Genomic DNA, 55,171 nt, shown 5'->3' with positions numbered 1-55,171 from the left:
AAGCATGGACTCTACTTTGGAGCAACACCCCAGGGCTTTCCCTCTCTAATATTGAATCCACTCTGATCAGGTTTCTGCTTCAGTTTTTCTCATAACACCTGTAGCCAAGCTTAGCAAAATCTGCAGAATCACCATCACTCCTTTCATCTGACTTGATGATCGCCGTTCGTTTTTTAAAAATATTTTTCTCTTTAAAAATCTCATAATGATTATACAACATATTTAGATCATTTCCATCTTCCTCTCCCTGAAGTGGCTCCCTGCCAAGTTCTCACCCTTCATTCTGCTGTTGTCAACCCTAGGACTCCAGTTAGCACATACAGCCAAGTCTACAAAGGAGAGTCACTTCCTCCCTCTGCAAGGATCTGCTGTCAGTCCAGCAAGGATGGGGCTTCCAAGAAAGGGCCTCCCCGACTCACTTTGAAATTTCTAATGCTTTGCTATTGAGAAAAGTCTCTTTGAAGAAGGTAGTGGTGGATCCAGACACAGATCACTGGCCAGGCTAGCAAGTGTAAGTAACTGTGAGCGCTCAGCTTTGGATGAGTCAACTGCATCATCCTTCCCCACTTTAAATCCATTACTTCTCAGATTTAGTGAGAAGGAGCTTGCCAATTTCAATGGATCCAGAGAGTGTGCTTATTTTGAGAGAGGGAAAATTTACCTTACTTGCTGTAGTGCTGAAATCCTTGGATTTGTGAGAAGACAGCCTCCCTGGTGAAGACTGAAATTTGGATTAATCTGACTCCCCTAATTTTATCTAGAAGTTAATGTCTATTGCAAACCTATGCAAGAAAAGAGGAAACTACAATATTTGAGTCAAAAATTGACTGTGTACTTAAACTATCCCACAGACAAACCTGCTTCTCACAACATTCTCCACTTCACATCTGGTTCCCTCTGACCTTGTGCTCTGTTAACTTAGATCCTAAAATAATGTCAAGTACCCAGAAAGAACATGTCTTCTCAGTCAGTCTGTCTGTCAATAAACATTGTTTCTTACTTTATTCTTACATATCTACACAGATACTGGGTGATATTTAAGTACTAACCACCAGACCAAAACAGGCCACAGTTTGGGAGCAAGTTCCAGGAAATCCTGTTATAAAAGCCACTCAGTCATGTACAGGTTTGAGGGGGCCCAAGATAAAGGAGCTGGGACAACAGTGCTGAATTATGAATTAAAATATTTAGTATTTTAGAGAGTACCCTTAAGTATCAGCCTCCATGTACAAACGTAACTTTGCTCTATCTACCTATGAAACTATGTACTATAACTTATACCCTACATAAAGTAAGATGAACACTGTGTCTTGATATTTTATCATTTATTTAAATTAATTATACCCAGGTTATTGAATTGGCAATCCTTGTATTATCAGAATAATAAAGATTTTTATTCTAGTACCGTTATTTTGGTATATAATTTTATTTTGCATACACATATGAACATCATGTATTTATACGTATGTATGTGCACATGTGTGGCTACCTGTACCTTTGCATACATGTAGAGGCCAGAAGAGAGCATTGGGTGGCCTCCTCCAACACTCCCTCCAGTATTTCTTTCAGAGAGATTTTTCTCTCTGAAGGAGAATCTTGTGAATTTTTTTCACAAGCTACAATTTAGATCCATGCATATTCACTTGTGGTTGAGGCCTGAATGAGGATGGTAGATGCAGTGCATTTATGCTGTGTTGTGAAGCAGCAATCGCCAGTCATCTTCCTGTTTCTGCTCACTGGGTGTGGAGATACAGGCAGGTGGCTGGTCACATCTGGCTTTTAGAGCAGAGCTGAGATATGAACTCCTGTCCAAATCTTTGCTTGGCAAGTGCTCAGGACTGCTGAGACAGCTCTCCATCACGGCGTATTTTATTTTCTTCTGAGAGATACTAAAATATTATTTGAAGTCATGTTAATAGAACAATTATTTTTTAAAAAACTTCCCTGAAACAATCTCTGTTTCCTGAAACAGATGCCTATAAGAGCTAAGTATTGTAAATCTAGGCCTCAGAAATCTTTCTGAAATAAAATACTCAGGATTTAGGGATATTCATGAAGGAAATGGATTTGATTTTTTCATTATTTAGTTATGAACTAATTTCATAGTTATCATCTAACTATGAACAGTGGCCCAAATTTCACTGGAAACTGGACTGCATTCTGAACACGGTAACAGTTCTTTGAAACAACTTCACAATACTACCCAATTACTTCACAATCTTTAAAATGTTAAAATTATGACCTCATTATATCAGCTGCTGGTAGAGACTCTCAGAGGACAGGCATGCCAGGCAACCATCTGCAATCACAACATGGCATCAGTAATAGTGTCAGGGTTTGGTACCCACCCATGGGATGGATCACAAGTTAGGCCAGTCACTGGATGGCCTTTCCCTCAGTCTCTGCTCCATTTTTGTCCCTGCATTTCTTTTAGACAGGAGCAATTCTGGATCAAGAATTTTGAAGGTGGATTGGTGTCTCCATCTCATGTCTGAGAGCCCTGTCTAACTACTGGATGTGGTCTCTTCAGGTTCCATCTCACCACTGTTGGGGACTTCAGCTAAGGTCACCCCCAGTGAGCCCCAGGAGTCTCTCATATCCCAAGTCTCTGGGACTTTCTAAAGATTCCCATCCCTGGCAGCCACATTTTTCCATTCATTTTCCTGGCACTCTGGACTCCTCTCCTGCCCGTCCCCAACCCCAACTGATCCTGCTCCTTTCCCCCATCCCCTCTCACACCCAGGTGCCTCCCTGCCTGTGAGGGTTTTAAAGATCAAAGCTACCCTCACTATGGCATGAACTGGATTCTTAAGACAAAGACAATGGTGTGTGGCAGAAATGAAATTAGATCATCCTGGAAACAAGCAGCTTGTCTCCATAATGAGTAGTAGCTACTCTCTTTTGTAGGTGTAGAATTTAATCATTGTTTTCCTCTTTTTTAAAAAAGATTTATTTATTTTATGTAAGTACACTGTTGCTGTCTTCAGACACACCAGAAGAGGGCATCAGATCCCATTACAGATGGTTGTGAGCCACCATGTGGTTGCTGGGAATTGAACTCAGGACCTCTGGAAGAGCAGTCAATGCTCTTAACCACTGAGCCATCTCTCCAGCCCCAATCATTGTTCTCCTAAGCAGTAGAGCTTTTAGCTTTCCTACCAACACTCAATTCCTTTCTCTTACTTTTTCTTTCATTGATGCATCCGGTATATTTTCCCATCACTACCAGACTCTGTGAAGTTACATTTTTTTTCTTCAATGCAAAAGAAATACATAATTTGCATTTTAGAAAATTCCAGGATGACAGACCCTCTAACAAATTCCCAACTGCTTTTACAGTCATAAGATATTCAGTTAAAGGATGTTAGAAATGATATCTGTTCTTAAACAAGTTTTAGATCTGATTTTATTTCATTTTGGATTTTGCTTCAAGATCAACTAACTGCTTGTTGAGCATAACCTAGAAAAAGTACATGGTTGCTTTCCTCGGTTTCAGTGAAGTTTGGATGAGGAAACATCAGGATTTTATTTTATTTTATTTTCAAAACAGGGTTTTTCTGTGTAGCCCTGGTTGTCCTGGAACTCACTCTGTAGATCAGGCTGGCCTCGAACTCAGACATCCGCCTGCCTCTGCCTCCCAAGTGCTGGGATTAAAGGCCTGCGCGACCACCACCTGGCTCATGATTTTATTTTAGTAAATTAAATATTTCCATTAGTTTATTACATTCTCATAATAAGATTCTGCCTCTAAAGCTTCGTTAATGAGATCAAAGACAGGGATAGAAAAATGACTGAAGGTTGTGAGAGCTTCCTGTAGAATCTTGAGGACCACAGTGAGATTCTAGCACCCAGTTATCAAGGCAGGTCTCCTGCACAGGCATGCTGAAAGTGCCTGTAACTCAGATGCCTTCTTCTGGTCTCCTCATGCACACATGCACAAGTTTAAAGAGAGAAAAATGAAGATAGTTTTGATATTTTGCTTTGTAATTACCTATCTCCATATTTAATATTCTGAGAGTCTTGAGATTTTCTCTTATCGAATCCTGACTGTTCCTCAGAAATGCCCTTGGCCTTGAAATAGAGGCGGTTTCCATTGGATTGTATTCACTTGAAACTTCTCATTTTTTTATCATTTATAATGTTCCAAGAACATAAAGCATATTGAGACTCTTACTTTAGGGGAAGGCCATCTAAATAGTGGAGTTCTACACTTTTCTTTTTGGTTTGCCTTTTGTGGTTTTTTTTTTTTTTTTTGTTTGTTTGTTTGTTTTTTGTTATTTTGGGGTTTTTTGGGTTTTTTTTTTTTTTTTTTTTTTTTTTTTTTTTTTTTTTTTTTTTTTTTTTTTTTTAAGAGATGGGCCTGATCTCATGTGTTACATGCTGGTTTTAAAGTCTCTTTAGCTAAGGATCACCTTGAACTCTGATCCTCCTGACTTCACTTCCATAATTCTGAGAACCTAGGCTGTCTTACTTACTCTCTATTGCTGTCATAAACATGGTGACCAAAGACTACGCCCTAGGCATACCCAAAGGTAGTTTCCTTTAAAGATGTAAGTCAAATTCATACAACTAATCAAATATGGATCCCAAAAGTGTGAGCTGGAAATATCTCCAAAGTTCCTAAATGCAACAGTAAAGATTGTGTAGATGTCTGTGAAACAGACAATAAACAGTAAAGATGTCTGTGAAACCAAGAAGGGTGTTGTTCAGTAAATCACTGTGCAGCTGAAGCTGGCCCACAATTCAGCTGTTCCCCTGCACTCGGCCTCCTACTGAGTTCTGAGATTAAAGATGTGCACTACCCCGCTTTGTTGAGTATCTTTCTGTGCCTTCCACAGTAAATAGGATTATATGGATGCGGTGTAGGGGCGCTGCCCATGGAGACCAAGACTCTTTCCAGCAGAGTCAGACCTATGATGGTTTTATTCCAACTAAAAGCTCCTTTTAGTACAACACCAGAGGGAAAGTTCTTCCGTGGGACCGCTAGAGGGCAGTATCATTCCAGGGAGAAAACTGGTTCCTCTCAGCCTCTTAAAGGTTTTCTTGGTCAGGATTCTGGGCATCCAGAGTCTATTCCACTACAGACCTTCTACGAAACTATTCATTCATGCCACAACTGTGCAGCAGCTAGCACCAAAAATTGTCCTAGGAAACAAACCTAAGAGTAGAATCCAAAACTTCCGGATTGGAAAGTCTAGATTTGAAAGTACTAAGATTCAGTTTCACCGTATTAATAGAACACTATACACTGAGACAAATGCTCGTAAATTATTTTCACCTGAAACCAAGTGTCAATAGTTGCATGAATTTCAGAAGACAAAAAAAAAAAATACGTTACAGTAGTAGAGCATGAGCATGAAAATAAAGAAAATAAATAATTTGACATTTGCTGGTTTCTTCTAAAATTTGCAAAATTTACAGATACTAACAACCAACCCAAGCCTTTGTTTTTTTTTCCAATGCTCTTATAAGAACATAAAAGTCTCTGTGTGCTGTTAAAGTAACTCCTTTAATATCCGCATATCTTAGAAATTTTATTATTTGTTTGTGATGGCAAATGTTTTATTTTGTTTTGCTTAACTTAGTATAGAAGCATACCTCTTTTGTAGATTTTGTACCTCTAGATAATAATCAATATTTGTCAGAGTATTGTCCATTTGAAATAATCTAGAATCACCTAAGAGACATGTTCCTGGGAATGCTTGTAAAGAATGTTCTAGGTGACTCCATGTGGGGAGACCCACTGTAACTGTGAGAGACACAATCCATGGGCTGGGGTCCTGGAGTGAATGAAGAAGAGAAACAAACTGAACATCAGCATCCACTGCTCTCCATGTTTACAGATGCAGTGTGACCAGCTACTTCAGGTCTTGCCACCATAACTTCCCATTCATGTGACCATGGCCAGGGAAGATACTTGGGGACCAGTAGGCTAAGAAATCTAATGGATGCTCTCCAACAGGTATCCAGGAGATATAACAATGTTAAAGACAGGATAGAAAACACTGTTTGTTCCCTAATCATATCTACACCCTACTTAACACAAGGTCTTTTCCAAGTAGACTGATCTCTAACCTTCAGGTCCCCATCACATTCTGGAGACAAAAGTCACCTTGTGTTTTGATTGCTTTAATAATAAAAATGAGAAGTGTTTTGTTTGCTCTGCTCCTGAACCCAAATATGTGGCATCACCCAGGTGTCCACATATCTTTGGCATTTTCTTCAGTTTACTTATCTTCACTGGACAGGTGGGTCAACAATAGATGCTCCCATCATTGTCTTTCCTGCTTTGGCCTCATTCTGATCTTTGCCCTGCTTCATTTTTTATATTCATTGGTGTTCCACCCTTTCTGTTAGTAATTCCCATGAGTCCTTCTCTTTCCTCACTGTCCCATTAAATGAATGTCTAGAACTCTGTACCTTATCTGTAAGGAGCAGGTTGTGATAAGGCTTTAGGATCCCCTTGGGGAGAGGAGCGACAGGTCCTTCTCCTCTCAGGGATCATATACTGGATTGACTGTGAGGCTGTCAGCTCCACAAGAGAAGAGAGAGTATGCCAGAGACAGAGGTTTTGACATTCAATTACTCTTTAATGATGTACAGCAAACAATATATTATTACCAATGCCAAAGCTATTGTCACAAAGAGGTAAATTGCCACATTTCCTATGCATTGCCTCTATCAATATCAGCACCATGAACACAAATAATAAATTGCTAATTACCAAAGAAATAAGCAGAGCAATAGGTACATCATTTATTCATGGGTTATAAGACCTGAATCCTTATGATGGATTTGGGTTACATGTTCAGAGTCAGGGAATTGAATTGCTAATTTGACCTCTTAGGGGGCTTGACCATGAAGTTAGGGCTTGACCACAAAGTTGGAGGCATCAGTTTCTCTGCTGCTGCTGTGATGGTTGATGCTGCAGAGTGCTTGACCACAAAGCAGGAGGCACAGTCAATGCTGGCGGACTCTTGGTCAGGGGAGGATCACTTAGGCAGTCATGACTACCAGTGTGATGATGTCCCCTGGCCAGAGCTCCTTTTTTATGCTTGAATTGGTGTTATTGCTGACACGCATCAGATAACCAGTCGTGTCTGGTTATCTCTGGGTTCTGAACTCATTACAGCTGGTTAACACACTTATCCAAATAACTTGTTTTAATGTACAAATATTTTAATTCATAAGGATTCAAAACAACTTTTGGTTATCTAAATAAATTGTGGTTATCACAGCACTTCAAAAAAAACTTCACTTCAAACTTGCTTTATTATTATTATTATTATTATTATTATTATTATTATTATTACAAATATGGAGTCAGTCCTGTTAAGGGCCTGCTTCTTACAATAAGATAATGAGCTTTTTCATTCAGCATCATGGCAGCCCTCACCTTGGGGAATTTAATCTCATTTCTGACTATACACTTGTGGTCCTTCCACTTGTTGTTCTAAAGGACAAGTGAAAATGTTGCTAATGGTTCTCTAAGTTCCCTCTCCTTATCGTGTGTCTTCTACACATATTTCTCGAATGCCAATGCACCTCTCTGATACTTTCTTGTCTCCACTGGTTCACCAATCTAGCAAAGGGCTGTCTGTCCTTTAAATATAATTATGCACTTACTATCTGGATTGACAATATTTCCCCCGCCTCTAACACAGTGATGGCGTTTTCATTAGCCAATGGGCAACAGGTATTTCAGGCCCCAAATCTCTTAGCATCTGCTTTCTTGGCCCAATCTTGTTGGTTATTGTTCAAGTTTGATTCCCTGCAAAATGTCCTTTCATGTACATGGCTTGCAGGAATATCTCCCAGAAAAGAAAGAAATGAGAAATTGACTAGGTATATATTCTCAGTGAACTATCTGGTTGTCTCAATAGGAGACTCTGTAACCAGAAATTTGCTTACAGTCATTAAATGTTGAGATTCCTAGGAAAGAAAATGGATTAAATTGTACATACTGTGGAACCCTGAAAGGTAGCTTGGTTCCCAATTGAGCTAAGGCTTGAAACCCCTGAAACTCAGAAGGGACAGTAGGCATTTCACCTGTTCCCAGGCACCAGGCTTCTGTCACTAGCTGCAGCCTCCCTACCCCCCGTAGATTTGTGGTTATCAGTCATGGATGGGCAACACCCCAAGTCCCTCATATGTAAAGAATTTGACCTGTGGTCAAGTAGGCTCAAGAGAGATCTCCATTCTAATGAGGTACATAAAGGCCTGGAGAGCTTAGCCAATAAGCTTTTCTTCCTAGATATTCCTCCCTGCAAAAGGTATTTAACCTCAGGCCACCCTGAATAGTGGGGTATGATTTTACTCTTCCACTTTCTGCCAGGACAATAAATGCCTTTAATCCATGGAAATCTGCCATGGGCAGCCATGGAGAAGACCTTTGCCCTTAGAGCCACCTTCGAATCTCTCCTAGGCCTTGCTGCACTCCCAGCCACAGCTACCACCAAGCCCAAGCTCAAGCCCACCACAGACAAGACAAGAACTCCTTCTGCAGGACCAGCTGGAGCACCCCTCTTTTCCTCACCTCCTTTACCCCCACCCCTCCAACCCCTGGCCTAAGGCCAGATCCATCCTTCAGCCCTCACTCTATTCTCAGCTCTTCTGTGGCTTCCAGTGGTGCCTGAATGTCTGAGAGCTTGAGAACCAAACAGCCCTGCGCTCCTTGCAGGCCTGGGGACCCCCAACCCAGCTCCAGCCATACCACCCCTCAGACTCCACTTCCCCAACTCCAGAGTGATGTCCCAAAGCTGCCCTATATCTATCTCAATACTCACCTAGGACAGCACAGAGTAAGTATGGTCAACTTCCTGTGCCCTGCCTCTCCTAGTGGCTGAGCCCTGTGGTGGAGTAAATGTGGGACCCATACCCTGCCACATAAATGTGTGTAGATATTTACTACTGTTTTTAGTTTAGGGTTTGTGTTTTTTAACATTTTATTTTTGGAGAAGCTGTTAAAAAGAGATTGCCTCTTAAATTTTATTTCCAATTGCTCAGTGTGAATACATAGAAATACATTTGAGTTCTGCTGAAATTTTATCCAGTGATTTTGTTATGATATAAGGCTTACTATAGCAATTAAAAAACTGTATTGGTTCTTGTATTAGTCAGGGTGTTCTAGAGTCACAGAATTTATGGATTGTCTGTATATACTAAAGGAATTTGTTATGATGACTTAGAGTCTGTAGTCTAACTCCCCAACAATGGTCAGCTGTGAATGGGAAGTCCAAGGATTTAGTAGTTGCTCAGTCCCACAAAGCTAGTAGATTCCAACAAATGTTCTGGCAAGTAAATGCAGGCAGGCAAACAAGAGTGAATCTTCCTTCTTCCAATGTCCTTGTGTAGGACCCCAGCAAAAGGTGTGGACCAGATTAAAGGTGTGTAGCACCACCACACCTGGATCTGGGACTTGTTTTGTTCCAGGCTGACCTTGAACTCAGAGATCTCCATTCCTTAGTCTCCTTGGATCCATAGCCACTATGCCTCAAGATCTCCATGTTAAGATCCAGGTCAGAAACTTGTATCTCCCAGCCTCAAGATCTAGATCACCAGTGAGCCTTCCAATTCTGGATTGTAGTTCATTCCAAATATAGTCAAGTTGACAACCATGAATAGCCATTAACATTCTCAAGTATATTAATATATTAGGTTAAGTATAATATTAATTAGCTCCAAATAAAAAGATTTATTTTAACCCTTCCCAACATTCAAATTTGATATGCCTTTTTCTTGCCTGATTTTATTGCTAAATCTCTGACACTAGAAGTTGTTGAATGAAGTGATTAATGAAGTTCATTCTTATCTTATTCTAAAACTAGGAACTAGTTTCTCTTACTGGAACCATGATGTCAGTTCCAACTTCAGAGTTTTGCTCATTCGTTTGCTGTTTATTTTATGTCAAAGATTGGTTATGTTTGGTAGAGCTACTCCTTGTTTCCTAAACTTTACTATGACAGGGTGTTAGGTATTCACCAAATGCTTTGCTTTGTCAATAAAAAAATTTATTTTCTCTCACATCTTTTTTTCAAAATGTTTATAAATCTTTAATACAAGTTATTCATATCACACTGTGCTCTCTATATTATATTTTTCAGACTTTATTTTTTTTGAGGTTGAAATTTGCCTGGTTTATCATTGGAAAAAGAGAAGAAATAGGCTACACGGTCTTGTGTTCAGCACACTGTGTGCTGAAAACTACATGGTGATAAACTATGACTTAGTATCTTTGCAGTCAGCAAAGGAGACAAAGAAATGTAGACATAAACATTATAGAGAGGCAGGACTGCAGTCACTGTGTTACTGTGTTTGTGTGAGAGGAGTTGCACACTGCCTACAGTTCTTCTGAAAGGTAGATTGTTGGGCCTTGGATGAGGTAACTCCCTTTAACCTGCTACCTTCAGTCATGTAACACACAGGTAGAGGGTGTGATTAACAAGTCTCCACCTCCAGAGATTAAAATATTAATGAGTTATCTAAAGGCCAGTGGTGTAGCTAATTAAGTTATCCCCTCCCTTTTTTCCAATCTCTATAAAAAGTCAGGGGAGCCTGGCTTTTGGGGGGAAGCACATACCATCTACAGCCATTCATCATGACATGAACAATAAAAGCTTTGGAAAACCGGACTCCACGTGTTGCCTGATCTGTGGCCGCCAGGTTCCCAGCCTTTGGAATGCTGGAACCTTGAACTTCAGCAGCCAGCTCCCTGCTGCTGTACTGAAGACCCCCATACTCGGGAGACCCTTCCTCAACTCTCAGGAAATCACGACCACCCAAAGATCACAAGAAACCATACCTGGATGCAATCAGCAGAGGTTTATTAGGGAAAAGAGCTGGCAGCCAGCTGTTTGACCACGTACTCACGCAGGAGTAGGGTCCGACCCCAACATCCAGTCCGTGGAGCGTTTTAAAGAGAAAAACCACAAACCAGGGGAGTGGGGCGGAGGTGAGGGGTTGCCAAGGATAAAAATAGCGAAACATTCCAGAGAAACCTACCCTGCTAGGTTAATAGCCATGGAAATTACTCAGTACAATCATTTTTCTCAAAAATGTAGTCTTACCAAGTCACTGTCCCCTATACAGTCATTACAAAATATTTCTCACTTCCTCCAGTCACAGCCCCACCTAGATGGCTTGTATTTTTTATGGTCAGGAATTTGTCTTCCTGCTTCGGCCCCCACGCCCCCCCCACACACACACACAGGTGGGCCCGTTGCCTGAGGCAGGAGGAATGTAATCCAGCGAGTGTCTTCTGATTCAGAGGCAATGTCCTTCACAGGAATGTGAAGGCCTGAAATCTTATTTTCACTTCTGCATTCTGGGATCTGCACTTTTCCTGCTCAGGTCTAAGGTGAAAAATCTACACATATTTCATAAAATGGCCTTTATAATTTTTCACTCTACAGTACCAACGTGGGACTCCACCACCTACAGACTCCCTCCCCTCTCCCCCATGGACTCCCTCCCCTCTCCCCCTGCGAGATTTTTTTCCCCACAGTAGATGTCTTAGCAACCTTCAAATTGCTGTGACAAAACACCATGACAGAGGTAACTTATAAAAGCATTTAATTTGGCACCTGGTTCAGGAGAGTTAGAGTCCATGACCATCCTGGTGAGGAGGATGGCAGCAGGCAAGCAGACATGGCCTTGAGCAGTTGCTGTGAGTTCATAGCTCAATCCACAAGCCCAAGACAGAGACTGAACTAACTGGGAATGGCATGGGCCATTTAAAAAACTCAAATCCCACCCTCAGTGACACACCTCCTCCAACAAGGTCACACCTTCCTATGCTTCTGAAAGAGTTCCACCAAGGGATGACCAAGTTTTCAAATGCATGAGCCCCTGGGGGCCTTTCTCATCCAAACCACCACAGCAGGATAGTAGCTTCAGACAAGCAAGTACAGAGTAGCTACAGGCTACCATCTGGAAGGCCATTCAGCACACTTTCCACCTGGACCTTGCTGGCAGTCTTTTCACAAATGATTTTATTCTGATCAGTGCAGTATGTATAATAAAACCTTACTCTGTCTATAAATCCACAGTACATCCCATTTAAGTCATCTGTGCTTCCTTCAAACCTGGAAGAGAAAAGTAAACACACTTGGCAAGTTGTAGTTTGATTATACCCACAGAAGAGAATTTTCAAAAGAACATTATAAACTGGGTGGTATATTGTCTAAGTTAAATTTCAGTTGATGACTGGGGTACTTATATGTGATGTGAAATACTATTTTCTCAATTTCCCTCATCTGGAATACTTTCTATCATTTGATTCCAGACTTAGCCTCTCGTCCCATGGCTGATATGACTTAGAATAATGCCAGATCATAAGTCTCTACCTTAACTTTGCACTATCATCTTCAGGTGTCTTACCTAACAACCAAAGATAGAATAAAAGCAACTTAGAAAACCTGAAGACTGTACCATCTCTCATAAGATAGTTCCTGCTGTCCATATCTCAGGCAGTCCTTCTACCCAAGTAGCCTACAACATGGGTAAGTGATGATAAATGATATTTATAAGTTGAACACATTGTGGTTTTGATAAACATAACATTGACCCTCAAATTGATTAGTAATAGTCATCAAATAGTTTATCAGTTAATTCGGGAAGCAGAAGAAGCCTGGAGTGTGGGAAGGCTTGAGTGGGTGTGGTGTTGGCATGAGCTGGACAAGTTGAGGACCATGACCTCAGACCCTCAGACAAATCCTTCCTCTGGTCTATGTGCTGATGTTGATGGGATGTGCAGAAAGTGTTCACCATAGCATTCTCCCCCTGGATATTTGTGGCCTGAAGATTGCTCCCCTTCAGGGGCTGCTCCTACTGAACCAGAACCCATGAATAAAATCTGAGCCTGGTAAAGCACACTCATAATCCTAGTGTTAGGGAGACACAGGCAAGCAGATCACTGGGACTCCCTGAAACCTAGACTGTTGGAGAGTTCCAGTCCAGTGAGGGATTCTTCCTCAAAGAATCAGAAAGTAGAGAAAACACACACACACACACACACACACACACACAAACCACCAGAATTTGCCCTCTGACTTCCACTAGAATCAGAAATAAATATACATACACACACCCACATACCACAAATGCAGCACAAACATAAGTGCACCGTTCATACAGTCACTACACACACACACACACACACACACACACACACACACAAACACACATGCATGCACTCTCAATACAGACTTATGCATAAAGCCCTGACTAATTTGAAGCTGTCAATCTTTCATTCACTTTTGAATTTCAGAATATACCACAATATTAAGTACTTAAAGGTGTCTAGTGAATGTTTTTGGCTTCTGCAAACTTCTTAACTATTAGCAGTAATTTTTTTAGAAGAAAAAAATGTTTTCATAATTTGGTTACTGTAGGTTGTTGGAAATTTGCCACAATAATGACAAGATATGTGTGGCAACTCTCTACATAATTGAATGTAGATGTCACAAAAGTCTGATGGGGCAGTTACCTTTAAGGAAGTGGTGTCAGCTGAAGCTGCTTTTAATAGCAATCTACCAAGTTCCTGCAGAAATTGTCTCCATTCAAATCTAACTATAAAAATCCAAAACAACCAAAGACTTACCATTCAGAGAGGAACATCTTCTCACTCAGAGTCTCAGAGTCTCTGTAATCTTCTCTAGGTGACAATGCTAGCCAGTAACCACGTAACTTCTTAGACTTTAAAAATTCCTATAAAAATAGAAACAGCCTTTTTAATAAGCTTTTTCTTACATCTGTACCCTACATGACAGCTTTGGAGTGGCATTACCATTTTTCAATGTATTTTAAAAGGTTACCCTGTCTAGCCTTGATGTGAGAATATGTGCCTGGTCTTATAGATTGTAACTTCTTAATCTGTATTTGCTTAATGATTCTGGGAGTCCTGCTCTTTTTCTGAAAGGAGGTGGAGATGAGGTGGTTTTGGGGAAAAGGGGAGATGTAGTTGGAAAGATTGGGAAGACAAGAGGAAGGGTAAACTGCAGTAAGGATGCAATATACATACATACATATATATATATATATATTATTTGATACATATATCAAATAATATATATATTATTTGATATATGTATCAAATAAAAAAGGATAACTAGATAATAGATGGTAAATCATGATTGATTGAAAAAATTAGAAATATAGATACATAAATAGATGAATAGATAGAAATACAGATAAACAATCTGATAGTATTGCTTAAGATGTCAGTGTTCCAGGAGAAATTTTTGTGAACAGAATATCTATGGCTCAGACACTAAGATCAACAACTAATAAAAGAGGCCTCATGAAGTTGAAAACTTCTTTTGAAGGCAAAGAACACCATCAATAGGACAAAATGGCAGCCTGCTGAATGGGAAATGATTTTCAGGAACTCTGCTTCTGACATAGGACTAATTTCTGAAACATATAAAGAACTCAAGAAACTAGATGTCAACTAACCAAATAATCTAGTAAAAAAAAATGGGGTATAGATCTAAACAGAGAATTCTCAGCAGGTAAATCCAAAATGGCCAAAAGCACTTGAAGAAATGTTTAACAGCCTCAGTCATCAGGGAAATGCAAATCAAACTGACTCTGAGATTCCATCTTACACCTGTCAGAGTGGCTAAGGTCAAATACACTAGTGATAGCTCATACTGATAGGGATGTGGAGCAGAATCAGACTCCTCCATTGCTGGTGGGAGTGTAAGCTTGCACAGCTACTTTGAAAATCAATTTGATAGTTTCTCAGAAAAGTGGGAGTAGATTTATGAAGACCTAGCTCTACCACTCTTGGGTAAATAAATACCCATAGGATGGTCCACCATACTACACGGATACTTGCTCAACTATCTTCATAACAGCTTTATTCATAAGAGCCAGAAACTAGAAACAACTTACATGTTACTCAACTACACAATGGATAAAGAAAATGTGGTACATTTACTCAATGAAGAACTACTCAGATGTTTAAAAAATAACATGAAATTTGCAGGCAAATGGATGGAATTAGGACATAGACAGGAGCCTGGTTTCTGGCATGATCTTCATTAGAAGGGCTCCATTTAAGCAAGTGATGAAAACAGATGCAGAGAGCCACAGTCAAATATTAGGTGTAACTCAGTGAATCCTGAGAAAGAAGGGAGAAAGGACTGTAGGAGCCAGAGGGGTCAAGGACACCACAAGGAAACCCACAGAATCAACAAACCTGGACTCACAGAGGCTCACTGAGACTGGACCAACAATCAAGGAGCCTGCATGGGTTTAACCTGGGCCCTCTGCATATGCTATCATTGTGCAGTTTGGTGTTGTAGGATTCCTAACAGGAAGTGAGGCTGTCTCTGACTCTTTGGCCTGCTCTAGGGACTCTTTTCCTCCTACCAGGTTGCCTCATCCAGCCTTAATATAAGGAGAGGGGCCTAGTTTTATGGCAACTTCACATGGCACATCTGGTTTAGATCCCTTGGATTCATGCCCTTTTCTGAAGGGTAACAGAGGAGGGTTAGAGGGATGGGCTGGATGGAGAGGAGGGAAATTTGGGGTGGGGATGTAATATATGAGAGAACAAATTAATAATAAAGAGAAGATGTCAGTGTTTTGCAGCATATTTCCCTGTCTAGCAGAAAGAAAGCAGGGCCTGCTCTGTAGAGGCAGGGAAGAACAAGACAGAAGCTACAGTGTCCAGAGGCTGATGCAATCACAGAGCTAGCTGTGTTACAGCAGGATATCCTGAAACTGTGCAAACAATCAAAACCACCACAGGAGCTGGTCAGAACCATGGCTGACCCTGGCTGTTTCCAACAGTCCTTTATTTCATTGTTATGTTCTGATCAGCCTTGCAAAAACTACAGCTCTCCCTTCCATCTGATACTATAACACTCCTAATCCTCCAGTGTAAGAAAAAACAAAGAGGGTAGATCTTGGTTAAACCCTGATTCATTCCAGAATCTTCTTTAAGTAAATCTCACAAGACAATTATTTATTTTAATGTATATGAGTGCTCTGTCTTCACACACACCAGAAGAGGAATCAGATCCCATTGCAGATGGTCCTGAGCCACCATGTGGTTGCTGAGAATTGAACTGGAGACCTCTAGAAGAGCAGCCAGTGTTCCTAACTGCTTAGTCATCTCTCCAGCTCTACTTGTGCTTTCTAATAGAACCTTTCAACATTTTTCATTCTGTGTGTGAATTCTTTAATGTGTCCAAGAAGTTTGCAATAGTGGGTTGATGTCTCTGTGATCTCTTCAGCCTTCACCAGTAATGATGAAAGAACCTACTGATTCGTTGAGTAACATTAATATAGGGTCAATGAATATCATAACAGTTTTCTGGTCTAAATATTTGGTTAGGGAATATTCACTCTGGGCCAAAGGAAGTGGATAATGATTACAAACCAGACTTAACAGTAAAAGAGGAAAGCAGCACCTTAGCCAGAGAAAAACAGTAACTACAGAGCCAAGAGACCATGCAGAATTTTTGATCAAAGTAGCCTTTGTGTGTGTGTGTGTGTGTGTGTGTGTCTGTGTGTGTCTGTGTGTGTGTCTGTGTGTGTGTGTGTGTGTGTGTCTGTGTCTGTGTGTGTTTTAAGTCAGTTGGGTTTTTTTTTTAAAGTAAATACTTATACATGATCACTTGAGAAAGGTCAATGAGACAGAGTACTTGATATTATAGAGAATTCTTTTCTCCTATAAAAGATGAAAAGTTTCTTATTGTAGAAAAGCTGAGCTCTTATGGTGATATATTTTTTGTGCCACAATAAATGAGTATAATTTAGGATCAGCAGATCACACTGGTAATTCTAGTCCTTGGAAGGCTGAGGCAGGATTGCTGTGAGAGGTTAGCCAGGGATACTGAGTAAGACTTGTCTCAAAAAAAAAAAAAAAAAAAAACCTAGAAAATAATTAAAGATTGCTATGTAAAAGATCAGAACTATTGACTAATAAATAAAATGCAAAGATATTATTTTGACCAGTGGTTCTCAACCTATGAGTTGCTACCCCACTGGGAGTTGAGTGACCTTTTCCCAGGCCTTGACTAAGACAATCAGAAAGCTTAGATATTTACAGTTATAATTCATAACAGTAGCAAATTTACAGTTATGAATTAGCAACAAAAATATTATAGTTGAGGCTCACCACAACTGTATTAAAGTTGTATTAACCTGTATTAATAGTGAGGAACTGTATTAAAGGGTCACAGCATTAGGAAGGTTGAGAACCACTTACTTAAACATAAACAAATAAATAGGAGAATTCACTTTTGATTGGTCCTAATAACTCTGTTAAATATGTATATTTAGCATTTGTTTCCTCTCTATCAACCCAGTGTACTTATTTACATATATATCATTCTATCTGGATTACATGGTTTTGTTTTGCCTAGTGAACAAAAGATATAATATAATGACAATAGAGAATACGCCCCCATGTGGTTTTTATGGGAGTGGTGAGCCTTGGCTATGATACTTTCTGACTTTGGAGAACTACTCAGAAGGCATACACAGAAACCTGCTTCTACACTTCCAACTTGGAAATACACAGACCTGAGGATTCTGGGACTCCCTGATCTACCCATCTATCTTGCAGTTTCTAAAATTCCACTTAATCCAAAACCTGGTGTGTTTTAGCTTGATTGTGATTTTCCTAAGACAAAGTACAAACCCCAGTCCTCTGGGTTTGTGAGGAAAACAATCCTGAGTCAAGACACTGCATGTCTTCCCATTGCATACCTCTGTAACTTGTATTTCATGATGTGAAGCTGATTCCTTTTTGGAGGAAACAGAGTCATGGAACCTTACCAGTTCATCCTTGTTCTTAACCTTCAAAAGGCTGGCATTCCGAGAAGAGCAGAACTTAACACTCTCTTGCCATGTTTTATACCCATTGGCTTCAGAATAACAGCTGTTCTTGTACCATTGTGAACCCTTTGGACATGGTTTACATTTGTGCTCTAGAAGGACAGAGGTTTACAGGTTGTTTTCAACACTCTTGACAATTATCCCTTTATTGTCTGGGAGACATTGACCAGATTTACTGTGTTCCCTCTCTTTAGGTCAAGAAAAAAACAAATCCTCTACATCCCTATTTATCCCCCTAGAAACCTGACACAAAACATGGACAAACCAAAAACATTCAAGTACCTGACCAGATTCAGACATATTGCCCATCACTAGGGAACTCACTTATGATTCTAAAAATTAATCACAGCAAATATGCCATCTAGTAAACACAGGCTCCCTCAGCCACATCAGACTGCCTTGCCCTCCAGGTGTCTCTCTGGCCTTCAACTCCTGGCATATTGAAGAGTCATCTCAGAAGCATGGGAAACATAGTCTAACACAAAACCTACGAAGGTGCTTGTAGGCAACACCCACTCTCCTATTCCATATACTGCCCAGACCTCATTTCTTTGCCAGGGCTTCTCACTCCTTCAGTACTAGCTGAAATTTAGGAGTGAGGTCATTTATAGAGGCTTCCTTTCCTCATCATCATCTCTTGAGATCTGTGCCCAGGACAATGGTAATACACTGCAGATTAGAGAAACTGTGTATACTGACTGGCGCTTCATTATGGAACTGTCAGAACCCTGTAAGTTGTCAGCTTGTATTTTTTTACTACTTTTCTTGTTTTTCTCTAACTAGGGAAGTATCAATAACTCATTTACAAAACTCATTTAATTTCACATTTAATATAGGCTCTGTGAGAAAGTAATTCTTAAAGGAATCTAAGGCTTACTTTTTTTTTTTTTTTTTTTTTTTTTCTGCCAAGGAAACAGATTTGAGAGTAATGCAGGATTACCTGGATCTTTGTTGTATAGCTCTTGACACAGCTGGGTGGCTATGTTTTGCAGCATGGTAGAAAGGTACTGGATTTTCTTGGAGTCATTGCAATTGTACATCAACTCTAGAGAAATATTTCTTTGAAGTTCTTCCTTGAGGCTTTGTAATTGACTTGATTTTTTCATTTCTGTCTCCGAAGATGTATAAACTCCAGGTTTTTTTTTCAAAGACAAAAGAAGAGAAGAAAATGGTAGATGATTTTAAAAATACTTATAAATTCTAAGTTATTGTATCACCTTTAGAAATTTGATGAAGTTTTTTTTCAGTATTAACATGTTAAAGTAGTATGAAAAGGCTTCTTTGGAGGAGTGATTGGAGAGACCAAGCATATGAAGCATATGTCTATTGACTACATTATAAGGCCACACTTGGGGCAGATTATTACAAGGACTGAATTCAAAGAATAAACATTGGTTCAATAAATCCTGTCATTCTACATATCCCAATGAGCCAGAAAATAATTATATAAATGCATACATATATAATATGTAAACATATGCAACACATAACAGACTCACCAGGTTGCATTTATATGTTTATTCACATGCCTGTGGAACAATAAAATAATTTGAGAGGGAGAAGGCAGGAGATGAGAGGGATTATTGGGAAGGGGGTGAAGATGAGGCAACTATGTTTTAATGAAATGTAAAATATCTTTTAAAAGAATGTGTTGATACATACAGATGCCTCCTATGATCACCACTCCAATGAACCTCAGAAGGCACAGAAGAATCAGAATGATGACTGTTTTACGCTGTGAATGGGAAGCAGCAGAAGATACTGTGAAAGGAAAAAGCACAGCATTCTAGAAGCAACTCACACCTTAACTCATCCATCCATCTATCCATCCATCTATTCATCTATCCATCCATCCATCCATCCATCCATCCATTCATCCATCCATCATCCATCCATCCACCCATCCATTCATTCATCCTTCTATCCATCATCATCCATCCATCATCCATCCATTCATCCAGACATCCATCCATTATCTATCCATTCATTCATCTTCCCCTCATTTCTTTCATCTATATATATTGCTAGAAATTCACAGATTTTTTCAAGAGAAATCACATAGGAAACCATAACTAAGACACCAGGATTAGTTTCAGATTTTTGACTATGCTATGTCTTATCCCACAGAAGTTTCTGTTCATGAAATGTCTCAAATATCTTACCAATAAGATCAAGGCAATAACTTTTAAAAAATAAGAACTAAGTTAATAAAATTTAGTTGTTTTTAATGATAAATAAGTCTCATAGGCAAAGACATTAACCCTTAGTTTGACAAAAGACACAAAGAAGTAAAGATAACCTTATAAAATAGAGAGAAGGAAACCATTTTTCAATATTTTCTATAATTTTTTAACAAAACTTTTTTTATAGAATGTTTTCATTATTTTATGGACAATGAATCACAAACTAGACTACCTCCCTAAATAGTTAAAAAAAACCCAACATGTTAAGGCATTACATGATTTAAATTATCTCCATGTATGTATATAGGAAAACACTGTTTCAAAAAAGTAATTCAAGAATAACCTAATATTTTTACTCTGCTCTTGAAATATTTTTTATTTCAACAGATGATAGGATAACAATGTTGTGAAATCTTACAAAGCATTGTATAAAAAAATAAAACTTGATTTCTTAACATTTTGGAAAATTGTTAGTGAAAGTACTATATTTGTTATAGTCCTTATCTAGGTTTGAAATACAAACTCATAGTTTATCTTTTGTTATAATTATTTTCTCATTTATTTATATATTCAATTATTTAAAAGTTATCAGATCTGTGTCAGTTAGGTACTAGACACTATTGTAGCTGCTAATAAAACAGAGTAGAAGATCTGTGTGTTTATGCTGTCATCTAGATGCATTTTAAAGTGATAGGAACAAAGTGCAAAATGATTGATTGATTGATTGATTGATAGAGAATTGATCAATATATAGATAATAGATATAGATAGATAATAGATGATAGAGATATATGATACAGATAGAGATAACAGATAGATGATAGATGATTGGTAGATAGATAAGTAGATAGATACATAGATACATAGATACATAGATACATAGATGATAGATAGATAGATAGATAGATAGATAGATAGATGATAGAGAGAGGGGGGGAGGGAGAGAGAGATGGATAGGAATTTGAAACTGAAAGCATGAGATAACTCAGAAATGCACATTGAGTGGCACTGGAGCAGGAGACCTGGGAAGAGCCCTCCAGTACTCCATCAATGAACACAAGTCAGGACAAGCAGAAAAACCAAACCAGCTCAGCCACAGGAATAGTGAAAACCAGGAGGGTGTGTCCTGGAGAATGCAGTGTGAAGGAATTTCCCACAGGTTTCTGTGTGTTGTGGGTGTTGTGCAGAGTATGTCATGTTGTGTAATGCTGTATTGAGAGTAGAGCCTCACACATGCTCAGCAGTGCTCTAGCACTCAGCTGGATCCCCAGCTCTCTTCTTACTTCTTACTGAGACAGGATCTCACTTAACTGACTGTGCAAGTTGACTCTGAACTCACTAGAAGTCCAGGAAGACCTTGAACTTCCCATCCTCCTGGGTAGCTTAGATGAGGAAAGCTCCCTCAGATCTAGCAAAAAAAAAAAAAAAAAAAAAAAAAGCAATCTTAAAAGGGACTGCTCAGCAGTATAAAAACAGTAGGGCAGCAGAGCAGTGAGGCAGAGACATGAGGCAGAGGTAGCTCAGGGCTGACTGCACTTGCTGTGCAAGCCTTACAACCTAAGCTAAATCCCTGGTGGTTCACATAGTACAAGGAGAGGACTGTCTCCTCAAGGTGTACTCAGGCCTCCATACAAGCACATGCACACATACACACACATACACATATGTGCACACACACATACATTCATACATGTTCACACGTATATGCATACACATACATGGATTAAATTTAAACTAAATGTAAGACATAGAATAGAGATCTGAATGCTAGGATAAAACAGGGAAACCCCCAGAGATCTAGACTGGAATAAGCTCTGTGAACAATGAGTAAAGAAACCAGATAAAAAAAGATGTTCTCCCTTTCTTTTTTTTTTTTTCTCCAACACTACAAGATGTTTACTTTTCAAAACTCTAGCAAGAAGAACATGTAAGCCCATAACTCTCCTGAACAAGGTATAATCCTAATTACATGGCTTCAGATGAACGAACACAGGAACACACACACAGAGACACACAAACACACAACACACACACAAAACCATTCACTATAAAACACCATCATTTGGAAATACAATCCTATCCCACATATCTGAATTTGATATTAAAAAAATGTAAAATACTATGTTTTAGTGCAATGGCTTAAAGAAATGCCTTATGCCTTAAAGAAAAAAAATATTTTCAATCACTTTGATATTTTGGTTTAAAATGATAGGCCACATCAAAAATTCATACAGCATATTAAAACTTTTTTAAAAAAAATAAAAATTAGAAACCCTGTCTCAAAAAACCAAAAAAATAAAAAATAAAAATAAAAATTAAGAATTCACACTCCATGGATCTGTGGACACTGCCACAGCCTTACTTCACATCCATGGCTTGAAATCTTACCTTTCCCCTCACATTTGTCAGACATTTGGGTTTCTTCTTTCTTATGGGAGTCCTGGAATGTGAGATCTGCATGAACAGTTTCTTCAGACATGGAGGAATATTCAAAGAAAGCTCCAGAAATTGTCCTTTCTGACAATTCTCAATTTCTCAAAGTTGACAGGGCTGATGGTTAAATAAGTCTACATAGACTTTCAACCCTCTGTAAACTGCAGCTAACCTCACAAGCTAGAATTTCTTTTTGAAAAATCCACTATGCCAATCTCTCAAATATGTTCCCATGAGCCACAGTCAGTCTGTGGCCTCAGACAAGAACAGATATGGTTGAAAGAGGAACACTTTTCTTCCTCAAGTTTCTTCCTTTTTCTTTACATAAAGTAATTTTCGAAATTGTGCTTGGATAATATTAGCTTCATATGAGTTGCACAAGTCGCTCTTACCACACAGTGCAGACACAGCATAGGATTAAACTCTCAAGCAGGGAAATAATCAGAATGATTCAGATCTCAAATGCTCCCTGGTGTACCACAGTGGACTGCCACAGGTACCCTGAGCACAGAAGGGTCAAGGTCCTCTGAGAAAGACTGACTTAGGACTGCACATTCACAGGGAAGACACACAAAGAGTGTGAGATGAAAGACTATGCTTTCTCTCTGCTGCAAAAGTTCTGGTTGGATTAATAGGAGCTTTGCTCTCAGCAGAAGCAAGTGGATCCCAGCACTAGGGAAGCAGAAACAAGTGGATGTCTGTGAGTTTCTGGCTAACATCCTGTACATAGTGAGATCCAGGACATCTAATACTACATAGAAAGGCACCATCTCAATTCATGCCCCCCAGTAAATAACTAAGTAAATATAATAAAACATGTGACATTACCACTACCACGTGTGTGACTTGTAAATAAATAGGCGAGTCAAAGATGTAAGACATATCCTGGGTCCTGCTGGTACTAGCTTCCTTCCCTTTTTCTTTGGTTTATTGAAGCACCTCATGTGGATTGAGGCTTTGTGCAAAAGGACCAGGTTGTTTTGGGGTTTCCTGGCCTGCAGAACTTAAAGGATCTCTCAAACACAGATTGCTGCTCTAAGCATGCACACTCACAGTGTGGTTCGTTACACCAGGTTCATAAATCATTTTCTGTTGTTCAGGGAAAATAGGTGTCTTTATGGTCTGGGGACTATGACTTAAAGCTAGGGCATCTCCTCAGTCTGCAGTGCTACTTTTTTGTTTGTTTGTTTGTTTTTTGAGACAGGGTTTCTCTGTGTAGCTCTGGCTGTCCTGGAACTCACTCTGTAGACCAGGCTGGTCTCAGACTCAGAAATCCACCTCCCTCTGCCTCCCAAGTGCTGGGATTAAAGGTGTGTGCTACCACTGCCCAGCAGGCAGGCAGTGCTACTTTTTAAATACCTTCTCCTAATATCTCTTTGAAATTCTTATTGATACTTTGGCACATATAAATAATAAATAATTGCAAGGAAAGATTTTGAATATTACCATCACAAAGAAATAACATGTTTGGAACCATGAGGCGCCTAATATCCTGAGATACTCTACTGAAGTATCACTGTGTAGATGTTTGTGAAACCAACTGGGATGTAACAGTAAATCGTTGTGCAGCTGAGGCTGGCCCAGAACTCAGCTGTGGACTTGCACTCGGCCTCCTTCTGAGTTCTGAGATTACAGATGTGCACTACCCCGCTTTGTTGAGCATCTTTCAGTGCCTTCCACAGTAAATAGGATTATATGGACACGGTGTAGGGGTGCTGCTAGTGGAGACCAAGACTATTTTCACCAGAGTCAGACCTGTAACAGTTGGTTTTATTCCAACTAAAATTTCCTTTTAGTACAACACTAGGAGGATGTTCTTCCATGCGACCGCTAGAGGACAGTATCCCTCTAGGGAGAAAACTGGTTCCTCAGCCTCTTGAAGGTTTTCTTGGTCAGGATTCTGGGTGTCCAGAGTCTATTCCACTACAGATCTTCTACCAAACTATTCATTCCTGCCACAACTGTGCAGCAGCTAGCACTAAAAATTGTTCTAGGAAACAAATCTAAGAGTATAACCCAAAGCTTCCGGATTCAAAAGTCTAGATTTGTAAGTACTAAGATTCAGTTTCACTGTATTAATAGAACACTATGCACTGTGACCAATGCTTAAAAATTATTTTCACCTGAAACCAAGTGTCAATAGTTGCATAAATTTCAGAAGACAAAAAAATACGTTACAGTAGTAAAGCATGAGCATGAAAATAAAGAAAATAAATAATTTGACATTTGCTGGTTTCTTCTAAAATTTGCAAAATTTACAGATATTAACAACCAACCCAAGCCTTTGGTTTTTTTTTCTTTTCCAATGCTCTTATAAGAACATAAAAGTCTCTGTGTGCTGTTAAAGTAACTCCTGTAATATCCCCATATCTTTGAAACTTTATTATTTGTTTTTGATGGCAAATATGTTTTGTTTTGTTTAACTTAGTGTAGAAGCATACCTCTCTTGTAGATTTTGTACCTCTAGATAATAATCAATATCTGTCACAGTACTGTCAGTTTGAAATGATCTAAAGTCACCTAAGAGACATGTTCCTGGGAATGCTTGTAATGAATGTTCTAGGTGACTCCATGTGGGGAGACCCACTGTAACTGTGAGAGACACAATCCATGGGCTTGGGTCCTGGAGTGAATGAAGAAGAGAAAGCAAACTGAACATCAGCATTCACTGCTCTCCATGTTTACAGATGCAGTGTGACCAGCTACTTCAGGTCTTGCCACCATAACTTCCCATTCATGTGACCATGGCCAGGGAAGATACTTGGGGACCAGTAGGCTTAGAAATCTAATGGATGCTCTCCAACAGGGATCTAAGAGATATAACAATGTTAAAGATAGAATAGAAAAGACTGTTTCTTCTCTAATCATATCTACACCCTACTTAACACAAGGTCTTTCTAAGTAGACTAACCTCTAACCTTCAGGTCCCCATAACATGTTGGAGACAAAAGTCACCTTGTGTTTTGATAGCTTTAATAATAAAAATGAGAAGTGCTTTGGTTGCTCTGCTCCTGAACCCAAATGTGTGGCATCGCCCCAGTGTCCCAACACAGATCTTTGGCATTTTCTTCAGTGTACTTAGCTTCACTGGACAGGATGGGTCAATTTGCTTTGGCCTCAGTCTGATCTTTGCCCTGCTTCATTTTTTATATCCATTGGTGTTCCACCCTTTCTGTTAGTAATTCCCATGAGTCCTTCTCTTTCCTCACTGTCCCATTAAATGAGTGTCTCAAGCCCTGTACCTTACCTGTAAGGAGCAGGTTGTGATAAGGATTTAGTATCCCCTTGGGGAGAGGAGCAACAGGTCCTTCTCCACTCAGGTATCATACTGGATTGACTGTGAGACTGTCAGCTCCACAAGAGAAGAGAGAGTATGCCAGAGACAGAGGTTTTGACATTCAATTACTCTTTAATGATGCACAGCAAACAATATATTATTACCAATGCCAAAGCTATTGTCACAAAGAGGTATTGCCACATTTCCTATGCATTACCTCTATCAATATCAGCACCATGAACACAAATAATTAATTGCTAATTACCAAAGAAATAAACATAGCAATAGGTACATCATTCATTCATGGGTTATAAGACCTGAGTCCTTAAGATGGATTTGAGTTACATGTTCAGAGTCAGGGAATTGAATTGCTAATTTGACCTCTTAGGGGGCTTGACCATGAAGTTAGGGCTTGACCACAAAGTTGGAGGCATCAGTTTCTCTGCTGCTGCTGTGATGGTTGATGCTGCAGAGTGCTTGACCACAAAGCAGGAGGCACAGTCAATGCTGGCGGACTCTTGGTCAGGGGAGGATCACTTAGTCAGTCATGACTACCAGTGTGATGATGTCCTCTGGCCAGAGCTCCTTTTTTATGCTTGAATTGGTGTTATTGCTGACACGCATCAGATAACCAGTCGTGTCTGGTTATCTTTGGGTTCTGAACTCATTACAGCTGGTTAACACACTTATCCAAATAACTTGTTTTAATGTACAAATATTTTAATTCATAAAGATTCAAAACAACTTTTAGTTATCTAAATAAATTCTGGTTATCACAGCACTTCAATAAAAACTTCACTTCAAAATTGCTTTATTATTATTATTATTACAAATATGAAGTTAGTCCTGTTAAGGGCCTGCTCCTTACAATAAGATAATGAGCTTTTTCATTCAGCATCATGGCAGCCATCACCTTTGGGGAATTTAATCTCATTTCTTACTTTACACTTGTGGTCCTTCCACTTCTTGTTCTAAAGGACAAGTGAAAAATGTTGCTAATGGTTCCCTAAGTTCCCTCTCCTTATCGTGTGTCTTCTACACATATTTTTCAAATGCTGATGTATCTCTCTGACACTTTCTTGTCTCTACTGGTTCACCAATCTAGCAAAGGGTTGTTTGTCCTTTAAATACAATTATGCTCTTACTATCTGGATTGACAATATTTCCCCCCGCCTCTAACACAGTGATGGAGTTTTCATTAGCCAATGGGCAACAGGTATTTCAGGCCTCAACTCTTAGCATCTGCTTTCTTGGCCTAATCTTGTTGGTTATTGTTCAAGTTTGATCCCCTGCAAAATGTCCTTTCATGTACATGGCTTGCAGGAATATCTCCCAGAAAAGAAAGAAATGAGAAATTGACTGGGGATATATTCTCAGTGAACTATTTGGTTGTCTCAATAGGAGACTCTGTAACTAGAAATCTGCTTACAATCATTAAATGTTGAGATTCCTAGGAAAGAAAATGGATTAAATTGTACATATTGTGGGACCCTGAAAGGTAGCTTGGCTCCCAGTTGAGCTAAGGCTTGAAACCCCTGAAACTCAGAAGGGACAGTAGGCATTTCACCTGTTCCCAGGCACCAGGCTTCTGTCACTAGCTGCAGCCTCCCTACCCCCCGTAGATTTGTGGTTATCAGTCATGGATGGGCAACACCCCAAGTCCCTCATATGTAAAGAATTTGACCTGTGGTCAAGTAGACTCAAGAGAGATCTCCATTCTAATAAGGTACATAAAGGCCTGGAGAGCTTACCCAATAAGCTTCTTTCCCAGATATTCCTCCCTGCAAAAGGTATTTAACCTCAGGCCCACCCTTAATAGTTGGGTATGATTTTACTCATCCACTTTCTGCCATGACAATAAATGCCTTTAATCCATGGAAATCTGCCATGGGCAGCCATGGAGAAGACCTTTGCCTGTAGAGCCACCTTCGAATCTCTCCTAGGCCTTGCTGCACTCACAGCCACAGCTACGACCAAAACCAAGCTCAAGCCCACCACAGACAAGACAAGAACTCCTCCTGCAGGACCAGCTGGAGCACCCCTCTTTTTCTCACCTCCTTTACCCCCACCCCTCCAAAACCTGGCCTAAGGCCAGATCCATCCTTCAGCCCTCACTCCATTCTCAGCTCTTCTATGGCTTCCAGTGGTGCCTAAGTGTCTGAGAGCTTGAGAACCAAACAGCCCTGCCCTCCTTGCAGGCCTGGGGACCCCCAAGCCATCTCCAGCCATACCACCCCTCAGACTCCACTTCCCCAACTCCAGAGTGATGTCCCAAAGCTGCCCTATATCTATCTCAATACTCACCTAGGACAGCACAGAGTAAGTATGGTCAACTTCCTGTGCCCTGCCTCTCCTAGTGGCTGAGCCCTGTGGTGGAGTGGATGTGGGACCCATACCCTGCCACATACATGTGCGTAGATATTTACTACTGTTTTTAGTTATAGTTTGTGTTTTTTAACATTGTATTTTTGGAGAAGCTGTTAAAAAGAGATTGCCTCTTAAATTTTATTTCCAATTGCTCATTGTTAATACATAGAAATACGTTTGAGTTCTGCTGAAATTTTATCCAGTGATTTTGTTATGATATAAGGCTTACTATAGCAATTAAAAAACTGTATTGGTTCTTGTATTAGTCAGGGTGTTCTAGAGTCACAGAATTTATGGATTGTCTGTATATACTAAAGGAATTTGTTATGATGACTTAGAGTCTGTAGTCTAACTCCCCAACAATGGTCAGCTGTGAATGGGAAGTCCAAGGATTTAGTAGTTGCTCAGTCCCACAAGGCTAGTAGATTCCAACAAATGTGCTGGCAAGTAAATGCAGGCAGGCAAACAAGAGTGAATCTTCCTTCTTCCAATGTCCTTGTGTAGGACCCCAGCAAAAGGTGTGGCCCAGATTAAAGGTGTGTAGCACCACACATGGATCTGGGACTTGTTTTGTTCCAGGCTGACCTTGAACTCAGAGATCTCCATTCCTTAGTCTCCTTGGATCCATAGCCACTATGCCTCAAGATCTCCATGTTAAGATCCAGGTCAGAAACTTGTATCTCCCAGCCTCAAGATCTAGATCACCAGTGAGCCTTCCAATTCTGGATTGTAGTTCATTCCAAATATAGTCAAGTTGACAACCATGAATAGCCATTAACATTCTCAAGTATATTAATATATTAGGTTAAGTATAATATTATATTAGCTCCAAATAAAAAGATTTATTTTAACCCTTCCCAACATTCAAATTTGATATGCCTTTTTCTTGCCTGATTTTATTGCTAAATCTCTGACACTAGAAGTTGTTGAATGAAGTGATTGAGGAAGTTCATTCTTATCTTATTCTAAAACTAGGAACTAGTTTCTTTTACTGGAACCATGATGTCAGTTCCAACTTCAGAGTTTTGCTCATTCGTTTGCTGTTTATTTTATGTCAAAGATTGGTTATGTTTGGTAGAGCTACTCCTTGTTTCCTAAACTTTACTATGACAGGGTGTTAGGTATTCACCAAATGCTTTGCTTTGTCAATAAAAAAATTTATTTTCTCTCACATCTTTTTTTCAAAATGTTTATAAATCTTTAATACAAGTTATTCATATCACACTGTGCTCTCTATATTATATTTTTCAGACTTTTTTTTCTTTGAGGTTTAAATTTGCCTGGTTTATCATTGGAAAAAGAGAAGAAATAGGCTACACGGTCTTGTGTTCAGCACACTGTGTGCTGAAAACTACATGGTGATAAACTATGACTTAGTATCATGGCAGTCAGCAAAGGAGACAAAGAAATGTAGACATAAACATTATAGAGAGGCAGGACTGCAGTCACACTGTTGTTACTGTGTTTGTGTGAGAGGAGTTGCACACTGCCTACAGTTCTTCTGAAAGGTAGATTGTTGGGCCTTGGATGAGGTAACTCCCTTTAACCTGCTACCTTCAGTCATGTAACACACAGGTAGAGGGTGTGATTAACAAGTCTCCACCTCCAGAGATTAAAATATTAATGAGTTATCTAAAGGACAGGGGTGTAGCTAATTAAGTTATCCCCTCCCTTTTTTCCAATCTCTATAAAAAGTCAGGGGAGCCTGGCTTTTGGGGGGAAGCACATACCATCTACAGCCATTCATCATGACATGAACAATAAAAGCTTTGGAAAACCGGACTCCACGTGTTGCCTGATCTGTGGCCGCCAGGTTCCCAGCCTTTGGAATGCTGGAACCTTGAACTTCAGCCGCCAGCTCCCTGCTGTTGTACTGAAGACCCCCATACTCGGGAGACCCTTCCTCAATTCTCAGGAAATCACGACCACCCAAAGATCACAAGAAACCATACCTGGATGCAATCAGCAGAGGTTTATTAGGGAAAAGAGCTGGCAGCCAGCTGTTTGACCACGTACTCACGCAGGAGTAGGGTCCGACCCCAACATCCACTCCGTGGAGCGTTTTAAAGAGAAAAACCACAAACCAGGGGAGTGGGGCGGAGGTGAGGGGTTGCCAAGGATAAAAATAGCGAAACATTCCAGAGAAACCTACCCTGCTAGGTTAATAGCCATGGAAATTACTCAGTACAATCATTTTTCTCAAAAATGTAGTCTTACCAAGTCACTGTCCCCTATACAGTCATTACAAAATATTTCTCACTTCCTCCAGTCACAGCCCCACCTAGATGGCTTGTATTTTTTATGGTCAGGAATTCGTCTTCCTGCTTCGGCCCCCACGCCCCCCCACACACACACAGGTGGGCCCGTTGCCTGAGGCAGGAGGAATGTAATCCAGCTAGTGTCTTCTGATTCAGAGGCAATGTCCTTCACAGGAATGTGAAGGCCTGAAATCTTATTTTCAGTTCTGCATTCTGGGATCTGCACTTTTCCTGCTCAGGTCTAAGGTGAAAAATCTACACATATTTCATAAAATGGCCTTTATAATTTTTCACTCTACAGTACCAATGTGGGACTCCACCACCTACAGACTCCCTCCCCTCTCCCCCATGGACTCCCTCCCCTCTCCCCCTGCGAGATTTTTTTCCCCACAGTAGATGTCTTAGCAACCTTCAAATTGCTGTGACAAAACACCATGACAGAGGTAACTTATAAAAGCATTTAATTTGGCACCTGGTTCAGGAGAGTTAGAGTCCATGACCATCCTGGTGAGGAGGATGGCAGCAGGCAAGCAGACATGGCCTTGAGCAGTTGCTGTGAGTTCATAGCTCAATCCACAAGCCCAAGACAGAGACTGAACTAACTGGGAATGGCATGGGCCATTTAAAAAACTCAAAGCCCACCCTCAGTGACACACCTCCTCCAACAAGGTCACACCTTCCTATGCTTCTGAAAGAGTTCCACCAAGGGATGACCAAGTTTTCAAATGCATGAGCCCCTGGGGGCCTTTCTCATCCAAACCAACACAGCAGGATAGTAGCTTCAGACAAGCAAGTACAGAGTAGCTACAGGCTACCATCTGGAAGGCCATTCAGCACACTCTCCACCTGGACCTTGCTGGCAGTCTTTTCACAAATGATTTTATTCTGATCAGTGCAGTATGTATAATAAAACTTTACTCTGTCTATAAATCCACAGTACATCCCATTTAAGTCATCTGTGCTTCCTTCAAACCTGGAAGAGAAAAGTAAGCACACTTGGCAAGTTGTAGTTTGATTATACCCACAGAAGAGAATTTTCAAAAGAACATTATAAGCTGGGTGGTATATTGTCTAAGTTAAATTTCAGTTGATTACTGGGGTACTTATATGTGATGTGAAATACTATTTTCTCAATTTCCCTCATCTGGAATACTTTCTATCATTTGATTCCAGACTTAGCCTCTCGTCCCATGGCTGATATGACTTAGAATAATGCCAGATCATAAGTCTCTACCTTAACTTTGCACTATCATCTTCAGGTGTCTTACCTAACAACCAAAGATAGAATAAAAGCAACTTAGAAAACCTGAAGACTGTACCATCTCTCATAAGATAGTTCCTGCTGTCCATATCTCAGGCAGTCCTTCTACCCAAGTAGCCTACAACATGGGTAAGTGATGATAAATGATATTTATAAGTTGAACACATTGTGGTTTTGATAAACATAACATTGACCCTCAAATTGATTAGTAATAGTCATCAAATAGTTTATCAGTTAATTCGGGAAGCAGAAGAAGCCTGGAGTGTGGGAAGGCTTGAGTGGGTGTGGTGTTGGCATGAGCTGGACAAGTTGAGGACCATGACCTCAGACCCTCAGACAAATCCTTCCTCTGGTCTATGTGCTGATGTTGATGGGATGTGCAGAAAGTGTTCACCATAACATTCTCCCCCTGGATATTTGTGGCCTGAAGATTGCTCCCCTTCAGGGGCTGCTCCTTCTGAACCAGAACCCATGAATAAAATCTGAGCCTGGTAAAGCACATTCATAATCCTATTGTTAGGGAGACACAGGCAAGCAGATCACTGGGACTCCCTGAAACCTAGACTGTTGGAGAGTTCCAGTCCAGTGAGGGATTCTTCCTCAAAGAATCAGAAAGTAGAGAAAACACACACACACACACACACACAAACCACCAGAATTTGCCCTCTGACTTCCACTAGAATCAGACATAAATATACATACACACACCCACATACCACAAATGCAGCACAAACATAAGTGCACCGTTCATACAGTCACTACACACACACACACACACACACACACACACACAAACACACATGCATGCACTCTCAATACAGACTTATGCATAAAGCCCTGACTAATTTGAAGCTGTCAATCTTTCATTCACTTTTGAATTTCAGAATATACCACAATATTAAGTACTTAAAGGTGTCTAGTGAATGTTTTTGGCTTCTGCAAACTTCTTAACTATTAGCAGTAATTTTTTTAGAAGAAAAAAATGTTTTCATAATTTGGTTACTGTAGGTTGTTGGAAATTTGCCACAATAATGACAAGGTATGTGTGGCAACTCTCTACATAATTGAATGTAGATGTCACAAAAGTCTGATGGGGCAGTTACCTTTAAGGAAGTGGTGTCAGCTGAAGCTGCTTTTAACAGCAATCTACCAAGTTCCTTCAGAAATTGTCTCTATTCAAATCTAACTATAAAAATCCAAAACAACCAAAGACTTACCATTCAGAGAGGAACATCTTCTCACTCAGTGTCTCAGAGTCTCTGTAATCTTCTCTAGGTGACAATGCTAGCCAGTAACCACGTAACTTCTTAGACTTTAAAAATTCCTATAAAAATAAAAACCGCCTTTTTAATAAGCTTTTTCTTATATCTGAACCCTACATGACAGCTTTGGAGTGGCATTACCATTTTTCAATGTATTTTAAAAGGTTACCCTGTCTAGCCTTGATGTGAGAATATAAATAAAAAATAAAAAAAAAGGGATAACTAGATAATAGATGGTAAATCATGATTGATTGAAAAAATTAGAAAGATAGATACATAAATAGATGAATAGATAGAAAGACAGATAAACAATCTGATAGTATTGCTTAAGATGTCAGTGTTCCAGGAGAAATCTTTGTGAACAGAACATCAATGGCTCAGACACTAAGATCAACAACTAATAAAAGAGGCCTCATGAAGTTGAAAACTTCTTTTTAAGGCAAAGAACACCATCAATAGGACAAAATGGCAACCTACAGAATGGGAAATGATTTTCAGGAAATCTGCTTCTGACATAGGACTAATTTCTGAAACATATAAAGAACTCAAGAAACTAGATGTCAACTAACCAAATAATCTAGTAAAAAATGGGGTATAGATCTAAACAGAGAATTCTCAACAGGTAAATCCAAAATGGCCAAAAGCACTTGAAGAAATGTTCAACAGCCTCAGTCATCAGGGAAATGCAAATCAAAATGACTCTGAGATTCCATCTTACACCTGTCAGAGTGGCTAAGGTCAAAGACACTAGTGATAGCTCATGCTGGTGGGGATGTGGAGCAGAGTCAGACTCCTCCATTGCTAGTGGGAGTGCAAACTTGCACAGCTACTTTGAAAATCAATTTGATAGTTTCTCAGAAAAGTGGGAGTAGATTTATGAAGACCCAGCTCTACCACTCTTGGGTAAATAAATACCCACAGGATGGTCCACAATACTACACGGATACTTGCTCAACTATCTTCATAACAGCTTTATTCATAAGAGCCAGAAACTAGAAACAACTTACATGTCACTCAACTACACAATGGATAAAGAAAATGTGGTACATTTACTCAATGGAGTATTACTCAGATGTTTAAAAAATAACATGAAATTTGCAGGCAAATGGATAGAACTAGGACATAGACAGGATCCTGGCTTCTGGCATGATCTTCATTAGAGGGGCTCCATTTAAGCAAGTGATGAAAACAGATGCAGAGAGCCACAGTCAAAGATTAGGTGTAACTCAGTGAATCCTGAGAAAGAAGGGAGAAAGGACTGTAGGAGCCACAGGGGTCAAGGACACCACAAGGACACTCACAGAATCAACAAACCTGGACTCACAGAGGCTCACTGAGACTGGACCAACAATCAAGGAGCCTGCATGGGTTTAACCTGGGCCCTCTGAATATGCTATCATTGTGCAGTTTGGTGTTGTAGGATTCCTAACAGGAAATGAGGCTGTCTCTGACTCTTTGGCCTGCTCTAGGGACTCTTTTCCTCCTACCAGGTTGCCTCATCCAACCTTAATATAAGGAGAGGGGCCTAGTTTTATGGCAACTTCACATTGCATGTTTGTTTTATATCCCTGGGATTCATGCCCTTTTCTGAAGGGTAACAGAGGAGGGTTAGAAGGATGGGCTAGGTAGACAGGAGGGAAATTTTGGATGGGAAATGTGATATATGAGAGAACAAAATAATAATAAGGGAAGATGACAGTTTCACAGCCTATTTCCCTGTCTAGCAGAAAGAAAGCAGGGCCTGCTGTGTAGAGGCAGGGAAGGATGAGACAGAAGCTACATTGCCCAGAGGCTGATGCAATCACAGAGCTAGCTGTGTTACAGCAGGATATCCTGAAACTGTGCAAACATTCAAAACCACCACAGGAGCTGGTCAGAACCATGGCTGACCCTGGTTGTTTCAAACAGTCCTTTATTTCATTGCTATATTCTGATCAGCCTTGCAAAAACTACAGCTCTCCTTTGCGTCTGATACTAATACACATCCAGTGCTCCAGTGTAAGAACAAACAGAAAGGGTAGACCCTGGTTAAATCCTGGTTCATTCCAGAAACTTCTTTCAGTAAATTCTCACAAGACAATTATTTATTTTAATGTATCTGAGTGCTCTGTCTTCACACACACCAGAAGAAATAATCGGATCCCACTGCAGATGGTCCTGAGCCACCATGTGGTTGCTGAGAATTGAACTCAGGACCTCTGAAAGACCAGCCAGCATTCCTAACTGCTTAGTCACCTCTGCAGCTCTACTTTGGCTTTCTAATAAAACCCTTCAACTTTGTGCATTCTGTGTATGAATTCTTTGATGTGTCCAAGAACTTTGTAACAGTGGGTTGATGTCTCTGAGATCTCTTCAGCCTTCACCACCAATGATGAAAGAACTTAGTGATTCATTGAGTAACATTAATATAGGGTCAATGAAAAGCTTAACAATTTTCTGATCTAAATATTTGTTTAGCGAATACTCACTCTTAGTCAAAGGAAGTGGATAATGATTACAAACCAGACTTAACAGTAAAAGAGGAAAAAAGCACCACAGTCAGAGAAAAATAGTAACTACGGAAAGAGAGCCCGCGCAGAATTTATGACCAAAGTAGACTGTGTGTATGTGTGTGTGCATGTGTGTGTGTGTTTTTAAAGACAGTTGTGTTTTTTAAGTAAATAGTTATAAATGATCACTTGAGAAAGTTGAATGAGACAGAATACTTGATATTATAGAGAATTCTTTTCTCCTATAAAAGATGACATGTTTTTTATCGTAGAAAAGCTGAGCTCTTAAGGTGATATAATTTTGTACCACAATAAATGACTATAATTGTGGATCAGCAGCTCACACTGGTTATTCTAGCCCTTGAAAGGCTGAGGCAGGATTGCTGTGAGAGGTTAGCCAGAATACTGAGTAAGACTTGTCTAAAAAAAAAAAAAAAAAAAAAAAAAAAAAAAAAAAAAAAAACCCAGCAAATAATAAACGATTTCTATGTGAAAGATCAGAACTATGGACTAATTAATAAAATGCAAAGACACTATTTAGATTAGTGGTTCTCAACCTGTGGGTCACTAAACCACTTGGAGTTGAGTGCCCTTTTCACAGGCCTTGACTAAGACAATCAGAAAGCTTAGATGTTTAAAATTACAATTCATAACAGTAGCAAAATTACAGTTATGACGTAGCAACAAAAATAATTTTATAGTTGAAGGTCACCACAACATGAGGAACTGTATTAAAGGGTCACAGCATTAGGAAGGTTGAGAACCACAAATAAACAGGAGAATTCACTTTTCATTGGTCCTAATAAGTCTGCTAAATATATATATTTAGCATTTGTATCCTCTCTATCAACCCAGTGTACTTATTTACATATATATCATTCTATCTGGGTTAAGCTGTTTTGTTTTGCCTAGTGAACAAAAGATATAAAAAAAGATATAATATAATAACAAAAGAGAAAACGCCCCCATGTGGTTTTTATGGGAGTGGTGAGCCTTGGCTATGATACTCTCTGACTTTGGAGAACTATTCAGAAGGCATACACAGAAACCTGCTTTTACACTTCCAAGTTGGAAATACCCAAACCCAAGGATTCTGGGAGTCCCAGGTCTACCCATCTATCTTACAATTTCTAAAATTCCACTTAAGCTAAAACCTTCTGTGTTTTACCTTGATTGTGATTTTCCTAAGACAAAAGTGCAAGGCCCTGTCCTCTGGGCTTCCAAGGAAAACAATCCCGAGTCAAGACACTGCATGTCTTCCCATTGCATACCTCTGTAATCCATATGTCATGATGTGAAGCTGATTCCTTTTTGTAGGGAACAGAGACATGGAACCTTACCAGTACATCCTTGTTCTTAACCTTCAAAAGGCTGGCATTCCGAGAAGAGCAGAACTTAACACTCTCTTGCCATGTTTTATACCCATTGGCTTCAGAATAACAGCTGTCCTTGTACCATTGTGAACCCTTTGGACATGGTTTACATTTGTGCTCTAGAAGGACAGAGTTTTACAGGTTGGTTTCAATATTCTTGACAATTATCCCTTTATTGTCTGGGTGACATTGATCAGATTTACTGTGTTTCCTCTCTTTAGGTCAAGAAAGAAAACAAATCATCTACATCCCTATTTATCACCCTAGAAACCTGACACAGAACTTGGACAAACCAAAAACATTCAAGTACCTGACCAGATTCAGACATATTGCCCATCACTAGGGAACTCACTTACAACTCTAAAAATTAATCACAGGCTTAGGTTTTTTACTGCCTTGGGAACAGTTTTGAGAGCAATGCAGGATTACCTGGATCTTTGTTATACAGCTCTTGACACAGCTGGGTGGCTATGTTTTGCAGCATGGTGGAAAGGTTCTGGATTTTCTCTAAGTTGCTGAGATTGTATGTCAGCTGTAGGGAAACATTTCTCTGAAGTTCTTCCTTGATGCTTTGTAAATGATTTGATTTTGTCATTTCTTTCTCCAAAGTTGTATAAACTCCAGGTTTTTTTTTTTTTCAAAAACAAAAGAAGAGAAATAAATGGTAGATGATTTTAAAAATACTTATAAATTCTAAGTTATCCTATCACCTTTAGAAAATTGATGAAGTTTTTTTTTTTCAGTATTAACATGTTAAAGTAGTATGAAAAGGCTTCTTTAGAGGAGTGATTGGCAAGACCAAGCATGTGTCTATTGACCACATTATAAGGCCACTCTTGGGACAGATTATTACAAGGACTTAATTCAAAGAATAAACATTGATTCAACAACACCTGACATTCTACATCTCCCAGTCAACCAGAAAATAAGTATATACATCCATACATATATGATATGTAAACATATACAACATACAACATCTCACCAGGTTGCATTAATATGTTTATTCACATACCTATGTAACAATGACAAAATTTGAGATGGAGAAGGCAGGAGAATGAGAAAAATTATTGGGAAGGGGGTGGGGATGAGGCAAGTATACTTTAATTAAATGTAAAATATCTTTTAAAAGAATGAGGTGATACATACAGATGCCTCCTAAGGTCACTACTCCAATAAACAGCAGAAGGCACAGAAGAGTCAGAATCACGACTGTTTTATGTTGTGAATGGGAAACAGCAGAAGATACTGTGAAAAGAAAAAAGCATAGCATTCTAGAAGCAGTTCACCCCTTAACTTCATCTATCCATCCACATTCATCCATCCATCATCCATGCACCCATCCATCCAACCATCATCCATCTTCCCCTCATTTCTTTCATCTATGTATTTTACTAGACTTTTTTCAAGACAAATCAGATAGGAAACCATAACTAAGACACCAGGATTAGTTTCAGATCTTTGACTATGCTATCTCTTACCCCAGAGAAGTTTTTGTTCATGAAATGTCTCAAACATCTTACCAATAAGATCAAGGCAATAACTTTAAAAAAAGAGACTAAGTTTTTTCAAAAAAACTTAAAAAGGACTAAGTTTTTTCAAAAAAACTTAGTTCTTTTTAATGAGAAATGAGTCTCAAAGGCAAAGACATTAACCCTTCATTGACAAAAGAGACGAAAAAAGGTAAAGATAACCTTATAAAATAGAGAAAAGAAAAAAATGGAGGCACAAGTAGAGTGTCCTCGGATACGTTTGTGGAAAGTATGTTCCTGGAGACTGAAGGAAGCTTTCTGAGGAGGTTTTTGGAATGTGGAGGTGATGTTTAAAAGAGGAAGCACTTCTGCTTGTTTGTGTGGTCCCCTCTAAAGCTAATAACCGGGCTGCAGTGCAGTAAAGCAGGTTGTCACTTTCTGTGTCCCTCTATCTACCATCAGCTATGTGCCTTTCCTAGTCTGGGCCTGAATTTCTCATTACAATTTTTTCAATATTTTCTATGATTTTTTTAAGAAAACCCTTCTCATAGAATGCTTTTATTATTTTATGGACAATAAATCACAAACTAGATCATTTCTCTAAAAAGTTAAAAAAAAAATACATGGGGAATTATTGTTAAGGCAATACATGATTTAAATTATCCCCATGTATGGATATAGAAAAAGACTGTTTCAAGAAAGTAATTCAAGAATAACCTAATATTTTTCTCTGCTCTTGAAATGTATCAACAGATGATGGCATAATAATTTTGTGAAATCTTACAAAGTAATGTACAAAAAATAAAACTTGATTTCTTAATAATTTGGAAAATTGTTAGTGAAAATACTATAAATGTTACAGTCCTTATCTGAGGTTTTAAATACAAACACATAGTCTATCTTTTGTTATAATTGTTTTCTAATTCATTTATATATTCAGTTATGTAAGTTATCAGATCTGTGTCAGTTAGGCACTAGAATTTATTGTGGCTGCTAATAAAACAGAATAGAGGTAAGTGTGTTTATGTTGTCATCTAGATGCATTTTGAAGTGATAGGAAACAAAGTGCAAAATGATTGCTTGAAAGAGAACTGATAGATATATAGATAGATTATAGATACAGATAGATAATAGATATAGAGATATATGATATAGAGATGATAGATAGATAGATATGTAGATAGATGATAGATAGATAGATAGATAGATAGATAGATAGATAGATAGATAGATGATAGATAGATAGATAGAGTATAGGTGTTTGATAGATATAAATTGATGGCACAGATAGATGATTGATAGATAAATGTTAGATAGATAGATAGATAGATAGATAGATAGATAGATAGATAGGTAGATAGATATGTAGATAGATAGATAAATAGATAGATAGACAGATGATAGAGAGAGACAGGGAAATAGAGGAGGTAGAGAGATGGATAGGAATTTGAAACTGAAAGCATGAGATAACTCAGAAATGCACATTGAGTGGCACTGGAGCAGGAGACCTGGGAAGAGCCCTCCAGTACTCCATCAATGAACACAAGTCAGGACAAGCAGAAAAACCAAACCAGCTCAGCCACAGGAATAGTGAAAACCAGGAGGATGTGTCCAGGAGAATGCAGTGTGAAGGAATTTCCCACAGGTTTCGGTGTGTTGTGGGTGTTGTGCAGAGTATGTCATGTTGTGTAATGCTGTATTGAGAGTAGAGCCTCACACATGCTCAGCAGTGCTCTAGCACTCAGCTGGATCCCCAGCTCTCTTCTTACTTCTTACTCTGAGACAGGATCTCACTTAACTGACTGTGCAAGTTGACTCTGTACTCACTCGCAGTCCAGGTAGATCTTGAATTTCCCATCCTCCTGGGTAGCTGAGATGAGGGAAGCTCCCTCAGATCTAGCAAAGAAAAGCAATCTTAAAAGAGACTGCTCAGCAGTATAAAAACAGTAGGGCAGCAGAGCTGTGAGGCAGAGACATGAGGCAGAGGTAGCTCAGGGGCTGACTGCCCTTGCTGTGCAAGCCTTAAAACCTAAGGTAAATTCTTGGTGGTTTACATGGTGCAAGGAGAGGACTGTCTCCTCAAGGTGTCCTCAGGCCTCCATACAAGCACATGCACACATACAAACACATATACATTCATACATGTTCACACGTATATGCATACACATACATGGATTAAATTTGACCTAAATTTAAGACATAGAATAGAGATCTAAATGTTAGGATAAAACAGGGAAATACCAAGAGATCTAGACCAGTACAGGCTCTGTGAACAATGAGGAAAGAAACCAGATTTAAAAAAAAAAAAAAAAGATGTTCTCTTTTTCTTTGTCTTTCTCTTACACTTCAAGATCTTTCTTTTCAAAACTCTAGCAAGAAGAACATGACTCTCCTGAACAAGGTATAATCCTAATTCCATGGCTTCAGATGAACACAAACACACAGACACGTGCACACACACACACATACACACACACTCACACACACACAAAACCCTTCACAATAAACCACCATCATTTGAAAATACAATTTCTTCACACATACCTGAATTTAATACTTAAAAAATGTAAAATATAATGTTTTATTGCAATGGATTAAAGAAATGCCTATGCCTTAAAGAAAAAAAAAATCATTTAAATCACTTTGGTATTTGGGGTTTAAATGAAAGGCCAGATCAAAAATTCATACTGCACACTAAATATTTTTAAAACTTAAAAATTCATACTGTGGCCATTGCCACTGCCTTACCTCACATCCATGGCTTGAAATCTTACCTTTCCCCCCACATTTATCAGATGTTTGGGCTTCTTCTTTCTTAGCAGAGTCCTGGAATTTTAGATCTGCATAAAGAGTTTCTTCAGGCATTGATGAATATTCAAAGAAAGCTCCAGAAATTGTCCTTTCTGACAATTCTCAATTTCTCAAAGTTGACAAGGCTGATGGTTAAATAAGTCTACATAAACTTTCAACCCTGTGTAAACTGCAGCTAACCTCACAAGCTAGAATTTCTTTTTGAAAAATCCACTATGCCAGTCACTCAAATATGTGCCCATGAGCCACAGTCAGTCTGTGGCCTCAGACAAGAACAGATATGGTTGAAAGAGGAACACTTTTCTTCCTCACGTTTCTTCCTTTTTCTTTACATAAAGTAATTTTCGAAATTGTGCTTGGATAATATTAGCTTCATATGAGTTGCACAACTCGCTCTTACCACACAGTGCAGACACAGCATAGGATTAAACTCTCAAGCAGGGAAATAATCAGAATGATTCAGATCTCAAATGCTCCCTGGTGTACCACAGTGGACTGTCACAGGTACCCTGAGCACAGAATGGTCAAGGTCCTCAGAGAAAGACTGACTTAGGACTGCACATTCACAGGGAAGACACACAAAGACTGTGAGATGAAAGACCATGGTTTCTCTCTGCTGCAAAAGTTCTGGTTGGATTAACAGGAGCTTTGCTCTCAGCAGAAGCAAGTGAATGTCTGTGAGTTCCTGGCTAGCATCCTGTCCATGTCTTACGATCCAGGACATCTAATACTACATAGAAAGGCACAATCTCAATTCATGCCCTCCAATAAATAACTAAGTAAATAAACAAAACATGAGACATTACCACTACCACGTGTGTGACTTGTAAGTAAATAGGCGAGTTAAAGATGTAAGACATATCCTGGGTCATGCTGGTACTAGCTTCCTTCCCTTTTTCTTTGGTTTATTGAAGTGCCTCATGTGGATTGAGGCTTTGTGCAAAAAGACAAGGCTGGTGTGGGGTTTCCTGGCCTGCAGAAATCTAAAAGGAGCTCTCGAACACAGGTTGCTGCTCTAAGCATGCACACTCAGTGTGGTTCAGTACACCAGGTTCATAAATAGTTTTTTGTTGTTCCGGGAAACATGGTGTTTCCATGGTCTATTTCTTAAAGCCCAGGAAGCTCTTCAGTGTGCAGTGCTACTTTTTAAATACCTTCTCCCAATGTCCCTTTGAAATTCTTACTGATACTTTGACACATATAAATTATGTTAAGTAGGTTGGCATTGTTTAGAAAAACTGTAGAATAGAATGTTTTTAATTCAATAAAGATTAACTACTTTAACATTACAAAATATATTCAGACAAGTAACACTAGATAGACTCAGTGAGTTGGATGTACTTATTTCTGGGCTTATGTATGAGTAACAATAATATTCACAGAAAAGTAGGCCATGCATTTGAGAGTAAGTAATGAACAGAATGGGGGAGGTTGCAAGGAGGGAAAGGATAGGGAGGGGATGATGTCATAATATTTTAATTTTAAAAAGACAGCAAGTAGAAGAGGCTCTTACTACAACCCTACTAAAAAGTAAACAAGAGTCACACGTCCAAATTAACTAGGTAGTGAGAAAACCAAATTGAAGACTAGAAAATGGAGTTATAAACTGCACCCCAATTGTCTGGGCTCTATTTTCTGACCCATAACTGCTTGATGTTTTAGAGACCTGATGGCACTAGAGACCCTGCCCTACTCACTATGCCTGACAACTCTCCTTAAAGCATGCCCAGTGGCTGTAAAGTGTTCTCCATCCCTTGGACTCCATTTTCCAGTTTGCAACTCTGCCTGCTTTCCCAGAGTAAATGCAAGCACCAGGGACTCCAGGCCATGCTGCAGAACTAGGAACCCCAGAGGCAACATTAGCACCCAAATCCCCAGAGGCCACACAGGGTATTGTAGGCATAAGGATGAAATGTAAAAAGATCATACATTCTGAGTGACTTAACACAGATCCAGAAAGACAAACAAGTTATGTTCTCACTTATAAATGAGTATTATTGGTAAATTATAAGATAACCATGCCACAATTCCAAAAATGTTAAGTAACAAGGGAGCCCAAGGTTGGTCACTTTAATTTCACTTAGAAGGGGACATAGAGTAGATATGGGGATGGATAAAAAGAGGAGAGTTGGTCAGGTTGGGGGTGGGAAAGGAAAAAAGGAGAAAGAGTCAAGAAGATAGCATGGGGGTGGGACATCCAAGGACAAGCAAAATATAATCCCAAAAGGCTTGGCTCCAGTGACGGCTGTTAGTATTCCGTCTAAACTCCACCTCCCCAGTTACCTGGCAACAGCCAGGTATGCTCCTCCCTACAGTTACCTGGCAACAGCCAGGTAGTCTGATCCACTATAAAAGGGGCTGCTTGCCCCCTCCTCTCTCTCTTCCTCTCTTACTCCCTCTCTTCTTCTCTTGCTCTCTTCTTCTCTTGCTCTCTTCCTCTCTTACCCTCTTGCCTCTCTGTCCCCTCCCCCACCTTCCTCTCTCTCCACGTGGCCATGGCCGGCCTCTACTTCTCTTCTCTCCCCACCTTTGCCCTTTCCCCTGAATAAACTTTCTCCCCCTTGGAACCGCATGGTCTGGAGTGGTCTGTTCTGAGCTGCGTTCGGACTTCTTCTTAAAACAACAACAACGGCTTCCTCCAATCAGGACCCATCTCCTAAAACTAGGTCATTCAGTTCTAATGGAAAAGAAGGGATTGGTTTGTGGGAGGAGAGAGAGAGAGAGAGAGAGAGAGAGAGAGAGAGAGAGAGAGAGATTGATTTGGGGAAGACAACTGAAGTAGGGGCAGATATCTCTGGGATGAGCTAGAAACCTAGGGTAATAGAAACTCCCAAGAATCTATGAGGGTACAGAGAGCCTGAACCAGCCATCTCCCATAACCAAAAGTCTTCCAATGGAGGAACTGGGACACCAACTCAACCACAAAACCTTACACCTAAAATTTGCCCTGCCTATAAGATGTGCAGGGATAAAGATAGAGCAGAAATTGAGGGAATGGCCAACCAATGGCTGAACTTGAGACTCATGCCATGAGGGGGCTCATCCCTGACACTATTAATGATACTCTGCTATCCTTCAGACAGGACCTAGCACAACTCTCATCTGAGAGACTTCACCCAGCAACTGATGGAACCACTGATGCAGACACCCACAGAACTTTAAGAATCTCTGCCTAATTAGTACCCAAAAGGCCAGAGGCCACACAAGGGGTTGTAGGCATACAGATGAAACCCAAAAAGATTATTCATTCTGAGTGATTTAACACAGATCCAGAAAGACAAGGGAAAGGTGGAAGAAGAATTGAAGGAGCCAGAGGGGCCAAGGACTCAACAAAGAAACCTCCAGAATCAACTAATCTGAGCCTATCAGAGCTCACAGAGACTGAATTGCCAACCAGAGAGCATGCAGGGCACAGACCCAGGCCCTCTGTAACAGTTGTGCAGCTTCGTCTTCAGGTGGGACTCCTAACAGCAGGAGCAGGGGCTGTCTCTGATTCTGTTGCCTGCCTTTGGATCCCTAACTGAGCTGCCTGGTCTAGCCCTAATAGGAGAAGATGTTCCTAGTCTTACTGCACCTTGATATGTCAAGGCTCTTTGGTATCCATGGGAGGCCTCCTCTTTTCTGAGGAGAAAGGGAGGGTGGGTGGATGGAGGTGAGGTGAGAGGAAGGGACTAGGGGGGAGAGGAAGGACAGGAAGCTGCAGTGATCAGGATGTAAAGTAAATAAATAAAAATTTAAAAGCATGCTTTAACATTGGAAGTATTGACAGTATAAAATCATTTGTAAGAGTTTCAATAAATATTAGTTAAGTTAAAACAATAATGGATACTTTCCTGATATTTAAAAAAGACTATTATAAATATAATTGAAAATAATTACGAGGAAAGATTTCAATTATTACTATCACAAAGAAATAACATGTTTGCGACCACGAGGAGCCTAATATCCTGAGATACTGAAGCATCATGCTGTACCCCAGAGGATGTGCAATGAATGACTGGACAAAACTACTAGGATTTTATTTGGTTTAGTTTAGTTTTCCAAGAGGACAACTCCTCGCTCTTTCTCTCTTATAAACTAGCTCCTCCTCCTCTCCTTACTCCTCCTCCTCCTCTCCTTACTCCTCCTCTTCCTCTCCTTACTCCTCCTACCTTAGCTCCTCCTCCATATCACCCTTCCTGTTAAAATAAAACTTTTCTTTCAAAATACAGTTAGAGCATAACTATACCAATTTATGTCAATAAGGTGCAAGATAGACCTAATACCTAGTCCATCATTTTGTTGAACCTCTGTCATCTCTCCTAAATAAAAGATTTAGTTCTGAACCTGGCTTTTTTTTTCTTGGCTTTAGAATGAATGTCAGCTGAAAACCATCCTCTCAAATCTTTTCTCTCAAAGTAAATAGCAAGGATTGGCTATGAGACTATAAGTTTTCAACCCCATCAGAAATCCTGAATGACTGAGTTAACTGAAATTATGGGAAGCACAAAGCATAGCTTCTAAAACATAGCCAATTTATAGAGACTGCTGAACACCTGGACAGAACATTGGAGCATCTGATCTTCAGCCTTCTGGCCCAGGATCATCTGACAAACCTAGTGATGGAGAATTATTAAGGGCTGATTACTCTGTCTTGGCAGATATAATCAGTTGACTATTCTGCAAGTGTGTCCTTTTCTGGACAGTAATTTGTCTGTAGATGAAAAGAGGCAATTCTTGCCTAGTGGCTGTCTCACCACAATTGGAATAACTCCAAAGATGCTCAATTTCTTCTTAGAATCCAAGACAGGAAAGCTGTCAGGAGCAGACATGTCTCTAATCAAAATGAACATTAATACAGAAATATTTGTGACGTCAATTCTGAGCATTTCTGATATTTTGAAAACCAACTATTTATGTAAGGTAATCTGGACTTTTGTCTGTTGATTCCTCTCAGCTATTTCTAAATAAAATATAGAAAACACCATAACTATAAACTCAAATCCATGAATTTGCTATAGGCACTTAACTCACAGTCTAACCATCTCAAATAAGTTAAAAAAGTTAAAGAAGGACTGGGTCTAAGCCTTGTATTCCTAAATGTGTTATATAGGCACAATGCCCATGATAGTAACAATATTCATCTCACTTTTATATTAATAAGAAGCTTGTACCAATGAAAACTTTAAATTTGAAATCAAAGAAAATTTTGTACCATTTAAGAAATTATAACTTCATCTTAATAACAATTATACATATTTCTACCAGTAGGTTATGGCTATGCAATAAATCCTAGCTAATCCTCCCTGTTCCACCAATGTAGTGAGCCGCTGTGGCTGCACACGTGCGTTTTCCAACATGGCGCTGGCCACATGGTTCCCCAGCAATAAACAATCATTCTGCGCAGCTGCTAGGCAGAAAGAGCGCCAAGCCACTGGCCTATCCCGAGGCGTAATATTGGGTAGTGAGCAAGCAGCCATTCAGGAGTGAATACGTCACTCTAGGGTGTATTTAAGGGACCCTCTTCCGGTTTCTTGGGTCTTTCCGCTTTATCGTGTGCAGTAGTAAAAAGTTCCTTGTGGCAGTAAACCCGACTATCGCCTCCTGTCCTTATTCGCGGGCAAAAAGGGATTTAGGGGGCGCGCGTTACACACCAAAACCACTACTTTTCCCTAGAAAGACAGCCCAGTATTAACCATCTCAGTCCCCAAGCCCAGAGAATAGGGGTACTGACTCTTCACTAACTTCTTCAAGCTGATTATGGGTGTTGAGATATTAGAAGAGGGGTTGGGGGAAGAGTAAATTGATAAACCTCTGATGCTCTGTCTTCACTGCATCCAGCTGGAATTCCAGGACATCAGAGGTTCAAGCAGGTCTGCTCAACTTGCCTGATGAGTAGATACACCAAGGCTGTGTATTCTGCAATATATAATTCTCAAAACAAATTTTAGTATCAAGATAATTGTTTGTTTGAATTCTGGAATCTAGTCTTCTGGCGGCCTGCCTCTGTCATGTCTAATCCATATAATTCTGGGAGTTTCTATGAGGGTGTGTTCCCACCATCCTCCCATTTTCAACTTCCTGCTCTCAAATTTCCCAACATCAGGGAATCCAAACTTTCAGGCACCTAGGCCCTCCACTTCCACTGATGCCTGATCCCTTACCCCATTCCCTTCCTCCAATTACTATGAGGGTATGATCCCATCATCCTCTCATTCCCGCCTCCCTGCTCTTGCAATTCCCCAACACTAGGGAATCCACACTTTCAGTTACCAAGGCTGTCCACTTCCACTGATGCCTGGCAAGGCCACCCTCAACTACCTATACAGGTGGAGCCATGAGTCCCTCCCTTTGTGTTCTCAGGCTGAAGATTTTAGAATGGCTACTCCAGCTTGTTTCTTAGGACCATTTGCTTGAAAAATTGTTTTCCAGCCTTTTACTCTAAGGTAGAGTCTGTCTTTGTACTGAGGTGGGTTTCCTGTATGCAGAAAAATGCTGGGTCCCTTTTATGTATCCAGCCCATCAGCTTATGTCTTTTAATTGGGAATTGAGTCCATTGATGTTAAGAGATATTAAGGAACAGTGATTGTTGCTTCCTGTTATTTTTGTTATTAGAGGTGAAGTTATCTTTGTGTGGCTATCCTCTTTTGGATTTGTTGGAAGAGGGTTACTTTCTTGCTCTTTCTAGGGTATAATTTCCCTCCTTGTATTGGAGCTTTCCTGCTATTATCCTTTGTACTGCTGGGTTTGTGGGAAGATATTGTGTAAATTTGGTTTTGTTGTGGAATATCTTGGTTTCTCCATCTATGGTAATTGAGCGTTTTTCTGGGTATAGTAGCCTGGGCTGGCATTTGTGCTCTCTTAGGGTCTGTATGACATTTGTCCAGCATCTTCTAGCTTTTATAATATCTGGTGAGAAGTCTGGTGCAATTCTGATAGGTCTGCCTTTATATGTTACTTGGCCTTTCTTCCTTACTGAATTTAATATTCTTTCTTTGTTTTGTGCACTTGGTCCTTTGATTATTATGTGACAGGAGGTATTTCTTTTCTGGTCTGGTCTATTTGGCGTTCTATAGGCTTTTTGTATGTTTATGGGCATCTCATTCTTTAGATTAGGGAAGTTTTCTTCTATAATTTTGTTGAAGATATTTATTGGCCCTTTAAGTTTGGAATCTTCACTCTCATTTATACCTATTATCCTTACGTTTGGTCTCCTCATTGTGTCCTGAATTTCCTGGATATATTTTCTATGGTATCTTCTGCACCTGAGATTCTCTCTTCTATCTCTTGTATTCTGTTGGTGATGCTTGTGTCTATGACTCCTGATTTCTTTCCTAGGTTTTCTATCTCCATGGTAGTCTCCCTTTGTGATTTCTTGATTGTTTCTACTTCCATTTTTATGTCCTGGATTGTTTTGTTCAGTTCCTTCACCTGTTAGGTTTTGTTCTTTTGTAATTCTTTAAGGGATTTTTGTGTTTCCACTTTAAAGACTTCTACCTATTTACCTGTGTTCTCCTGAAATTCTTTGAGAGTGTTATTTATGTCCTTCTTAAAGTCCTCTATCATCATCATTAGAAGTGATTTTAAGTCTGAATCTTGCTTTCCTGGTGATATGGGGAATTCAGGACTTTCTAGTGTGGAAGAACTAGGTTCTAATGAGGCCAAGTACCCTGGGTTACTGATGCTTATGTTCTTGCGCTTGCCTTTTGCCATCTGTATCTCCTTAGTGCTACCTGCCATGTGCCTGACTGGAGCCTGTCTTTCCTGTTATCTTAGTTGTATCAGAACTTTGTGGGGTGGGTGTAACTACTGGGGTAAGTGCTGGGGCTCAAAATCTGCTCATTGCTCAAGGGCAGACAGGTTACTGCCCAGGTTAGAACTCTGGGAGCCCTGGTTCCTCTGGGTTCTTAGTTGGGGGCAGAGCTGCCACCCAAGATCTGCTCAGTGCTCTGGCCCAGACCAAAGGGAACCAGTGCTCAGGGCCAGGATCGACTTCCTGGGTCCTTGTGGGTCCCAGTTACTCCCTGTTTGGGGCAGCCATTGTTGTCTGCTTACCTAAGATACTGCCCGGGTTAGAGTTGCTGGGAGCCCTGCTTCCTCTGGGTTCTGTGTGATTGGGGGCAGAGCTGCCATCTGGGATCTGCTCAGTTCCTGGGCCTACACTCCATTCTTTTGGGTTTTTTTTGTTTGTTTGTTTTTTGTTGTTTGTTTGTTTGTTTGTTTGTTTTTTGAGACGGGCCTGATCTCATGTTTACATGCTGGTCTTGAAGTCTCTTTAGCTGAGGATCACCATGAACTCTGATCTTCCTGATTTCACTTCCATAATTCTGAGATCCTAGGCTGCCTTAGTTACTCTCTATTGCTGTCATAAACATGGTGACCAAAGACTATGCCCTAGGCATACCCAAAGGTAGTTTCCTTTAAAGATGTAAGTCAAATCCATACAAGCAATGAAATATGGATCCCAAAATTGTGTGGGCTGGAACTATCTCCAGAGTTCCTAAATGCAATAGTAAGCTCTGTGTAGAGCTTCCGGTCTGGGCCAGAGCATTGAGCAGATCTTGGGTGGCAGCTCTGCCCCCAACATCCAAGAACCCAGAGGAAGCAGGAATCCCAGGTGCTCCAACTCAGGCAGTATCTTAGGTAAGCAGACAGCAGGGCCTGCCCTAAACAGGGAGTAACTGGGAACCAAAAGGACCCAGGAAGTTACTCCCGGCTCGGAACACTGGTTCCTTCCAGTCTGGGCCAGAGCACTGAGCAGACATTGGGTGGCAGCTCTGCCCCCAACCTCCAAGAACCCAGAGGAAGCAGGGATTCCAGGTGCTCTAACTCAGGCAGTATCTTAGGTAAGCAGACAGCAGGGCCCGCCCTAAACAGGGAGTAACTGGGAACCAAAAGGACCCAGGAAGTCACTCCCGGCCTGGAACACTGGTTCCTTCCGGTCTGGGCCAGAACACTGAGCGGATCTTGGGTGGCAGCTCTGCCCCCAACATCCAAGAACCCAGAGGAAGCAGGGATCCCAGGCGCTCTAACTTGGACAGTGTCTTAGAAACTAGTTCTCAGATCTGAGGCCTAGATCAAACCTCTGCCAGGTCTGCTGTTGTGTGGACCCCGGATTCCACCTGAGACATACTGGAAGTTCCACTCAATCCAGATCCACAGAGGAACAAATGGACTCAGAGCTTCAGACAACATATCCTGAGATATTCTAGAGGAGACACTGCACCCAGAACAGCAGACACCTAGCTGGACTACTACCTTGGAGGCACCATATCCTGAGGCATCCTAGAGGTACCACTATAATCAGTGCAGCTGGAAAAGATCACAGAGACATCTGGACCCCTAGGAGATCAGACACAAACTAGATAACTAGAAAGACAGGCTTCAGTCAGAGACAGCAAGTACAGGCAGCACTAGAGTTAACCGGATGGCAAAAGGCAAGAGCAAGAATGTAAGCAACAGAAACCAAAGTTACATGGCATCATCAGAACCCAGCTCCCCCATCAGAGCAAGCCCTGAACACCCCATCACACCAGAAAAGCAGGAATCAGAATTAAAATCACTTCTCATGATGATGATAGAGGGCTTTAAGAAAGACATAAATAACACTCTCAAAGAACTTAAGGAGAGCACTGGTAGACAGATAGAAACCCTTAAAGAGGAAACACAAAAATCCCTTAAGGAATTTCAAGAAAATGCAACCAAACGGGAAAAGGAATGAAACAGAACCATGCAGGATCTAAAAATGGAAGTAGAAACAATAAAGAAATCACAAAGGGACAATACCCTGGAGATAGAAAACCTAAAAAAACGATCAGGAGTCATAGACACAAGTATCACCAACAGAATACAAGAGATGGAAGAGAGAATCTCATGTGCAGAAGATACCATGGAAAACATTGACACAGCTGTCAAAGAAAATGCAAAATACAAAAAGCTACTAACCCAAAATATACAAGAAATCCAAGACACAATGAGAAGGCCAAACCTAAGGATAATAGGTATAGATGAGGGGGAAGACTCCCAACTAAAAGGACCAGTAAATATCCTCAACAAAATTATAGAGGAAAACTTCCCTAACCTAAAGAAAGAGATGTCCATAAATATACAAGAAGCTTACAGAACTCCAAATAGTTTAGACCAGAAAAGAAATACTTCCCGCCATATAATAGTCAAAACATCAAATGTACAAAACAAAGAAAAAATACTAAAAGCAGTAAGGGAAAAAGGCAAAGTAACATATAAAGGCAGACCTATAAGAATTACACCAGACTTCTCACCAGAGACCATAAAAGCCAGAAGATCCTGGACCGATATCATACAGACCCTAAGAGAACACAAATGCCAGCCCAGATTACTATACCCAGCAAAACTCTCAATCATAATTGATGGAGAAACCAAAATATTCCATGACAAATCCAAATTTACACAGTATCTCAACACAAATCCAGCACTTCAAAGAATAATTGGTGGAAAACTCCAACACAAGGAGGGAAACTACAACCTAGAAAAAGCAAGAAAGTAATCTTCCAAAAACCCCAAGAGAAGAGAGTTACACAAATATATCTCCACGGATGTTAGCCCAAAAGCTTGGATTATCGAAGACTCAACCCACAGACCACATGAAGCTCATGAAGAAGGAAGACCAAGAGGGGATGCCTCAGTTCTACTTAGAATGAGAAATAAAAATGCTCAAGGGAGCAAATAGGGAAACAAAACATGGAACAGAAACTGAAGGAGGGGCCATCAGGAGACCTTTCCACCTGGGTATTCACCCCATCTACAGCCACCTAATCTAAACACTGTTGTGGATGGCTGGAAGTGCATAATGTGAGGAACATGATATAGCTGTCTCCTTAGAGGTCAGCCAAAGACTAACACACTCAGAGGACAATGTTCACAATTAACCACTGATATGATCAGGGGTTTCCCAATGGAGAACTTAGTGAGAGGACTGAAGGAGCAGAAAGGGTTATTGACCCCAGGTGGAAAGCAACAATACCAAACAACCAGAGCCCCCCAGGGTCTAAACCACCAGCCTGGGAACACATAGGGAGGGACCCAAGACTCCAGAGGTATATGTAGGGGAGGATGGCCCTGTCAGACATAGGTGGGAGAGGAGTTTCTTGGTCCCATAAAAAAAATGAATGAAAAATGAATGAATGAACACACAGTGGGGGGGGGATTTGAGGGCGGGGAGGGGATAGTGAGGGGGGTAGGTGTGGTCACTGCCTCATAGAAGCATGAGGAGGGGGATGAGATAGGTTTCTGGGTGGTGGGAGGAAGTAGGCTAAGGGGATAAAATCTGAAACGTAAATACTACAACCAATTTTAAGAAGCGGGGGGGAAAAAAGTCTTCAGAACCAACATCTTTAAAAAAAAATGTCAGCCCCCTGGGGGTGGAAATTTTTTTTTTCTTTTTTCTTGATACTAAAACTTGTTCTGAGAATTGTATATTGTAGAATACACAGCCTTGGTGTATCTACTCATCAAGCAAACTGAGCAGACCTGCCCAAACCTCTGATGTCCTGGAATTCCATCTGGATTCAGTGAAGGCACAGCATCAGAGGCTTATCAACTTACTCTCCCCCCCACCCCTCTTCTAAAATCTCAACGCCCTTAATCAGCTTGAAGAAGTTAAAGAAGAGTCAGCGCCCCTATTCCCTGAGCTTGGGGACTAATGTGGTTAATAATGATCTGTCTTTCTAGGGACAAGTAGTGGTTTTGTTGGAACAGGGGGGATTAGCTAGGACTTACTGCATAGCCATAACCTACTGGTAGAAATCTATATACTTATTATCAAGATGAAGTTATAAATTCTTAAATAGTACAAAATTTACTTTGATCTCAAATTTAAGGTTTTCATTGGTACGAGCCTCTTATTAATATAAAAATGAGATGAATATTGATACGCTCATGGGCATTGTGCCTGTATAACACATTTAGGAATACAATGCCTAGACCCAGCCCCTTTTTAACTTTTTTAACTGATTTGGGATAGTTAACCTATGAGTTAAGGGACTATAGCAAATTCATATTTTTGAGTTTATTGTTAGGGTGCTTTCCATATTTTACTTAGAAATAGCCGAGAGGAGTTAACAGAAAACAGTCCAGGTTACCTTACATGGATAGTTGGTTTTCAAAACATCAGAAGTCCATAGAACTGATGCTACAAATATTTATATATTAATGTTCATATTGATTAGAGACCTGTCTGCTCCTGACAGCTTCCTGTCGTGGATTCTAAGAAATTGAGCATCCTTGGAGTTACTCCAGTTGTGTGGTAACAGCCACTAGGCAAGAATTGCCTCTCTCCATCTACAGACAAATTACTGTCCAGAAAAGGACACACATGCAGAATAGTCGACTGATTATATCTGCCTAGACAGAGTAATCAGTCCTTAATAATCCTGCATCACCAAGGTCTGTCAGATGATTCTGGGCCAGAAGGCTGAAGATTTGATGCTCCAACGTTTGGTAGTATAGGGGCTATTCAGGTGTTCAGAGGTCTCTATAAATTGGCTAAGTTTTAGAAGCTATGCTTTGTGCTTCCCACAATTATAGTTAACTCAGTCATTCTGGATTTCTGATGGGGTTGAAAACTTATAGCTATTTACCGTAAGAGAAAAGATTTGAGTGGATGGTAGTCAGCTGACATTCATCCTAAAGCCAGGTTCAGAACTAAATGTTTTAGTTAGGATAGATGACAGAGGTGCTGGTTAGTCAACAAAATGATGGACTGGGTATTAGGACTATCTTGTACCTCACTGGTACAAATTGGCATAATTATGCTCTAATTGTATTTCGAGAGAAAAGTTTCATTTTAACAGGAAGGGTGATGTGTAGGAGGAGCTAAGGTAGGAGGAGTACTGAGAGCAAGAAAAGGAGTAAGAAGAGGAGGAGAAGAAGGATAGGAGAAGCTAGGTGATGAAAGAGAGAAAGGGGGGAGACAGGGAGGCAGATATTCATGTATCTCCACCAGTCAAAGATAGTTGTTATATCTAGGTTGGTCAGTGGGTTACACCTCTGATTGAACAATTCCAAACTTATAACGCTTATGATTAACATTATTTAAAAAAAATGTATAAATGCAAAAAGGAAAAGGGGGCATGTGATAGGGGTTTTCTAAGGGGGGTGGGGGGGGGAATGGGGAAAGGGGATGGCATCTGAAGTGTAAATAAAATATCTAATAAAAAATAAATTAAAAACAAAAACAAAAACAAAAACAAAAGACTGTGTAGATGCCTGTGAAACCAACTGGGATGTTGTTCAGTAAATCATTGTGCAGCTGAGGCTGGCCCAGAACTCAACTGTTCCCCTGCATTCAGCTTCCTTCTGAGTTCGGAGATTACAGATGTTCACTACCCCGCTTTGTTGAGTATCTTTCAGTGCCTTCCACAGTAAATAGGATTATATGGATGCGGTGTAGGGGCGCTGCTAGTGGAGACCAAGACTATTTCCACCAGAGTCAGACCTATGATGGTTTTACTCCAAGTAAAAGCTCCTTTTAGTACAACACCAGGGTGAAGTTCTTCCATGCGACCGCTAGAGGGCAGTATCACTCCAGGGAGAAAACTGGTTCCTCTCAGCCTCTTGAAGGTTTTCTTGGTCAGGATTCTGGGTATCCAGAGTCTATTCCACTACAGATCTTCTACCAAACTATTCATTCATGCCACAACTGTGCAGCAGCTAGCACTAAAAATTGTCCTAGGAAACAAATCTAAGAATAGAGTCCAAAGCTTCCATATTGAAAAGTCTAGATTTAAAAGTACTAAGTTTCAGTTTCACTGTATTAATAGAACACTAGGCACTGGGACAAATGCTTATAATTATTCTCACCAGGAACCAAGTGTCATTGTTGCATGGATTTCAGAAGACAAATAATATGTTACGGTAGTAGAGCATTAGCAAGAAATTAAAGAAAATAAATAATTTGACATTTGATGGTGTCTTCTAAGATTTGCAAAAGTTACAGATATTAACGACCAACCCAAGCCTTTGTTTTTTGTTTTTTTTTCCAATACTCATATAAGAACATAAAAGTCTCTGTGTGCTGTTAAAGTAACTCCTGTAATATCCTCATATCTTTGAAACTTTATTATTTGTTTTTGATGGCAAATGTTTTGTTTTGTTTTGTTTAACTTAGTGTAGAA

At 40.0% G+C, this 55,171-nt stretch overlaps 2 protein-coding genes across 4 annotated transcripts; both read right to left on the bottom strand.

The window, feature by feature from the left end:
- Positions 1-11,554: 11,554 nt before the first annotated feature.
- Positions 11,555-22,804, bottom strand: LOC117715336 (C-type lectin domain family 12 member A-like). Of its 3 annotated transcripts, none has more exons than XM_076940649.1 (6): positions 22,425-22,804; positions 19,516-19,588; positions 18,794-18,982; positions 17,794-17,945; positions 13,601-13,707; positions 11,555-12,083 (listed from the first exon to the last, which is right to left on the bottom strand). In XM_076940649.1, exons 1-6 carry the CDS (start codon positions 22,494-22,496, stop codon positions 11,915-11,917), a joined length of 762 nt encoding a protein of 253 aa, XP_076796764.1. In that variant the 5' UTR covers positions 22,497-22,804; the 3' UTR covers positions 11,555-11,914. The 3 variants fall into 3 exon arrangements, with proteins under 3 accessions (XP_076796764.1, XP_034367999.1, XP_076796765.1); XM_034512108.2 differs by having other exon boundaries at positions 19,516-19,614; positions 22,425-22,799; XM_076940650.1 differs by lacking the exon at positions 19,516-19,588 and having other exon boundaries at positions 22,425-22,803.
- An 8,011-nt stretch (positions 22,805-30,815) lies between these two features.
- Positions 30,816-41,358, bottom strand: LOC117715264 (C-type lectin domain family 12 member A-like). The gene is made up of 6 exons (XM_034511996.2): positions 41,003-41,358; positions 37,906-38,004; positions 37,186-37,374; positions 36,724-36,875; positions 32,850-32,956; positions 30,816-31,344 (listed from the first exon to the last, which is right to left on the bottom strand). Exons 1-6 carry the CDS (start codon positions 41,091-41,093, stop codon positions 31,176-31,178), a joined length of 807 nt encoding a protein of 268 aa, XP_034367887.1. The 5' UTR covers positions 41,094-41,358; the 3' UTR covers positions 30,816-31,175.
- Between the last annotated feature and the right edge of the window lie 13,813 nt (positions 41,359-55,171).

This window comes from Arvicanthis niloticus, chromosome 9, assembly GCF_011762505.2.
Source record: "Arvicanthis niloticus isolate mArvNil1 chromosome 9, mArvNil1.pat.X, whole genome shotgun sequence".
NCBI classification, from domain to species: domain Eukaryota; kingdom Metazoa; phylum Chordata; class Mammalia; order Rodentia; family Muridae; genus Arvicanthis; species Arvicanthis niloticus.
The sequence above is the reverse complement of the archived record's forward strand: the minus strand, read 5'-3'. Positions and strand labels throughout refer to the sequence as shown.

Bases quoted from the DNA above. Each gene is read 5' to 3' on its own strand.
- LOC117715336 (XM_034512108.2), bottom strand. From the start codon at position 22,515: ATGTCTGAAGAAACTGTTCATGCAGATCTCACATTCCAGGACTCCCAT. The intron at 19,615-22,424 runs GTAAGATTTCAA...TTCCTTTCACAG, and splicing joins TGACAAATGTGAGGGGAAAG to TATCTTCTGCTGCTTCCCAT. The intron at 12,084-13,600 runs GTAAGTCTTTGG...TTTCTCTTCCAG, and splicing joins AAGATGTTCCTCTCTGAATG to GTTTGAAGGAAGCACAGATG.
- LOC117715264 (XM_034511996.2), bottom strand. From the start codon at position 41,093: ATGCCTGAAGAAACTCTTTATGCAGATCTAAAATTCCAGGACTCTGCT. The intron at 38,005-41,002 runs GTAAGATTTCAA...TTCTTTTCACAG, and splicing joins TGATAAATGTGGGGGGAAAG to TATCTTCTGCTGTTTCCCAT. The intron at 32,957-36,723 runs GTAAGGTTCCAT...TTATTTTTATAG, and splicing joins TTAAGAACAAGGATGTACTG to GAATTTTTAAAGTCTAAGAA.